This window comes from Ahaetulla prasina, chromosome 4 (assembly GCF_028640845.1).
Source record: "Ahaetulla prasina isolate Xishuangbanna chromosome 4, ASM2864084v1, whole genome shotgun sequence".
Lineage (NCBI taxonomy): Eukaryota > Metazoa > Chordata > Lepidosauria > Squamata > Colubridae > Ahaetulla > Ahaetulla prasina.
The window spans coordinates 106,612,497-106,684,585 of record NC_080542.1 but is presented as its reverse complement, the minus strand read 5'-3'; the positions used below and the strand labels follow the sequence as shown (position 1 = coordinate 106,684,585).

Below are 72,089 nucleotides of genomic sequence, written 5' to 3'. Positions count from 1 at the left end.
TTACTAAATCTGCACTACTATTAATCTTCTCATCGTTCCCATCACCAATCTCTTTCCACTTATGACTGTATGACTGTAACTTTGTTGCTGGCAATCCTTATGATTTATATTGATATATTGACCATCAATTGTGTTGTAAATGTTGTACCTTGATGAAGGTATCTTTTCTTTTATGTACACTGAGAGCATATGCACCAAGACAAATTCCTTGTGTGTCCAATCACACTTGGCCAATAAAAATTCTATTCTATTAAAAAAAAATCTATTCTATACATTGACTACTGATTTCTTGATAGTTAATTTTGAAAGACAGAAGCTATTTACTACTAAAATGTCTTTGGAATATTAATTGAATAATCATAATTCCTTAAAATCCCCAATTCCTAGTCCAAATCAAAGAAAGCTTTGATTCAGTTGGGCATTTTTGGTGGGAAGAGATTAGCTATATGAAGAGGGAGGGAAAAAATTGATGGGACTACAATACAGGTATGTCAGGTTTCTCTGCTGTTTTACAAGAAAGAATGCAGAAAGTCATTGAAGAGGGACTTTTGAATGCAATGCAATCAACTCACGATGATTACATGCTTTGTCTCATTTTGTATTGGTTATTTCAAACAGAAGAAAGATTCTGATTTTAGCTAAATGTGACGCTTCAAGAAAAGCCAAAGGAAAAAAGAAAGAAAGAAAGAAAGAAAGACAAAGTCTTATAAGTCTGTTATCTTACCCCAAGGTACTGGCGAATAACCACTTTTCAGCACCTTGCAGAAAAGCATCAGAGTGGGAGCTATTCTGCTGATTTCTGTCCTGCAATTAGAAACAATATAGATAATTGCCATCTTAAAATATCAGTATTACTTTGCCCAGTCGTTTACTTTAACTGATCTTGGTGAGAGAGTCCTGTATGTGAAAAAGTGACTATTCTTCCCTTTCTATTGCTATTTCTCACTATAAAAGGATAATGACTTCCAAACTGATTTTAATTTTTTTTAAAAAAATGATGTACTGTAGTATAATCTTCAAAACTGCCTCTAACAAGAGTGTATCCCAATCCTATAGCTCCTAGATCATGGGACGCAAATTGTTTTTGGATTAAAAATTCTATAAACATGTATGGAATTGAATCATCAAGGAAAACTAAACTTTGGTATACTTTTGTTGTGATAGTCCAAATGTGCCAGAACTGATTGACATTGGATCCTTATCATGAACAGAGCATTGCCTATGTCATGAAAATGACTGAGACTGATAAATGAATTCATTTTATTAAAAAGCATTATGTACCAACCAACACTATGATGGGCAGTAAAGGGCAATATTCACAAGGCCATCTAATATTTATTTATTTGCGCGGGACTGGCTTAAATTTTAAATTTTAAAATTTAATTTTAATTGGGGTTGAATTAATTTATATTTAATATAAATTTTAAGGGTTTTAGGTCTAAACGTTTTAAATCTCTGCCAATTATATAATAAGTTTTTAAATTTTTGTTTTAGTTGTACATTGTTATTGTTTTTATATTGGCTGTAAACCGCCCTGAGTCCTTCGGGAGAAGGGCAGTATAAAAATCTAATAAATAATAATAATAATAATAATAATAATAATAATAATAATAATGATGATGATGATGATGATGATGATGATGATGATGATGATGATGATGATGATGATGATGATGATGATGATGATTCCATGGCATATGGAAGACTGCAAAGAGTGCATGGTGAATTAATGAATTAATGACACGGAAAAGAAAGGAAAAAGAGATGTAGATCTGAGTGATGGTGGGATGTCTTGTGGAGTTATGAGAATAACTGCTTTTGGTTACTTACCCTCTTAACTACTAACTTTTACTAATCTGAATATGCCTTCTCCCTAGAATGGGAAGACAGTAATGTCAATTCCTTACTAACTCTACTTCAGATATAAACTCCTTTCTGTTTGTCTTTGTGACAAGGTAGTATTTACCCATTGAGAATATATTAAAGTAGTTCATTTTTGGATTGAGAAATACACCTCAGGAGTAATAATCTTGGAATGTTGAATCATTACACATGTGTAATTTTTATTGAAATGCATTCTGTTGGCATTGTTGCTACTTAGTTCAACAATGACTACACATAAAAATAGAATTATGTAAGTTGATGATAATTGAAAGCTGACTGGCTGACTTTTGGCCCAGTCAGTCTCTCTCAACCTAATCCCCCTCACAGAGTATTGTGGAAGGAAAATAGGAAGCAGGAGGAATATGTGTGCTGCTCAGAGATGTAAAAAATAAAGATGGCATAACAACAACAAAACTAACATTCCTATGAATTGTGATACTTAAGAAGATTTTGGGGGAAAATTATGCAACATTGAGAATGATGATGACTGAGGAGGAGATATTATTGTCAGTGGCTGGTTGAGAATGAAAACCAGGAAGTTACAGAATGAATGAGAATTGATGTTTGGTGAGTATCTACTTAGAAAAAGATTGTCTTTCAAGTATGTGGTTTAATAGTACAATATTTATGTCACCATATGACAAAAGAATGAACCTAAAAGACAAATTAATTTGGTATTTGATAATAAAAGATAGAATTAGTGGATAATGATTAGACGTAGTCTTTGAGTTATCTTTGGGACCAAGACTGCCTTTGCCAAGCAATGTGGTTTTAAAGCACAACATTACACGACTACTTAATTTATCAACAACATTCTCTAGCAGTCCCAGTTGTTCTTATAACCTGAAGACATGTGGGCTGTGTCAAATGGGAACTGGTACAAGTCACATGTTTGTAGATGCTATGGGTGATGAGGGAGACTGTGAGGAATCCCTGGAAGCCTCAGGGAAGATTAAGTGTGAATTGTGGGTGGCAGGGAGGAAGATGGTCTGGTAAAATGCAAGTGCAGGAAGATCATAGGATGGAGGACATGGCACCACATGAGTGCAAAAAAGCCAGGTGGCTTACCAAAACAACTTGCAATCTTTCCTGCTGTTCCGCATTAGCTTTGCTTGACTTTGCTTAGAGGAAGCCAGCAAGAAAGATCATAAATTTATTTATTTATTTTTATTTATTTTTCAAATTTATATACCGCCCTATCTCCCTAAGGACTCAGGGCGGTTCACAGGCAGTTAAAATACATATAAATACAGATTAAAAAACAATTAAAAAACTTATTCTATTGCCCCAAATTTAAAATAGTATAAATAATAAGAACCCCTTAAAACCCATAACTTTAAAATCTAATCCAGTCCCGCGCAGATAAATAAGTGTGTTTTAAGCTCGCGACGAAAGGTTCGGAGGTCCGGAAGTTGGCGAAGTCCTGGAGGGAGTTCGTTCCAGAGGGTGGGAGCCCCCACAGAGAAGGCCCTTCCTGGTGTCGCCAGACGGCACTGCCTAGCTGACGGCACCCTGAGGAGTCCCTCTCTGAGAGCGCACGGGTCGGTGAGAGGTATTTGGTAGCAGTAGGCGGTCCCGTAAATAGCCCGGCCCTATGCCATGGAGCGCTTTAAAGATTGTCACCAGCACCTTGAAGCGCACCCGGAAGGCCACAGGTAGCCAGTGCAGTCTGCGCAGGATAGGTGTAACACGGGAGCCACGAGGGGCTCCCTCTATCACCCGCGCAGCTGCATTCTGAACTAACTGGAGCCTCCGGATGCCCCTCAAGGGGAGCCCCATGTAGAGAGCATTGCAATAATCCAGGCGAGACGTCACGAGGGCGTGAGTGACCGTGCATAAGGCATCCCGGTCTAGAAAGGGGCGCAACTGGCGCACCAGGCGAACCTGGTGGAAAGCTCTCCTGGAGACGGCCGTCAAATGATCTTCAAAAGACAGCCGTTCATCCAGGAGAACGCCCAGATTGCGCACCCTCTCCATCGGAACCAGTGACTCGCCCCCAACAGTCAGCCGAGGACTCAGCTGACTGTACCGGGATGCCGGCATCCACAGCCACTCTGTCTTGGAAGGATTGAGCTTGAGCCTGTTTCTCCCCATCCAGACCCGTACGGCTTCCAAACACCGGGACAGCACTTCGATAGCTTCATTGGGGTGGCCCGGTGTGGAGAAGTACAGCTGGGTGTCATCAGCGTACAGCTGGTACCTCACACCGAAGCCACTGATGATCTCACCCAGCGGCTTCATATAGATGTTGAACAGAAGGGGCGAGAGAATCGACCCCTGCGGCACCCCACAAGTGAGGCGCCTCGGGGCCGACCTCTGCCCCCCTGTCAACACTGTCTGCGACCGGTCGGAGAGATAGGAGGAGAACCACCGATAAACGGTGCCTCCCACTCCCAATCCCTCCAACCAGCGCAGCAGGATACCATGGTCGATGGTATCGAAAGCCGCTGAGAGGTCTAATAGGACCAGGACAGAGGAACAACCCCTATCCCTGGCCCTCCAGAGATCATCCACCAACGCGACCAAAGCCGTCTCCGTGCTGTAGCCGGGCCGGAAACCGGACTGGAACGGGTCTAGATAGACAGTTTCATCCAGGTGCAGGGGAAACTGATATCCCACCATACCCTCTACACCCTCCGCCGCGAAGCGAAGGTTGGAGACCGGACGATAATTACCTAAGACAGCCGGGTCCAGGGAGGGCTTCTTGAGGAGGGGCCTCACCACCGCCTCTTTCAAGGCGGCCGGAAAGACTCCCTCCAACAAGGAGGCACTTGTAATCGCCTGGAGCCAGCCTCGTGTCACCTCCTGAGTGGCCAGCACCAGCCAGGAGGGGCACGGGTCCAGTAAACACGTGGTGGCATTCAGCCTACCCAGCAACCTGTCCATGTCCCCGGGAGCCACAGGGTCAAACTCATCCCAGAAAATGTCACCAAGACCACCCTCAGACGCCTCATCTGAATCGTCGCAATTTTGGTCTAGACCATCTCGAAGCTGAACGATTTTATCGTATAGATAACCGTTAAATTCCTCAGCACGTCCCTGCAACGAGTCATCCCGCTCCCCCTGGTGAAGGAGGGAACGGGTCACCCGAAACAGGGCGGCTGGGCGGTTATCTGCCGACGCAATGAGGGAGGAGGCGTAGCAACGCCTCGCTTCCCTCAGTGCCACCAGGTAGGTCCTAGTATAGGACCTAACTAGTGTCCGATCAGCCTCTAAACGGCTAGACTTCCAGGAGCTCTCTAGGCATCTTCTCCGGCGTTTCATCCCTCTCAGCTCCTCGGAGAACCAAGGAGCCGGTTGGGATCTGCGCCGGGTCAGAGGCCGCAAAGGCACGACACGGTCTAAAGCCCCAGCCGCAGCCCGTTGCCAGGCTGCGGCTAGTTCCTCTGCCGTGCCGTGAGCCAGACCCTCAGGAAGTGGCCCAAGCTCCGTCCGGAACCTCTCCGGGTCCATCAGGCGCCTGGGACGGAACCAACGTTGTGGCTCCGTCTCCCTGCGGTGTTGAGTGGCGGTCAGAAAGTCCAGGCGAAGGAGAGAGTGATCTGACCGCCACTCAACACAATGGCAATCAAGTGACTGAATCTTCCTGCAAGTGCCCAGATCATGATCTGCCAGGGATGGTACTTTATGGATGGGCTGTATCTCTATTTTCCAGCATCACTGTGACTTTCAATAGATGCTGAATGAATGGACATAAGCCAAAGACCACCTATGAAGGATCTGAATAAGGAATAGAGTATTAAGAAGGAGTTTTTATCCAGACATTATGAAAAGAGATTTCAGATGTAAAGCAACATTTTATAGGTTGTTCTGAGTGAGGATAATAATCACTACACTCTACTCAGCTATGATGAATAGATATACTGTAGTATTCCAAATCATTTCCGATGACTATACTATAATTATAATTTCTACAATTGTGAGAACAGTCTTTCTATATTTATAATAGTTATCTTGATGCATCCATTTTTTCTGATATGCCTAAGAAACACAATCCTATATTATCACTACAATATGATACTCAACTCATATAATAATAGTGAAATGTTAGTATAATCTTGATGGGATTAATGTGTTCAGAACACTATACCTATAAAATTGCTTAGACTAGCTTTAATATATTATGCTTTCTCCTCTTCTCCTTTTATGGTATAAAGTAGACTTTACTGACCTAACAAAAAGTTGCAGAGCGTGTCTTGCTCTGAAATATGAACTGCCATGACCTGAGAGTTACAGACGGATTCATTTATTTTACCAGACCTTTTCCTAAAGTATGCGTAAAGTATGTGTAATCTACTCAAGGTCAATTAAGATGCTTGGTTCTCGGAACCAAGTTAAATAATAACCTGCAACTGATTAATTTATTTAGCATGTATTAAAGGTAAAGGTTCCCGTCGCACGTACGTGTTAGTCATTCCCAACTCTAAAATGCAGTGCTTATCTCCGTTTCAAAGCCGAAGAGCCAGCGTTGTCCAAAGATGTCTCTGTGGTCATGTGGCTCGCATGACTAAGTGCTAAATGCACATGGAACACTGTTATCTTTCCACCAAAAGTGGTCCCTATTTTTCTACTTACATTTTTTATGTGCAGGTATTATCACACTAATAATAAAGCCTGTCTGGACTTGGTCAATTCCATACAATATAATTTCATTATGGAATATCTTTTTAACTATTTCTCTACAATCTTCTTCTCAAGTATGGAATCCATGAACTACAATATCCACTTAATTCAATTAACAACAGTCTACTTCTTTTCAATAAACTTCCTTCAAATCTTCATTTCTAATCAAGGATAAAGTGTAGTGTTAACAGAAACTTTTCTTAATGTTTAATATATGTGAGTTTTTTTCCAGGATTCTTGAATATACCAGGATATGTAAATAGCCAGTAGTAGCTGAAGTAGAAGAAGAAAATTCAGGTGGAAAGATATTAACATTTCCTCTATAGCTGGGGCAGCTTAATCCATAATCCATAAAATAAAGTATATTTTTACTCTGAAGTTAAAGGAAAGAGGTGATTTCTTCCTTTTCTTAATTCTACCTTTTTATATATCTGATGAAAGAAATCTGCTATTCAAAAACCAGTGCTTTAGAGAAATGACAAGGTGTACCTGGCAGAACTGTCTGTTCTAAATTATTCAGGTGTGAGAACATCAATTGTTCAATAATAAAACAATCATATCAAGAGACATTTGCTATTTGAGACAAAAGAGACACCACTCTTAACAATGGCAACTGGGGGGGAAAATCCTCATCCATTCTGGCAGACTTAGGCTAATTACAAAGCAGAGGACTGCCTCTGCGCATTCAGTTCTGCCTTCCAGGGGAGAGGAATTGCTTTAGGACTCAGTAAAAATAATAATACTTGGTTGAAGATTATTTCATGCTATTTGGTTCTACAGAGATTTTAATGCCAAGCAAAAGAGGGGGAAAAGAAAGTAATAAAAGCTATTCAAATGTGATACAATGCTGTGTCTGCAGACATGCATGGTATACTGAGAAACATGTTAAATTACAGAGTGGTTTGTTAGGGAAGGTTGATTGCGAAGTGTGATTGGGCAGGTATTTGACAAAATTCTGATGGAAAGGGAAGAAAAGTTGTCAATAAGCAACATTTGAGAAACATTCAGATATGGCCTTAATAATCCATGAATATTTAAACATTAGTTGTACTTATTTCAGCTTTTGAAAACTGACAAATGAGATTCAACAGTATTTGATAAGGGACATGATTCCCTTACACCGGTCAAATACAGAAACCACTCCTCTAGTCCTAAACACATTTAACAGAAAATAACCCAGAATGAAAATACTTGGATTTAGCCACATAAAATTATATATAGCCTTTCACTGAATGGCCATTATAGCTCAGGGAGATTGTTCTGTATGATCCAACAAAGACCAAACCTTCACTTTCTTAGTGGAGTTCATGAAGGGAAAAAACCCGGAGGCAGGTAAATCAATACTGAGATTATAAACTAATCTCAAATAGTCTGTTTCTTTATGATCGGCTGCTTCTTATACGTTCAGGTTTGTTTTAAAAGCCAGTGAAGGGAGAAAATGATTTCTCTCTCTGATTTTAGGAAAGTTTATTAAATGGAAGGGCTACTTTTGAAATCAAGCAGCTTTTTGTCCCTTATTGAAACCCGATCCGGGAGGAGAAGTTGAGCTGTCTGGGCGTGTCTCCCAAATAGCTTCCAGCGAAACCTTACATTAACCTTGCTGGGCAAAAGGTAGGTGCTTAAACTCACCCCATCACCCAGGCAAAGGCATTTGCCAGCTTTCCCTCGACGCCGAAGGAAGTTCCTCGCTCGGTTTAGTACTTTATTTTTAGTACTTTAGGAGTTTATAGTTGAACATCACAAGTGCGTTTCCCCAGAAGATCGTAGGTGAGGAGATGCAGAATTGAAATCTGAGGCCGGGGAGGTGGTGAGTGAGGACAGAATTCAGGCTTGAAAAGTGAGTGCGAATTACAGAACAGGATCTTGCCACCGTGAATGGTTGTGCAAAAAAGGGAATTCGGCTAGGATATGACACGCTCAGCTCTTTTTCCTCGCAAGTAAAGGGCAATTTTAGTATTCTACTCTCCTTCGTGCCAGTCCTCTTTGATTACTTTTGAGCCGCGGAAGAGCGAAACTCTTTCGTTGTCTATAAGCCTCAGAACCGTTTTGCGGCTAGCACATTCCCTACACACACACGCGTGTGTGTGTGTGTGTGTGTGTGTGTGTGTGTGTGTGTGTGTGTTGAATGCTGCTTTCCCCAATCTCGTGCTCTCCAGATGTGTTTTATTAATTCTCCCAAGTCCTCAGTCTATACCTGTTGTGTAGTGTTGGTATTGTAATTAGCATCAGGATATCATAGGGTTGGGTATTTGTGTCTGCTTAGACGGCAATTAAATTCAGGATTCATAAAGACGTCTGCCCAATTAAGGAGTATAATAGTCACCCCTATATTGTAGGAGGCTGTTGCCCCAACCAACTCAGCCAATGCCATATTGGTTAGAGTTACAGTATATTGGTTAGAGTTTCCACGTTTAATATTCAGCATTTGGAAGAGTCATATTTTAACATTACATTGTAAGGATTAAATAAATATGTATCTAAATAGCTTAACAATGAGTTTGTCCTCTAAGTGCCTACTCATTCTATGAAGATGCATCATTGTAGATTTTTTAAAAAAAGACACCCCTTTTCCTTTTTGATCTTGAAACAAGAAGTTCCATATGTCTGTCTGTCCGTCTGTCTATGTCTTTAAGTCAGCCTTGATTCTTGTCTGACTGCCTGGAGAAGTACCTGCAGTTTTCTTAGCAACATTTCAGAAGAAGTTTGCATTGCATGTTTCTTGGGACTGAAAGAGAGAATGACCCAAGGTCACACAATTGGTTTTGTGCCTGAGGCAGGACTAGAATTTATGCTCTCCTATATTCTAATCTGATGCTTTAACTCCTATAACAAACTGGATCTCCCACTTAAGTACTTTAAATTGTGAATTTCTCACATTATTTGGTTTGCAAAATTGCTGTGAACTACAATTACAATTCTTTGAAGCAAAGAGGAATGAGGTTATGATCTCTCTGGAATGCATTATGTGAGCAATCCTATTTTTAAGAAGTCCTACACATTTTGTACTTGTTTAAATATATTAGTTTAATAACTAATATTAATATTAATAAATATATAAGTGAGATGCTTAACTTAAACAATAGCTGTTGAAACAGACCTGGATTTTGGACCACAAAGAAAGAAAGTAAAGAGAATAGAAAGTCCTTTTGTATCTGACGCCTTCCATGTCATCTCTATACACATACACTGCAATCTGGTTCATACTTAGCTCTGTATATTGAAGTCGTTTGCTTTGTTTAGGTGAAGTTTATTGTAAGATTCAAACCATTATGTTTGTAATCTGGATGTCTGGAAAATGCATGGTTTATCTAAATCTTGAAAAACCACTGTTTCCACTATTTCAATCCATGCTTACTGGAAATGGTAACCAATCTGGGTTTAGCCAACATGCTTAGCAATAAAAATCCCATGGACCAATATTAAACAGCTACTAGGTTGGGAAGTAGGATACTATATAGATAGCTACATAGCTGGATGGATAGATAGATGGATGGATGGATAGATAGATAGATAGAAAGAAAGAAAGAAAGATAGATAGATATAGGATAGATTAGATAGATAGATAGAAAGAAAGAGAGAGAGAGGGAGGGAGGGAGGGAGAGAGAGAGAAAGAAAGAAAGAAAGAAAGAAAGAAAGAAAGAAAGAAAGAAAGAAAGAAAGAAAGAAAGGCAGGCAGCTAGATGGCTAGACTGACGATAGATAGATGATAGATAGATAGATAGATAGATAGATAGATAGATAGATAGAGAGATAGAGAGATAGAGAGATAGATAGATAGATGATGGATGGATGGATGGATATAGGTAGAGAGATGTAGCAGATTATCCAAGTATTTTCACTATGTTATGAATACCCCAGCTGATCACTTAAAAAACCATAATTTAAAAGAAAATATGTCTTAATCTAATGCATGACCCAAATCGCTCTATGTTGGTATATAAATATGTAGTTTATATTTTGTGAATTTGTGAACAGATGTGTCAATAAATTTTTTGGTCTTTCATAGACCTCAGTTCTCAATTTTTTGCTACTATTAAAAGAGCTGTCTCCCAAGAAGATACATTTTATCTGAGATGCTTTAGCAAATTCTTCTTGGCATATGACCTTCAGAAGTTTGAGCTATAACTAAAAAATCAATAAAAACTTGTTCTAAAAAAAAGAAGTTTGAGCTATAACTCTCATTTTTCCAAGAATGAGCTGGATGTGATCAGAGACTTTATACAACGATATTGATTGCAGTTTGTGGATTGAAGCCATGAGTATGGTGCCATTTAGCTAATGCCAGTATTTTAAGTGGTAAAGTTAGTGAAGAAAAAGACATAAAAAGAAAGTTGGAAGTAAGAGGAAGAATAATCCTTAAAAGTAGCTGGATCTCAACTCCTAACAGGTCCAATAAGATAAATGGGAGGAAAGATACTGTGTACATAAGTATCTGCTCATAAGATTTCCTGTGGCACCGTGATTGCTGTGATTTGCTATTGTGTGAAAGAAGATACTGGAATAAGTAGCTCTGGGAATGAAGTAGCACAGCCTTATAAATTTATATGACATTTCTCTGATTTTTCTTATATATTTATTAACCAATATGTGCATGCAATATTATTACTTTTGTTTCAATATGCTATCTTTCAGTATGTTAACTGACAAATTATATTCCGTAATTTCAAATAGTAGAAAATTTCCAAATAAAATAAGCTTGGATGAGAAAAAACAAGGCAAAGAATGAAGACAGGTCATGAAGTTAGTATCACCTATTAAGCAATGTCTGTGACTCATCATGTTTCAAGGTTCTGCTGACTTAATAGAAAAGCGGGCTTTGACTAACAAGGATTTAATTCAGGATGAGGAGTCTGATCTGTCATTACTAAGATTTGTTGAAGAAGACAAGGATTTGGCCTCAATTGTAATCTCTCTGGTATAATATTTATATTGATTGTTGAGAAGGATGGTTCTGATTGAATTCTGTTTTCCACTTCCAAAGAAAAGAATATATATCTTTCAAGCTAAGATATATATTCATACGTATTATGTCTTATAGCTTGAAAAAGATGTTTGAAAAGCTGGTATCTTAAAAGAAGCTTCATTCTCATTTGCCTCAAAAGAAACAGCAAAAACCAGGGCTACAGCTATGCAAAAGATTCTTCCAACCTTCTCAAGATACAAACTAACCCCTGAACTGGAACAGTACTGGCTGAGACCATGTGCAATAGGGTGCATGGCCATCCGCCATTTAGATTTCAGTTGCATTTTGGCATTAAACATTGAACAGGAAATTGACCGGAAGAGAAGACTAACCTGGAAAGTAGATGGGAAAGTTTAGTAGAATTTCCCAAGATGATGTTTTCTCGTGAGAACTTGGCCTATTTCTTGAATATTTTTTTTAAAAAAATTAAGTGAGCAGTCAATTAAATTATAGAGCTTTTGGGGAAGCAAATTCCTTAGCAAACCATTAGTTTTCAACAAAGAATGTCTTCCTTCCATAGAAACCTAATGTGGATAAGAACAATTAGTAAGAGAACATTCTGCTATCACTTGGAAAAAATCATATCACTGGTTAAGGATTTGGCTATCTTGGATATTGGAAAAAATATTCACAGAGATATTTTGTCTGAAGAATGTTTAGGAGGCTCTCTTCTCTTCACAACAAATTATCTAAATAAATTTATTAACAAGCTAATTAAACAAATGTTTAAATGTTTCCCAAGTCTGATATTCTGAAATCACTGTTGCTTATGGTATCCCTAACTTTATGTTTTTTTAAAAAAGATCACTGTAAATCACAAATTGTCAATATTTTAGGGACTGAGGACAAATAGGGAAAGTTTTGAGGTTTTTCTTTGTTATTTTAATGGAAATGTATATTTCTGGAAGTTTACATTACTTTAAACTCTTTCCACTCTCAAATTGGCAGGAAATTGGCCTATTAATTTCCAGAAATTACAGTCAAAAGGAGCACCAAAGAGAACAGGGTCTTGTAGGCTTGGGAATCTTAAGTTGCCTGTTCATGCTACACAGATGAGGAAATATCTTTTCAAAGTTTAAATAAAATAATCAGATGATGCTTTGCTGAGACAAAAATATGGAGTATTTAGGGCTACATGCAAATCGGAATGGAGTTTGAAGTTTCCTTGTCTCAAGATGAAGAAGACATAAACAGTGGTAAAATGAATTTCTGGAAAACCTTGAGATTATGCTGAAGAATATTTACATTTTAATCGCTATTTTATGACAGGGAAACCTGACAAGCAGTAGTTGAATTAAGTTGATTTCAAAACTTTTGAGTATCTGGATTGTGGGAGGATATTTTCACTAAATTTCAATATTAAGAAAAACAATAAAAGTGTTTGATATGAATTTCAAAATGATCATATTATTTCTGAAATATAATTTCTTTTGATGTAGATTTTGTTTTTGAAACTGATTGGTTCTTCAACTAAAATTGGGCCAGAGAACAAATCAATGAAGGATCATTCTAGAAGTTACACAATGAATGATGTTTCTATACCTGGTAAATCTCATATTTCTAATTATTTATTTATATTCACATATCCTTTTCTAGGCTATACAAAGTAAATATATCATTATATTATAAATGATCATTATTCAAGCAAACTACCATGTCTTTCGGAGTTAGAAATTTCACAAATTACAATGATCTTTCCTATATCTGAAAAAATGGGTTTTTCCCTTTTATAACAGATTACTACAATAGTAAGAATATGTCCATAACTTTGACCTGTAGGATAGGAGTCCTTTGAAATTCACCCTAAGAAACCTTTGATAAGATCTCATATTAGCTCATATCCATTAACATAGAAAATGGAAAAATAATACGTTCCTGGTGGTTAGTAAGGCTCAACAGAGACTTCATTTCCTTAGAGTCCTGCAGAAAAGTCAAGTGCAACAACAGCTGATGACAACTGTCTATTGGTCCATGATAAAAAGTGTCCTCACATACTGTATAACAGTATGGTATGCTGGTTTAACAAACGTGGACAGAAAGGCACTACAGAGAGTGATTAATTCGGCACAAGAAACCATTGGTTGCCCTCTAACACCACTGGATGACATGATCAGGTCTTGCTGTTTCAGAGAGTAAGGAAGATACATAGAGATGATTCACATCCTGGCCAGTGTCTCTTTTCACTTTTGCCATTGGGCAGAAGACACAGAAGTATAGCCAGCCGGACAAATAGGTTTAAAAACAGCTTTTATCCATGGGTTGTCAGACTTCTAAACACAATATAATACCATAAGTAGATTAATATGATGAATTTCACTGGTGCCAGTGTAGTGTGTAATATGTATATACCATGATATAAGTTCATACACCAGAGTAATATACATGTTGCACAGAATCTGACATACATATGGAAACGTATGATTAGTTTTCCCTAACTACTTGTATAAGGATTATTCTTTATATTATTCGTGTTGTCTTATATTCTTGTATGGACTGCACCAGTAAAGGGTAAACCAATCTCACTGTATACATAATGTACAATGACAATAAAGGCTTTGAATGTAAATATTAAAGTTCTGTTTTATATTATGAGGTTTTTAGCCTACACTTTGAGAAATAGAAACATTCAAACATTGTTGAAGTTATTTGAGATTAAAGCATTTTATTTAGTTCTAATAGGCATTCATATACAGTCGTTGTTAAATGAAAAAGTGAGGAATTCTGCCTTTTTGCCTTATATATGAACAATAAAAAGATATTATTTAAAGTTTCATGAGAAAATTTTATAATGATGGATATATTTAATAGAAAAAACCTATTAGTTTTGCTCTGCTAATTACTGCTGTATAACAATCCACTTTAATCCATGTTTAATTTCTTAATGGCATTTACAGGGTTGCTTCATAAGCATGCCAATTCTAGACCTTTACAGTCATTTTGCAGGTTTATTTTTGTATAGGTACATGTATTTGTAGGATGTTAAATGTAATTTGCTTCCCTGTTAGAAATTTCAAGCAATGGCTGTGACAATCCTGCTTTCCAGCTGGATGAAACGTCTACACAAAACGGTGATTTAAAAAATAAGAAAATGTAAGTTTAATTTAAGCACTTGCACATTTAATTTGCTAGGAATTGTTTCAGTTGACTTACTCACCTATTCAAACTTTTTTAGAAAGAACAATGAAACCTCTAAGAAGAAAGAAAAGCACATGGTTGGATTTTTTGAACTGGTTAGTTTGTAATCCTATTAATATGAGTTCTCTTTTATTTATTTATTTTTGAAATAGTGGAGAGATCAGTTTAGAATATGCATTTTTAACCCAGATAGCGCAATTAGTTACTTCATTGTATAATGCTTTGTAAATTTTTAACTGAAATATGTTTTTCTAGCTTGCTTAAAATTTCAGGCTGAGACTGACACTTCAAAACAAAGTAATTAAGCTATGATTTTCTTCTCTAAAATACCTGTGGGTATTTAAGAAGCAGTTCAAGTAAATAAAAATGATACTAAATACAGACATTTTCTTCTGTAACTTGTCTATTTCCGTCTTTTTAATCTAAAGAATCTTTTAAAATGAAATGGGGTGGGGAAGGAAATATGTAGAATATCAAAATTAGGCATCTTCAGAACCAAGTTGCAATGGCAGTTGGTAAATATTGGTAAATATTAACATGGCTCAGTGGCTAAGATGCTGAGCTTGTCGATCAAAAGGCTGCAGTTCAGCTGTTCGAATCCCTAGTGCCAGGTAATGGGGTGAGCTCCCGTTACTTGTCCCAGCTTCTGCCAATCTAGCAGTTCAAAAGCACATAAAAAATGCAAGTAGAAAAATAGGGACCACCTTTGGTGGGAAGTTAACAGTGTTCCATGCGCCTTTGGCATTTAGTCATGCTGGCCACATGACCATGGAGACGTCTTGAGACAGTGCTGGCTCTTCAGCTTTGAAACAGAGATGAGCACCGCCCCCCTAGAGTCGGGAACGACTAGCACATATGTGTGAAGGGAACCTTTACCTTTACCTTTATATACATTAAATCCTCCCGCAAAAATAATGTGTAAATGTTCTGCCTTATTATCATACAAATCTGTTACAAATTATTCAGTTACTGGTTGACAAATATGGAAACAAGACAGCCAGGACCAGAATTTAGCTGAGCTTAGAGGTAAAAGATAAACATTCAAATTGTTTTTGTAATATGGCTTCCAAATTTCCAAGGGCCTCTGTGGCTCAGACTGGTAAGACAGTCTGTTATTAACAGCAGCTGCTTGCAATTACTGCAGGTTCAAGCCCCACCAGGCCCAAGGTTGACTCAGCCTTCCATCCTTTATAAGGTAGGTAAAATGAGGACCCAGATTGTTGGGGGCAATAAGTTGACTTTGTATATAATATACAAATGGATGAAGACTATTGCTTGACATAGTGTAAGCCGCTCTGAGTCTTCGGAGAAGGGCGGGATATAAATGCAAATAAAAAAAAATGCAAGTTGGATTTAGTCAGATAATTGCCATCAATGAGACAATCTTGTCTATAAAGCTATATGGAACCTTCCATCACAATTTTATTTAAATTTTTCTGTATCCATTTAGTTTAGTTTTGCAGATGCTCTAGATACTATTTTAATAATTGTGGGATCCATCGCAGCTCTTGCAACAGGAGCTGGACAACCAATTATCATCGTTATCTTTGGCCAGATGACAAACAGCTTTGTGGGAACTAGTTTTAATGAATCTACAGGTAAGCGATAATATATTGAATTACAGTATAGCACCAAACCAGCCAACTGTAGCTTATTAAATGCTTAGTGTAGGATGTGAATCCATTGACAGAGAAGTAAGCTGGGAAAAGAAGATTCTGAAGACTAATGAAAAATTGTTGAAATGTAGCAAGAAAAACATTGCCCCACATATTCAGAATTTAATATAAGAAATTAGTCTTTGACTAATTATATACCTAAAATCATTTTTGACTCTTAGGGATCACATAGATAGATATTTCTTTATGATTATCTGTCCCTAACCTCTTATTCCATGTCCCCCGATGGTACACTCTTTGCCACTATAACTGAATTATAATGATAGTATATCCACTCTGATAGATAACCATATCTAGTTGACTTTAGCTGATCACAGAAAAGCCTGATAGAGTTCAACCAAGTTGGGATAAGAAATCATTATTAAATTTGAAAGCTGTGTGCCAGATGGGAAAAAGCATTCTAAATGAAAGCAATGTCTTTTGTCCTTTGTCTTTTTTCCAAAACAAAGAAAAAATTCTGATGTGGATATATCAATATAATGATAAAGAATCTGGGATTTTTGTTATTGTGCACGACAGTTAATTTTCAGTCTGATATTGCTTGATTTTGGGATCAGATCTAGAAAGTACAATTTATCTTTAAGAAGTAAATATATTTTTCTTGGATATAGGACTTTGGACTATATGCTTGTGAAGATTCTCAATCATGCAGGTCATAGTTGTTTTAAATGTACTTTTTTTTTCTTCAAAAGGCAACTGGACTGCTTTGTTTGTTTTTTCCTTGAGGAAAAACAATAAAACATTTTGCTGCTCATCTAAGAAGCTTCATCAGTTCTGATTGCTGGGGGATGGAAGGATAGATTTTGAGAGGAGGGGAGGGGAATGGAAGGAATGTATTTCTTTGCAGGCAAATGGTTGTTAGTATTTTAAAAGAGGGGTAAAATAATCCATCTATGCTGGAATTGAATACCTCTCCTGCTGCAGAAGGGGAGGAATAAGACACCACCTATCTCCAATTTAACAACCAGCCCTTGCAGCATTCCAAGAAGATTCCACAACCAATTGCACCCTGATTCAGGTATTGCTGAAGGCATAGATAAACCCTCAAGTGATCTCAACAGGTCTCAGAGACTGTTAATGACCAGATAACTGCAAAGAAATACAATCCTTCCATCCCCCACCCCATCCTATGAGAACCTATCCTTGCACCCCCACCCCCACCATCTAGTCTCACGTGTCACCTCCCCATTTAACAGAACTGATGAAGCTTCTTGGATAAGAAGTGAAACATTTTCTTCTTCCTCAAGGAAAAGAACAATCCAGTTGCCTTTTGAAGGAAAAAAAAGCACCTTTGAGACTTTAGACTACGTAAAAAATAATTGGACTGTATTGCTGTTTAATATCTATAAATTATCTTCTGATACTACTGTTGTTATAATCTTCCTTATAGGAAGTGGAGAAATGAATAATTCAGCATGTCCTCAGGCTGCTTCAGATATAGAAAACCAAATGGCCTCGTATGTACCTATACAGCTTTGTTCCTCTTCCAATTTGTAACTGACAAATTGTAACTTATATTTGATTTTATGGTTAACTTATCTGATATTGAATTACATTAAATTTACTGTTCTATTATAAATATAATGAGCGTGGTGGTGCAGTGGTTAGGATGCAGTACTGCAGACTACTTCTGCTGCTTGCCAGCTGCCTGCAGTTTGGCATTTTGATTCTCAGCGGCTCTAGCCTTCCATCTGACGTAAAATGAGGATCCAGATTGTTGGGGCAATATGCTGTCTCTGTAAACCACTTAGAAAAGACTGTAAAGCATTATGAAACAGTATATAAATCTAAGTGCTAGTGCTATCAAGCAATTTAATATTGTTTTGTTATATAATGTTTGATTTTATATTCATTATCAAAATCAGTTTCTTTTTCCCCTTCTTTGTCCACAAGAATATACTTTACATTTTTAAATTGGGAACTATTTTGGGGGCTGAAAAAGTAGAAATGCATCAACAAATATATTGACTCTTCATTTCTTCCCCAGACATGCGTACTACTTCGTTGGAATTGGCTTTGCTGTACTGCTCTGTAGTTCTGTTGAAATCTGGACCTTTGTGACTGCCTCTGCAAGACAAACATCAAGGATACGTGACAAATTCTTTTTTGCTGTTCTTCACCAAGAAATGGCCTGGTTTGATACCACACCAATTGGAACATTGAATACAAGACTGACAGAGTAAGGAGGATTTTTTAAAAAATATGAAATTTGGGGAAGACAGTCACTGCCATGGACCAAAAGAGGACCAATTTCCATGGTTGCTTTACTTGTATTTCTATATCATCAATTAGCCATATTTACTTATTTGTTTTTAAATGTTTTCCAGCCTTAGAAAAGAATTTTCAGAGGGCTGTTTATAATAGAACTTGTAATCCTGAAATTACAATTTAAAAATATTTATATGAATTAAAAATAGATAACATAATATCAAAATACATATTAGCCCTAGTATTACCAGATATATGAACAGGTAAAGGAATACATGGATAATTTGAAAGATGGATAAATGGGGAGAAAAAGAGGACACCCTATTTAGTATTTCTATTTACCGTTTTTCTCCCAAAATAAGACAATCCCTGATAATAAGCCCAATCAGGCTTTTGAGTACATGGCAATAAGGTCAAGCGCTTATTTCAGGGTTCAAAAAAATATAAGACACGGTCTTATTTTTGGGGAAACACGGTATATTCATTGAAGAAGAAAGAATTACAAGTGAATAAGCAGACAGAAGATGGGGAATATACATCGAGAGGAATGTGCTAGGTCTGGATATTTGTCTAGTACTCTTCAGGCTCTTAGTTCAACCCAGGGCACAAAAGCCTTTAGTGGGTAACTGCTTAAGGTTTTATCAAATTCAGACAGCAGCACAAGTCAGCTGGAGGTTGACTTAATCAACTAATTAAGATCACAGAATGGAGATGGTTAACTTGAGGTAAGCATTTGTTAGTAAATACTATGCTGTGTGAAGAAAAGCTATTCAGGAAGACTTACCTTTGCTGGACATCTGATAACTCTAATTAGAGCTAGATTCTAGATTAAAGCTCTATAGCAAATTAAAAATTAAAATATTAATAAAACAATAATCACTGATAGAACAAAAAGCATTTTCCCTGACAATGGAGGGACAATAAAGTATAAGTCTGCTCAATCTCACAAAGAAGGGATTTTCAGGGTTGGAAGGCCACCACCAAGAAAGAGCTGTTAGATAGAATAAGAATAACCACCAGAGAGGCATGGCGATCAGACAATGCGAACCCTGGGAGCTCCGGGAAGAGTGTTGAAATTCCGGTCGATTTGGGGATCCTCAATGGACCATAGCTGTCTGGAGGGACAGCGAAGAAAGAAGGCACTGGCCGGCGCGAACAGGGAAGTTGCAAATTTCCTGCAGCATCGGCACCCAGCCTTTGACCCAATGACAAGAAAAGGCAGCCATTAGGAGCTGCCAAAGTTGGGATGGCCACGCAAGAAGATTGAGCAGGAGTGGAGATCAGAACAGAATATTGTTACCGAGCGAGCAATTGGCCAACTCACAAGTAAGAAGAAGAAAACTTTTAAAGCTCAAAAGATTTTCCAGCTTGAAGTTAGTGGCTAATTGGCACGTTGAAACTCAAAGTGAGAGGAAATAAACAGCAAAGAGGATCTATTAGACAAAAACCCTAAAAGATATAATGTTCCACCTGAATTTAAAATTGGTTTTGGAAGAAAATATAAATATTAAAAGGAAAAGGAAACTGAGAGAAAGCATCTTTTGCTAACAAAAGCATTAAATAGAGGAAGACCAAGGAATTGTTTTTGTGGATTAACGAGTGACATTTTGTTGCTGGGAGTTGAGGATTGGAGAGAAATATCGCTGGAGAGGAAAAAAAGTAACATTGCATTGTTTAGGCTACCAAGAGAAAGAGAAACACCGAAGGAGTAGTTGTTTAAACAGCTGTGGCATAGCTTCAAAAGACTGGAAAGATCAAGATTGAAACTAGGACGACCTAGAAAAAAACCCATCTGAACTGGCTTGCATTTGGAAATAGAAAAAAAAAAGGGGGGGGGAGAGACAATATTTGGACTATACATAAGTTAAAACAAATAAATTAAAAAAGCCTTTCTCTTTGTATTAAAAATATGGAGAATTGGGAGGATGAATATGAGGAACTATGGGAGATGCTTCAAATGGTGTGAGAATCCTTTAAAGGAAATAAACAAGCAGAGCTGTGGCTTAAAATTAAAAAAAGACATTATGAAGAAATAATGAGGAAACAAGAGGAACAAAAATGTAATGTTGAAAAAGGAATGAGTGAGGATAACAAATACAGATTATCATATTGGGATTGATAGTGAAAGAATAGAAATGGAGAGGGGGAAGGATACTTTAAAAAAGAAAGGGAAAAAAAGAAGAAAAGATTGAGGGGAAAATTAAAAGAGTGAAAAAATAGATGATTACACTGGGATTAGCAGTGACAGAATAAAGAGAAGAGGAGGAAATTGAGAAAAATTGAGAGGGAAAATTAAGAGTAAAAGCTAGAGAAAAGAGGTGGAAAAGAAGATACAAGAAAGAGAGAAAGAGGAGATAAAAGAACTGGAGAAAAGGAGCAAAATATTAAAAGTTGGGATTTTGGAGAGACTGAAAGAAAATGGTTGAAAGGAGAAGAAAAATAAATAGTAGAAAAGAAATTAAAATAGTGGTAGAAATTTTTAGGAATGATGGAAATTACAAAAAATATATAGATTATTGTAAAATGGTAGTAAAAAAGGTTGAAAGGAAGTGAATGAAGGGAGTAAAAAAGAAGGAATACATTGTTTAATGTAAAATGGAGAAGTAAATGAAACGTGGAAGATATAATGGGACATATGATTTCTTTTTCTTTTTGTGTCTGAGAATGCATGGAATAAGAGAGAATTATAATTGATGGTAAGGAAATAAATTTTAAATATATAACAGAATGGAAAAATTAAGATATAAAAAAAAAGGTAAAAAAGAAGAAGTACATTTTTAAAAAAAATAATAGTAATAAATACTCCAGCAAATGAATGTGAAAGATAGTATGGTTTATAAGTCTAAAGAATAGAAATTAAGATGTAAAAGGAAATAAAATTGAAATGTTAGTAAATGATGTACACTATTGGAAGAGAAGAATAATTCTTGAATTGTGAACAAAAACTCTAAGAAAATAAGAGGTGGAAGGTTGTTTTAATTGATTTTAAAATACAAATGGAATAAGATGAAGATAATGTTAATAACTAAAATATTATGAGGGGAGGTTTGAGAAATATAATCAATAAATGAGAAAATTGGGGTTGCCTGGACACCAAAAATATTGAAATAAAAATAAATACAGCAATGGAGAGAGATAAGAAGAAGGAGAGAGATGGAAAGGGAGAAGGCGGGAAGGAGAAGGAAGAAAGGGAAGAGGAGAGGAGGAAAAGTAGGGGAAATAAGAGTAGGAGAGAAGGTTAGATAGGGAGGAAGTAGGGAGGAGGGGGAGAAAGGAAGGGGAAGTAGAGAAGGAGTAGGGAGAGAAGAAAGTAGGGAGGATGAAAGGGAGGAAGAGGAGTGAGAAAGAGAAGAAAGGATTGCTCTGAAAAAGAAAAGATGAAATGGAAGAAAGGCAACTCTAAATATATTTCAATATATTAGGATAAAAATTGAAACAGTTAAAAAAAAGAATGAAAGAGAATGAATACTAATAAAAATGGAAAAATTAGAACTTGAGGGCAAAAGAAGATGTGTCTTAGTAAAATGAACAAGGAAATATTAGGATATGAATAAAAATTCTGAAAAAAGAATATTCTGGCAAAAATTGTAATGAAGTAAAATATATTTGAATATATTGAATTGTATAAGATATGACATGGCCAATATTCTTTTCATGAACCATGTATGTATGTAGGGGGGAAATTAAAAAATCAATAAAAACTTGTTTTTTTAAAAAAAGATAGAATAACCACCTCTGCTTAAAAAGCCATGTTTTTCTCTTTCTTTCTATCAATCTGGTATTGCTGTTTATGTGGCACAATTTTCCAAAAGTCAGAATCCTACCTGATGGCTATTAGGAATTTATTATTATTATTATTATTAGGAAGCAATAATAACTGTATGAGTTCATAATTGCTCAGTGGAGTTTCATAATTATTAGTTTATACTTCACCAGATAAATCATGATCTCTGCTCAGCATTTTATCCCAAAGTTATTAACATGAATTAAGATAAAACAATAATTATTGAATGCTTCTGAATATTGTCCTCTATTGAAATCAGACTTACAAAATAGGTTGAGCAAAACTATAGTCTGTCAAACGTTCAATATTTAGCATTATTTTAAAATGTTCAGCTTCCCTTCAAAGTATTTTATTCCTTTAATGAATTGTTCCATTAATTGCAAATGAGAGCGTACCCTTGTGTATAGCGGAATGTTAGAGGGATTTGCTCTCTCTCTTTTATTTTTATTTTTTTATTTATTTTTGTCACAATATACACAAGCATCACACAAAATGATTATATAGTATATAAACATATATATGAGGAAATATAAGGAAGTATAAGCATATATATATAAGAAAAAAAACAATATACAGGAACGGTAGGCACGTTTGTGCTCTTATGCACACCCCTTATAGTCCTCTTACAAATGGGATGAGGTCAATAGTAGATAGTTTTTGGTTAAAGCTTTTGGGATTAGGTCAGGTAATGTGTTCCAAGCACTGATAACTCTGTTACAGAAGTCATATTTTTTGCAATCTAGATTGAAGCGGTTAACATTAAGTTTAAATCTATTGGTTGCTCTTGTATTATTGCAGTTAAAGCTGAAGTAGTCTTTAACAGGAAGGATATTACAATAGATGGTTCTATGAGTTAAACTTAGGTCTTGTCGAAGGCGGCGGAGTTCTAAGTTTTCTAAACCTAGGATTTCAAGTCTGGTGGGATAAGATATTTTGTTATTTTTAGAGGAGTGGAGAACTCTTCTTGTAAAATATTTCTGGACACGTTCAATTTGTATTGATGTCAGAAATGTGGTATGGGTTCCAGACAGGTGAGCTGTATTCAAGAATTGGCCTAGCAAATGTTTTATATGATCTGGTTAGTAGTGTAGTGTTTTTGGAAAAGAAAGATTAGGTTTACAACTCTTAGAGCCTTTTTTGCTATGTAGTTGCAGTGGGCTTTGGCACTTAGATCATTTGATATGAAAACTCTGAGGTCTTTAACAGGATGGGGGTCATCTGTAAGGTAATGTCCATTAAGCATGTACTTAGTGTTTAGGTTCTTTTTTCCAATATGTAAGACTGAGCATTTGCTGGTTGAGATTTGGAGTTGCCAAGTTTTAGACCAAGTGGTTAGAAGATCAAGATCTTTTTGAATGGTAGATGTATTGTCGGTAGTGTTAAATAGTTTGACATCGTCAGCAAAGAGAACACAATTACTTGAGATATGGTCACAAAGATCATTTATGTATAGTATGAAGAGTGTTGGTCCAAGAACGCTACCTTGAGGAACGCCACTCTTGACAGGAACAGGATTTGATAGACTCTCTCTCTCTCTCTCTCTTTCTCTCTCTCTCTCCCTTCTCCCTCCCCCCTCCCTCTCCCCCCTCTCCGTAGCTTTTGTAGAATGGGGAATGTTTCCACTTATTTCTGAATGCTATAATAAAAATAGTAACTGTATTAGGGTGCAAATTTAATTCTGGACAATTTTTCAACCTTGGAATCTGCTGCAATTATTCCCTGAGTATATTTAGCAAGGCAAATTTTGTTTGACTTGCATTCCAAAAAACAAATTTCTCAAACTAGGTTTCTGGAACTGCTAATTATATACAATGGATATTCAACTGTCATCTGAAATATCTCATAAAAATGTAAACTGTTACATTTGACTTTTACATTTGACTTTGATTTTTTAAAAATATGTGAATAAAGGTAATTGACTGTAACTTTTCATCCTCCATTTACATTGCAGGGATATTAACACAATTCACAAAGGCATCGGAGACAAGATTGCTATAATAATCCAAGATTTTTCAACATTTCTGACGGGAGTTATAATAGGATTTGCATATGGATGGAAACTGACCCTGGTGATATTGTCTGTTACTCCTCTTGTTGCTGTTTCTGGGGGCTTATGGTCATATGTAAGTTTCTGGGAGTATACATATTAACATAACAGAGCTGCACAATTCTTTAGGAAATTCACTACTGCAAATTTTCAAATGAACAATACCATCCTATACTGAAACATTTCTAGTGAAACAAAACCTACAACCCTTCAGAACAATTTATTTTACTGTCAGATAGTTTCTGCCAACAAAATTCCCCCTCTATCCAATATTCAATGAGCTTTTGTGGTGGTGCAATGGTTAGAAAGCAATATTGTAGACTAATTCTGCCAAATGCCAGCAATACGACTCCCATCAGACCAAGGTTGACTCAGCCTTCCATCCTTCTGAGGTGGGTAAAATGAGGACCAGATTGTTGGGGGCAATATGCTGCCTTTGTAAGCCACTTTGTAAGCTATTGCTATTGTTATTTAGTTCCATAGGATTTGAGCCTATTGGCTCTTATTTTAGACCATGGAGACAATATTGTTTTCTTTTTTGTTAAAAAAAAAAGATTTACAAATGAAAATATATATGAAAAGGAAAAAAAGTGGATATAAATACTATCATGCATGAAAGTTTATTTGAATTTCAAACTGTTTCTAAAATAGCCTTCTTTAAAATTGTCTACCATTTTGCTTTAAAAGAAATACAATAATTTTCCTATATATATTAAAAAAGCAGTCTTGCAATAGTTCCAGAGGAGACAATAACACTGTGACACTCTATGCAAGAGTTTAGATTAGTTAAACAAAACTATTTAACAATTTCCCAATATCAATAAAGATACAGAATCCATATGCACAGTTAAACTGTAGGAGAGAAGAAAAAAAGTTTAAGAGCTCAAAGATAAACAGCCGTGTCTTAATAGTTTCACCAAATGCTAATGAGGTTAGGCTGTTTTGGTATCAAGGGAAATTCTGTTCCCAGGAGGAAACCAAGGTTAGGAAGGCTGGACCTTGAGAACTCCGTAAACAATATTTCCTAAAGTAAGGTCATGAAGGGAGAACTCTCTTGCAGATCTTAGAAAAGGGTTTCCCAACCTTGGCAACTTTTAGATCAGTGGATTTCATCTCCCAGAATTCTTAGCATATAAAATATTTGCTAGACCAATTCTAGTATACAGCTCACCTGTTTAGAACCCTCACCACATATCTGACATCAATACAATTGAACGTGTCCAGAAATATTTTACAAGAAGAGTTCTCCATTCCTCTGAAAACAACAAAATATCTTATCCCATCAGACTTGAAATCCTAGGCTTAGAAAACTTGGAACTCCGTCACCTTCGACAAGACCTAAGTTTAACTCATAGAATCATCTATTGTAATGTCCTTCCTGTCAAAGACTACTTCAGCTTTAACTGCAATAATACAAGAGCAACCAATAGATTTAAACTTAATGTCAACCACTTTAATCTAGATTGCAGAAAATATGACTTCTGTAACAGAATCATCAGTGCTTGGAATACTTTACCTGACTCTGTGGTCTCTTCCCATAATCCTAAAAGCTTTAACCAAAAACTTTCTACTATTGACCTCACCCCATTCCTAAGAGGACCATAAGGGGCGTGCATAAGCGCACAAACGTGCCTACCGTTCCTGTCCTATTGTTTTTGTTTTTTCTTTATATATATATATATATTTTTATATATATATATATATATTTATATATATATATATATATATTTTCTGAGGTTTTCACGGTGTTTGTATATAGGTCTTTGGTTGTTCGGGTTTCTCCGTGTAAAATTGGAAGTGTCTTGGCGGCGTTTGACGAAGTCTCATTCGTCATCTTCAGGCTTCAGCTTCGTGCTTCGTGCACATTGCTCCCAGAAGCACGAGCTGAAGCCTGAAGATGACGAATGAGACTTCGCCGCCAAGACACTTCCAATTTTATATATATATATATACTTATACCTCCTAATATTTACTCACATATATGTTTATATACTATATAATCTTTTTGTATTATACTTACATATATTGTTGTGACAAAAATAAATAAATAAATAAATAAATAAATAAATAAATAAATAACTTGAAATCTTAAAGTCGCCAAGGTAACCCAGTCTTAAAGGATAGGACTTGAGTGGTCCTATAGATATCAAGATTCAAACAAAGAAGGGTTTTAAATATGATAACAGTATTCTAAATTGCACTCAGAAACATAGTGGTAGCTGGGGCAGCCTTCAAAGCAGACATATTCCATTGGCAAATTATCCTCCTCCCATAGTTGCTCATAGCATTGTGTTCTGAATCAGCTTTAATTTCTTTGTACAATGCTACAACTTAAAACAAAAAAAAAAGAGATAAAGCTAAAATCAGCTTTAGCAAGAGAGCCTTTATGAAATGGATGGCTTATAAATTTTATATATATTTACGTTCAGAAGTAAAACATATAAACATTTATTTATTTATTTATTTATTATTTAAATTTTTATACCGCCCTTCTCCGAGGACTTAGGGCGGTGTACAGCATAAATACAACATAGATATCGAAAGATTTTAAAATACAATATTTAATTAAAAATCTAATTCCATAAGTTGCATATTAAAATTGTTGAATAAAAAGTGATAAATAAGTTAAAACCCCTTTAAAAACCCCTAAAAACCCTCAATATTAAAATTAATCATTAGGCCAGCCCCGCTTGATGAAAGAAAAAGGTTTTGAGCTCTCGCTTAAAGGTTCGAAGATCAGGGAGAAGACGAAGTCCCACAGGTAGATCATTCCATAGGGCCGGAGCCCTCACAGAGAATGCTTTTCCTCTGAGGGCTGCCAGCCGACATTGGTTGGCCGACAGCACCCTAAGGAGGCCCTTTCTATGAGAGCGCACTGGTCGATGGGAGGTAACTGACGGCAGCAGGCGGTCCCGTAGATATCCCGGTCCCATGCCATGAAGCACTTTAAAGGTGATAACTAGAACCTTGAATCGCACCCGGAAGACCACCAGTAATCAGTGCAGCCTGCGCAGGAGAGGTGTTACATGGGAGCTGCGAGACGCTCCCTCAATCCCCCGCGCGGCCGCATTCTGTACCAGTTGGAGGCTCCTGGTGCTCTTCAAGGGGAGCCCCATGTAGAGAGCATTGCAGTAATCCAGACGGGAAGTAACGAGGGCATGAGTGACTGTGCATAATGAGTCCCGATCCAGGAAAGGGCACAATTGGCGAATCTGGCGAACCTGATAAAAAGCTCCCCTGGCGACGGCCGTCAAATTGTCTTCTAGAGACAGCCGTACATCCAGGAGAACGCCTAAACACTCTTCTGTTTTTCTGTTAGATAAAATCAGTTGCTCCAGTCTGATGCTCTTCAGATGTCTTTCCAACAGTAATGACCAGTGCTCATCCTGCTTAAGGAAGAACGACATATCTGGAGGGAATAGACAGGAAAAGCTATGTAAAATGATTATACTATTGTAATCATGAATAGAATAGAATAGAATAGAATAGAATAGAATAGAATAGAATAGAATAGAATAGAATAGAATTCTAGACATTGAGTTCAATTATTTTTCTTGAACCAGATACTATCAATATTGACTGCAAAGGAGCTATTGGCTTATGCCAAGGCAGGGTCTGTGGCAGAAGAAATTTTGACAGCCATCAGGACAGTTATAGCTTTTAATGGACAGAAGAAAGCTATAGCAAGGTAAGGTGACATTTACATATTCATGGGACAGTGCCTTAGCCAAGATACCAATCAGTTTATCTGAGATTCATTTTTATGTTAATGTTACCCTGTGTTAAATAGTAGTGCTTCTGCAATCTTCCCAGATCTTTATGAGTTAGAACAGGATCAAAGGATCAAAAAAGCTGCTTTAATCCTTCTATAAATAATTATTCCCTGGACATGCAATTTTGTGTGTCATGAGAAATTATATAGCTTAGATTTTTCCCCCCTCTCTATTTCCAAAAGCCAAAGGGAAGCAAAAGAGATCAAAACAAAAGCAATGTTCCAATGTAGTATACAAATGTACTTAACCTACTTAGATTAATGTAGTCAATAGTTCTCAGAGTCAGGATGGCAATTGGATTATGAAAAATATGTGTCCCCTCGTTTATACAGTTAATGAATAAAACAATCTCCTAGTGTTTAAATTACCGTGCAAGATAAAGATTTTCAAGAAAATTCTGGAGATTAAATGCATTCACGTAACATTAATGTTCATAATGTGTTCTGGCTTGTTCCTGTAATTTGTACCAAATTTCAACCAATGTATAACACCAATTTCTTCAATGGAACTTCACTGGATAAAATGTCCCTGCTTTTCTCAGGGAAATGTATTATAAAAAGAGAGATCCAAGGAAACGGCAGTGAGATTTCAACAACCCCAGAAAGTGAATATTTTTAAGGTATAAATGGTTGCTTATAGGAAATATGTATCATAAATCTGTCCTAATTCTAACATGCTGGATCTGTTATCAGATATGATAAAAACCTAGAAGAAGCTCAGTCTATTGGAACAAAAAAGACTATCACCACCAATATTTCAACTGGTGTATCTCAGTTTTTGATCTATGGATGCTATGCCCTTGCTTTCTGGTATGGAACCAAGCTCACAGTAGATGAAAAGGATACTTATGATATTGGAACAGTATTAATTGTAAGTGTACATTTTCTATTTAACTTTAATGTTTAAAATAACTATATATCTAACAAATCTATTAGCTAAATGTAATAAATCTAACATCTAATAAATCAGAAGGTTCCTTCAGGACTTGTTGGCTCAAGGAAAAGAAAATTATTGTCAGATGATTTTAATAAAATTATTCTAATAAAATCAGATAAACACCTGTCTTGGGACCCTGGGTATAGCTAAAATGCATAAGGCAAGGATGCAAAAAAATTTCTCAAAGAATGTTATGCAACATGTCTTGCAAGTCAGACTATTTCCAAGCCAAATTCCCCAATAACCAGCGAGGGTGAGGAAATAGCGACCTGCACCAAGAAAGCCGAACCGACACAAACAAGCAACTGACTTACCTCCAAATCCTAGGCTGCAGTTGTCAAGCAGTTCCCCCGCTGAAGTCATCGAGGAGACTCCAGAAGTTCCGGAGATTCCCATGCAGAGTCAGCCAATTGAAACTGTGGGTCTACACAGATCTGGGAGCATTTGGAGATGCCCAGCATATCTGGCTGATTACACATGCGCCATCCAGGAGGGGAAGAGTCTTACGTACGGTCGTGGAATACAACCACAAAGCGCAACTGATTGGTCCACTTGCCGGCAACCGGCTGGCAAGAAGTCGGCACTCCCTGATTAGCTAAGTAGCTGACAGCTTTCATATAAAAGAGCTGTCAATATGGAGAAAGCCGCTCGCTCACCCCTGTTGTTAGCTCATGGAGCGAGACACCATCAGAATTTATTGTTAGCAAGAAATGAGCTGTTAACTCTTACACTGCCTCGCCTCCATCATTGCCCACCTTGTTCTGGGAATAGAACAAAGAACACCTTCCTCAAAACATAGTGGATGAAGTCAGACCCAAAGTATATCTGAATTCATTCTGTTGGCATTAAAAGTAGTCGAATATTGATTAAATCTATGTATAGACATACAGATCAGTGGTGGGTTGCTCCCGGTTCTATAGAACTGGTAGTAAAACCGGTGGGAGGCTCTGCCCACCTGCCGCAATGTTATCATAGTAAAGGTAAGTAGAACCCACCCCTGATACAGATATATAAAATAGTGGCCAAAATTGTGGAAACTTTTTGAGAAAAATTTATTTTCTAAAACTAGCTAATTTTACCACATTTTTTGGAATAGTGGCATAAAATTATATATCAATGGAAAGATAATTTAATCAAGAATGTAATGCAATAACTTTTATGAAGGATTTGCTATTAGAATAGCAGTTATAGTATAAAGAAGATAAGTGAAACACGTAGAAAAAACGAGATACCCAAAAATTATCACATCAGTTAATATTTAGTTGTGTAATCTTTAGCATGAATTACAGCCTTGCAATGTCTTCCCATGGAATGAACCAAGTCTTTTAGTTCTGCAGCTGTTATAATGTGAAACAAAGATTGAATGATTGCTTTTCTTAACTGGCTTTTATTGCTTGGTTGTTTCTGACTAACAAGTTTCTTTAGTCAGCGCCATAGATTTTCAATTGGGTTAAGATCTGGGCTATGATTATCTTGAAACTCCCCCCCCCAAAAAAAAATGGTGTTATTAGCCATCAAACCTTAAAAATCCACTTTCCCAAAAGGTTTCCTCAATTTTGGCCACTACTGTAGACAATCCTATACTCAAGTACCAATTAAAGCCAATTAATGTTAGGTTGCCAAATGATCTCTGACAGTGGCGAGATTTAAACCATTCACAACTTTCCATAGCTGCTAGAATTTACACCATTTACTTCGGTTTCTAAATAAGAGGCCATTATTTCACTTCTAATCTATTGATCATAGTAAACCAGTTAATGAAAATTTACATACAGATGTTATTAAGGATTTGGGACACCGAGGATCCACCACTTGACACTAAAAGTGCTGTCAGAAGTATCTGAAGAGATCAAAAAAGACTCTGCAACCAAGCCCCACATTTTTGCACTTGTATCATATGCACGTGAAAATGAATGGGTTATTACAGACATACAGTACACACAAAGAGAAATACAGTATAATATATATATATATTGATTACTATCTAATTCTGCACTTACTGACCCACAAATTGTTATCTGGAGTATTCGGTTGCTTTTATTTTCCAAGCTAAATATTAGTAATAATCTCCAGAGATGCCAATTGTTAAAGGAATTCATTGTAGAGCATATAAACATGATTATTTGCAGCATATACTCAGCAAGATTATCTGTGCTGGAAATCATATTACTAATCTTAAATTATTCTTGTTGGAAAAATTACCTTTGAATTAAGGTAACATTCATCAAAACAGATAAATAAAACATTGGTGCTGCCTGATTATATGAAATAATCATATGATGAAATGTTCTTATTTTAAAACTATTTTTAAATCAAGCTATGAGTACTATAATAATATTCTGGATATGGAAACTATGCAGCTCCAGAGTTGCTACACTATAATTCTGGGCACCCTATACCCTCATATTGGCTGTTATTACTCCACTGGTTTATTAATTAAATCCACTTGTATTAATTGAGCACTTGTATTAACTATTTTACCTCTTTTACTTGACAGGTTTTCTTTTCTGTGCTTATTGGTGCATTTGCCCTTGGACAGGCTTCTCCCAAACTGGAGAATGTGGCCAATGCTCGTGGAGCAGCCTACCAAGTCTTTAAAATTATCAGAAAGGTATCTATGGGCTATGATATATAGTTATACTTATGGATATTTGAGCACTTCATTTCTGTATTTCTTTGCATTTTCTTAAATAAGAGAAATAACGCTATGGCATATTCACTTGAAGGAACAGAGGAATTTTCTTTGGAAAGAAAAGACTTTGGCAATACTGGTATGAGAATGATTTCAGAGGTTAAACCTAGATCTCCACTGCCTTTTTTAGCACATTCACATGAATAAAATGAGAATATAGCTTGTGAACTATTTCAGCATTGCAAATAGAGGATGAACTGAACTGAAAAGATTTTTTTCTTATTCAGCAATATTCTATTTGATTTCCTTTATTTACTATTCTAACTTCAAAATGTCAAATTTTCCATTTGGTAGTTATGAATGAAAGTATATGAACAGAAGGTGAGAACAGAATTGTTTCCTATCCTTGTTTCAACCCTTGGTTAAGTCTTAGAACACTTAATTTGTTGGTTTTTGATATAGTGGAATTACTGGCAGACCCTTCTAGGGGGAGTAAAGAGTTGGTTAGAGGGAGTAAATGTCTGAGGTCAACCCTTAGATCTAGAGTTGCCATTTCCCAATGGAAGACAGACAATCAGGTAAGATTCTTGTAAACAGGTGTTCAGCAATAAAATATCTACTTGGATCTATTCACAAGTTTTTGCTTGCACATGACAATTATATGAATATAACAGGAACCACAAATGACATTCCTAATTCAATTAGGAATTCAGCAGTCCTATGCTTCTCTGAAACCTGGTTAAATGAATCAATTGAAAATAGCAGCCTGAACATTCCAGGATTTCAAATTGAACGATCAGACAGAATTCCAGAAACATCTGGTAAAAAGAAAGGAGGAGGCTTATGCCTATATATTAATTCAACCTGGTGTCAAGATTTTAACATAATTTACAAATTCTGTGACAACAATTTAGAGACTCTAATTATCAACTGCAAACCTTACTATTCGCCTCGTGAATTTTCCTCATTTCTTCTAATTGCTGTTTATGTCCCACCACAAGCCTGTGTAAACGAGCCATTACGAACTCTAGCTGACCAAATCATGGAGGCTGAAGCCAAACACCCTGATTCACTGGCCATTGTTTTGGGAGATCTAAACAAGGCAAACTTAAGGAAAGAACTACCAAAATACTTTCAGCATGTCAATTGTCCCACCAGAGGCAAGAATACTCTAGACCACTGCTACACAACACTAAAAGATGCCTATCGGTCTTTACCACGTGCAGCTGTAGGACACTCTGATCATTGCATGATTCACCTTGTACCTGCTTACAGGCAAAGACTTAAAGCCATAAAACCAATAATTAAATCAGTGAAAACCTGGACGGAGGAATCTGAATTAAAGCTACAGGCATGTTTTGACTGCACTGATTGGAATATTTTTAAAGATACCTCTGCAGACCTGGATGAACTCACAGATACTGTAACATCATATGTCAACTTCTGTGAAGACCTATGTGTACCTACAAGGAACTTGCGAATACACAGTAATAACAAACCTTGGTTTACACCTAAACTTAAGCAGCTACGACATTCCAAAGAGGAAGCCTACAGAAAAGGTGATAAAATGCTGTACAATCAGGCCAGAAATGCACTAACAAGGGAGATAAGAGCAGCAAAAAGAAGCTACTCTGAAAAGCTAAAGAATCAATTTTCAACAAATGAACCAGCAAACATGTGGAAAACTCTTAAAAATATCACCGGCTATGGCAAACCTCCTTCCCAGGCTGAAGGTAATCAACAACTGGCAGATGACCTGAATGAGTTTTACTGCAGGTTTGAAAGGAAACTACAGCCACCTATCTCCACAACCCCCATCTCAGACACACCAACAACAGCCAAGCCTCCTACAACTGACCCCATTTCATTGGGTTCACAACCCCTAGTGATCACAGAAAAGGAAGTGCAGGACCTATTTCACAGACAAAAGCCAGGAAAAGCTCCAGGCCCAGACAAGATAACTCCTTCTTGCTTAAAAGTCTGTGCTGACCAATCGGCCCCCATTTTCAGCCATATTTTCATTAAAGCACTAACACGTGCTATGTTCCTTCTTGCTTCAAAGGCTCTACCATCATCCCAGTGCCAGAGAAGCCCACCATCAAGGAACTGAATGACTACAGACCAGTTGCTCTAACATCTGTAGTCATGAAAACCTTTGAAAGGCTAGTGCTTTCCTACCTGAAAACCATCACGAATCCGCTCTTAGACCCCTTGCAATTTGCATACCGAGCAAATAGATCAACAGATGATGCTGTTAATATGGCTCTGCACTACATCCTACAACATCTTGAGTCTCCAAAGACCTATGCAAGGGTCCTTTTTGTAGACTTTAGTTCAGCATTCAATACCATCATTCCAGACATTCTTCTAACTAAGCTAAACCAGCTACAGGTACCGGAACAGACTTGTAAGTGGATCACAAGCTTCCTAACAAACAGGAAGCAGCAGGTGAAGCTAAGCAAGATCACATCAAATACCTGTACAATTAGCACAGGGGCCCCCCAAGGCTGTGTGCTCTCCCCACTTCTCTTCTCTCTGTATACCAATGACTGCATCTCCAATGATCCATTTGTTAAGCTACTGAAGTTCGCAGATGACACAACAGTGATTGGTCTCATTCGAGACAATGACGACTAGCCTTGTGGTGCAACCAAAACAATCTGGAACTGAACACACTCAAAACCGTAGAAATGGTGGTAGACTTTAGGAAAAACCCCTCCATACTTCCACCTCTCACAATACTTGACAACACAGTATCAACAGTAGAAACCTTCAAATTTCTGGGTTCTATCATATCGCAAGATCTCAAATGGACAGCTAACATCAAAAACATCATTAAAAAAGGACAACAAAGAATGTTCTTTCTGCGCCAACTCAGTAAGCTCAAACTGCCCAAGGAGCTGCTGATCCAATTCTACAGAGGAATTATTGAGTCTGTCATTTGCACCTCTATAACTGTCTGGTTCGGTTCTGCAACCCAACAAGAAAAACACAGACTTCAGAGGATAATTAGAACTGCAGAAAAAATAATTGCTACCAACTTGCCTTCCATTGAGGACCTGTATACTGCACGAATCAAGAAGAGGGCCGTGAAAATATTTGCAGATCCCTCGCATCCTGGACATAAACTGTTTCAACTCCTACCCTCAAAACGACGCTATAGAGCACTGCACACCAGAACAACTAGACACAAGAACAGTTTTTTCCCGAAGGCCATCACTCTGCTAAACAAATAATCCCCTCAACACTGTCAGACTATTTACTGAATCTGCACTACTATTAATCGTTTCATCGTTCCCATCACCAATCTCTTTCCACTTATGACTGTATGACTATAACTTGTTGCTGGCAATCCTTATGATTTATATTGATATATTGATCATCAATTGTGTTATAAATGTTGTACCTTGATGAACGTATCTTTTCTTTTATGTACACTGAGAGCATATGCACCAAGACAAATTCCTTGTGTGTCCAATCACACTTGGCCAATAAAATTCTATTCTATTCTATTCTATTCTAATATCTCTAATTAGCCTTAATTTATAGGAAATGTATTTCTTATTTGAAAAGGTGGCTATAGTTCTCAGAAATGCAATTCTGTAAGAAGAAAAGTAATGCATCATTTTTAATACTTTACATCTCATACTTTTTAACATTGGACAAAAAATTGCGTATTATATTGTATTTATAGAAATTATAGATTTCTTTCCAATTATTTTTCTAGCCTCGTCTCATAGATAGCAGTTCCACTGAAGGATTCAAGCTGGATAAACTCAGAGGAGAAATTGAATTTAAAAATATCTATTTCAGTTATCCTTCTAGACCAAATATTCAGGTAAAACAGATTATTTTTTCTTTCTCTTTTTATCCATGTAAAAGAAATGTTAAAGCTATTTTCTCTGCGATCAGAGGTCTTAAGAATGTGTAATTACAAGCTTCATCACAAAATAAAAACACTCTAGCAATAATAATAATGTGTAATTATAGAAGATAAAGGATCTTTCTTAGATATCTTAAACGAGTCCCTCATTTTTAGAATGTTTTTACTAACTAAAAATATATTAGATAATCTTCAAGAAGATTTTTCCTGTACTGAAGGCATGATTTATAGTGTATTAAGCCAGAGAGGTGACTAAAATATCTTAAATATATATTTATATTTTGAATAATTCCAGATTCTTAGAGGTCTGAATTTAAAAATACAACCCGGACAGACCATTGCTCTTGTTGGTTCCAGTGGTTGTGGGAAAAGCACTACTATTCAACTCTTGCAAAGATTTTATGATCCACCACAAGGACAGGTTTGTTTTAATGCAAGGACAACTGTGATATCTTCTATTGGGGCTTCTGGATTTGACTTTTCAATAAAAAAATGCCCTAAATCAGGGCTAACATACAGTATCTAAAAACTGTACATTAGTAATCAATATTTACTTAATTAGTCTACACTGGTGGCTCTTACAAACTTCTATTTTCCTTCCTTCAGATCATCATAGATGGGCATGATATTCGGACCCTTAACCTCAAGTGGATGAGGGAAAACATTGGCATTGTAAGCCAAGAGCCAGTTTTGTTCGCTACCACAATTGCAGGAAATATTCGTTATGGCAGAGAGGATATTACTGATGCTGAAATTGAACAAGCAGCCAAAGAAGCAAATGCTTATGACTTCATAACAAAACTTCCTGATGTAAGTAGCATAATTTTCACATTCTTGTAAGGATGACCCTCTTAGTAAGGATGGACTAATCTGTTTTCCCTCCCTCATTTATGTCTTCTACCATACATTTTTTTCTTTAAGCACAATATACTTTATCATAGAGCACTTTATTGAAGCCAGTATCATCCAACTAACCTTAACACTTGGCACCTTATTATGTAGCTGATTTATTTGTATCTAATATCTATAGCCTATCAGACATTGTTAAACTAATAATTCTCAGTATTGTGCACTGTAGGAATGTCTGCAGTAATTAAAACAACAACAACAATCCTGGAGCAAAAATCTCTGCAAAAATGCAGAATGTTGGGATTAAAGCCCCACCCTTTGTATCCACATGAGAAAACATACAAAAGGGAGAAGGCTTCAATTGCTGTTTAGCCTGCTTTCAGAAGGAGACACACACACACACACACACACACACACACACACACACACACACACACACACACACAGTTGCTCCTCTGATCTTTTTGTATTGCTAGCTAGACAAAAAGACGGAATGCATTTCTATTAGTGAACAATAAAGCACACTTTCTACTTACCCTCACACTTCATGTTTTCTTTCAAGCATGCTCTATAATATTATTAAACTAACTTAAATGAATTTTCATAACAATATTATTAAACTTCTCATATGAAATATTTTATATGCTTGGGAAAAAGTATAAAGCTCATATAGTCTGAAGCGTTATATCTGCTGTTCTAATAATGATCTATTAAACTTGTATAACATCCAATTCTCAATTACTCATAACAATCATTTTATTTATTTATTTATTTATTTGTCACAACAGCATATATATGATATATAAGCATATATATACATAAGTATAAGCATGAAATAACTATATGAATTGGATACAATCAAAGGGAACATTAGCACAGGAACGGTAGGCACGCTGGTGCTCTTATGCACGCCCCTTACAGACTCGAGATCCATCCCACCACTAAAAGATTCTAACAGCAAAGAATATAATGATGAAACAGTTAAAGCAAACCTCTTCAACACATTCTTTGGCACAGTCTTTGTTAACAGTAATGGCTTATACCTGACATTCTCCAATCGTACCAACAATGAGTGCAACGACCTAACGTATTTAGATTTCACAGAAGATAATGTTGGAAATGCTCTTTGCAAACTGAAACCATCGCTATCTATTGGACCTGATGGACTATGTGCATACTTCTTAAAAAAGCTTTCCACTAATATAGCAGAACCACTAAGCATAATCTTTGAAAAAGCTTTCGCGACCAGTTTCCTTCCCAAACTTTGGTCACTTGTCACGGTCATCCCTGTCTTCAAAAAATGAGACCCCAGCCTAGTTGAAAATTACCTATCTCTCTTTGCTGTGTCACCTGCAAAGTAATGGAATCTATCATCAACCAATCCATTACCCTCCACCTAGAAACAAACAACCTACTCTCTAATAAACAATTTGGTTTCAGAAAAAAATTACCATGTAAATTACAATTTCTTCACTGCAAAAACATATGGACTACAAATCTTGATCAGGGCAAAGCAATAGACGCAATCTACATAGACTTCTGCAAAGCTTTTGACTCAGTAGTACATGACAAACTTCTCATAAAACTAAAATCCTACGGCATCTAAGGACCCTTCCAGAATTGGATAACAGCTTTCCTATCAAACAGACAACAAGTGGTCAAAATTGGCAAAGCTCTATCAAATTCTGTTCTTATCAAAAGTGATGTTCCCCAAGGCAGCGTTCTTGGATCAACGCTCTTCATATTATACATTAATGATCTCTGTGACCATATTAAAAATAATTGTGTTCTCTTTGCTGATGATGTCAAATTATGTAACACCACCAACAATACAACTATCCTTCAAAAAGTCCTTGACTTTGTATCTGAATGGTCTAAAACTTGGCAACTCCAAATCTCAACCAGCAAATGCTCAATCTTACATATTGGAAAAAAGAACCTAAATACTAAGTACAAGCTTGATGGACATTACCTTACAGATGACCCCCCACCCTGTTAAAGACCTTGGAGTTTTCATATCAAATGATCTAAGTGCCAAAGCCCATGTAATTACATCGCAAAAAAGGCCTTAAGAGTTGTAAACCTAATCTTGCGTAGCTTCTTCTCCAAAAACACTACACTACTAACCAGAGCATATAAAACATTTGCTAGACCAATTCTTGAATACAGCTTGACTATTTGGAACCCATACCACATTTCTGACATCAATACAATTGAACGTGTCCAGAAATATTTTACAAGAAGAGTTGTCCACTCCTCTGAATACAACAAAATACCTTATACCACCAGACCTGAAATCCTGGGTTTAGAAAATTTAGAACTATGCCACCTTCGACATGACCTGAGTTTAATTCATAGAATCATCTATTACAATGTCCTTCCTGTCAAAAACTACTTCAGCTTCAATTGCAACAATACACGAGCACACAATAGATTTAAGCTTAATGTTAACCGCTCCAATCTTGATTGCAGAAAATATGACTTCAGTAACAGAGTTGTTAATGCTTGGAATATACTACCAGACTCTGTGGTCTCTTCCCAAAATTCCCAAAGCTTCAAGCAAAAACTGTCTACTATTGACCTCACCCCATTCCTAAGAGGTCTGTAAGGGGCGTGCATAAGAGTACAAGCGTGCCTACCATTCCTGTCCTATTGTTTCCTTTCGTTATATCCAAATAATATAGTCATTACATACTCATACTTATATATATGCTTATATATTGTATAGTTATTTTATGCTTATGCTTATATATACAGAGTGACAAAATAAATAAAATAAAATAAAAATAAATAAAAATTAAGGATTTTGCCTTTGAAAATAATATGGACACCTAGAGGGTGCGAAGTGTAATTTTAAGCCACATGAAGAAATGCAAGATGTCTTTGTAATGTCAGTCAGACTAGTAATTATACAGAGGTCCCAGAAACAGGAATCTCACCACACCTTCTTCTTTCCTCAAGCTCTCCTTCTCTTTAAACCTTGATACTTTTGAATTAGGTCAATTTTTTAAAGGTTATTATATAATTTTCTTTGTTTTTCTTGGTAAAATAACTCTAAGATCATATACCTTTCACTGGTAGAATCTTAAATTAATAGGAAATCCAAGGCACACTCATTCAGGTTACATGGGTGTTTCCAAAACTTTTCTTGAATGAGATTATTAACTGCTATGTCTTCTGAATATTCAGTCATCATAGTATGATATGTTGTTATTGTAATGGAGATTGAACTAGCTGTCTCAATTGTGCAGCTCTTACAGTCAATAGGTAATTATATTTAATGACCGGCTTTGTTTAATTATGGTTAATTATAAGGTGGGTTTGTGCATCCGTATATACTCATTTACTTACTTTGAGTAGAAACACTCGCTTTTGAGAAATGGCAATTTTTCATCACACTAGAAACCAAAAATCAATGCAGTAGCTCAGAAGTAGAGTAATGAAGCGTATTTATACCACATTCATACAAATGAATGAATGTTACTCAGAGCATGCCAACATAGGACTTCCTTTTCTTTTCTTTAAGAATCTTTCATGTCATTGTTTAATTCAGCTATCCCTGAGATTTTGAGAGAGAAACTATTGGCACAGTTCATCTGATTAAAATGTCAAGAGAGCAACAAAGCCCTCCCTATATCCAGTGAGAAAGTGTCTGCAGATAGAAAGTGCTCTGTTTGCTTTAAAACTGTCTGTGTGTCCGTGTGCACCTGCACATGGCTAATGTGTGTTTGGCTAATATATTCAATATGCTTGCTTGAATACTAATAATCTTTTCTCACTTAGAAAACATATGAACACAGTGTTCATTTCTATATTTTGAATATCCCAGAAATTTGATACCATGGTTGGAGAAAGAGGCGCCCAGCTCAGTGGGGGTCAGAAACAGCGTATTGCTATTGCTCGTGCCCTGGCCAGAAACCCCAAGATCTTGCTGCTGGATGAGGCCACTTCTGCTTTAGATAATCAGAGTGAATCCATAGTCCAAGCAGCACTTGATAAGGTAAACAAGCCTACTTAAATATGATTGTGTAGCGCTTCAGCTATACATAAAGAATGACTTTAAGGAATTAAAACCCTTTTGGTGAATAAATGCAAGTAAACATACCCACAGGTGATTCAAATTATTTTCAAAAAAGAAAATTTTACTCAAATATGTATTATTTAGTAAAATACGTATTTCATGATGAAACTGTTTGACAGTTGAATTGAAACAATAAATGAAATGAAGCAGTGAAGTACAAAGAAAACAAGGAAAACAAAACAGAGACACACTATTCTCTCCAGGACAGATAAATATACAATCAATTGTGTTGATGTACACTACAGGCAAACAATTAAAGGCAAAAGTATGTTAAAGAGCATACATAAGGGCAATGTAGCTTCCTCAATAATATGAAGATCTTCTGCATTCTAAGAGAAAGTCTAGAGGGTCTAGCAAAGTTTGCAGGATGGGAAAAAACTGAAGATTTGTTTAACAGAAGTCCAAAATGGGAAATGGTTAGTGTTTTTTAAACATATGATAAAGCAAATCTGAAATGCTATGACTATTGTAACAGTAAAATAAAAATCACCTAACAGTAAAAATGCTAAAAGGTATCAATCTTTCAGTGTTTCAGAATGGAGAAAGATAGGCATAGCACTTATTACAACTTTTTATCAGACTCAACATTGTTTGGATTTAAAGATATGAGTTTAAAGATTATGTACAACTAAAACCTATAATGCATGGTTTTTTTTAAAGATATGAGTTTAAAGATTATGTACAAAAAAACCTATAATGCATGGTTTTTTATAAAAGGCCATCTTATACTAATACCTTAAAGCTACTAATGAAATTTTTAACCTCATAAAATCAAAAGCAATAACATTTACCTAAAGCTTATCATTTTATTTAAGAGCTTCCAACCATTTTACAAGGCTCAAAACTGAATGTCTAAAAGTATTGTTAATGGATAATGCACAGATGGATGTTCTTTTATTAATGCTTGCATATGTGTGTCTGTGTTTTCCTATAACAAAAATTTCAGTATTAGTCATTTTTGACAAGGTGATTCATTAACCATTAATCTTGTGGGTATTCTATTAATACCAATGAACTTTCCAGAGAAAAGAGTCAGTAATTTCCCTTTAGCAGTCCAGTTCTTGTTTTCTTTTATGAATCAGGATATTGTTTCCATTTATAAAAGGACTCATTGCAAAGAGAAAGTTAGCAGGCTTAACTGAATCTACACTACCCAAAATTATCCCATGATTAATCTACCAAATCTACCAAACCAGGATCTTTGTTTAATCAGTTCCGGATGATGATGATGATGATGATGATGTCTCCCATTATTTCCAATTGACCAAAAGAAAGTGAAATGATGTAGACAATATTTCCATTATTTTAATCAGCCCAAACTATAGAATGACACAAAATATAAAAACAAATGATAATGAGTATTTTCATCATTCTTGGAATGCAAACAGATCAAAATCCAATCTAGATATAAGACCAAAAATCTAAAAGGATAAATTCAGGGAAGCCTGAAAATTGGGAAAGTGGCTCTTTTATTTATTTGATAGCTACTTAGACATTTTGAATGTTCCTAAGTGATTTTATATATATAACTTATATTAATAATTAATATTATTAGTAAATTATTAAATAATATAATTATTAATAAATTAATAATTAATTAATATTAATAAGTTAGAACAATTAATCAGTGGAACAACTTGCCTCCAGAAGGGGCCGGGATAGCTCAGGCAGTAGAGAAGCCTGTTATTAGAACACAGAGCCTGCAATTACTGCAGGTTCGAGCCCGGCCCAAGGTTGACTCAGCCTTCCACCCTTTATAAGGTAGGTAAAATGAGGACCCAGATTGTTGGGGGGGCAATAAGTTGACTTTGTAAAAAATATACAAATAGAATGAAACTATTGCCTTATACATTGTAAGCCGCCCTGAGTCTTCGGAGAAGGGCGGGGTATAAAGGTAAAAAAAAAAAAAAGAAGTTGTAAATGGTCCAACACTGAAAGTTTTTAAGAAGAGTTTGGATAACCATTTGTCTGAAATGGTGTCACGTTTCCTGCCTAAGCAGGGGGTTGGACTAGAAGCTCCCTTCCAATTCTGTTATTCTAAATTCAAAATTATACAATAAACATTTAATATGAGATTATAATGAGACTATTATACTCTCCCCAACAAAAAGTTGCAATCATTTCCACAAAACAAAGTGTATGTCTGTTGTATTTTCCTTGTCCCAGTGCTGGGGTCAAGAACAATATGATATACATTAGACAAAGGTCCTGGAGAGACAAGAGATTTCTTTTTTCCAAAACACTGTAAGCTAGAGTGCATACCTAAATGTCTATGAAGATTCTCAGTCATCCAAATCATGGTTGTCCCAAAGGTGCTTTTTTCTAAAGGCAACTGGACTTCCTTGGTTTTACCTTAAAGATGTTTCACTTCTCATCCAAGAAACTTCTTCAGTTCTTGGATAGAAGCAAAACATTTTCAAGGAAAAACAAAGAAAGTCCAGTTGCCTTTTGAAAAAAAAAATCTTTGGAATTGTAAATTGGAGTTCTTGAAAGCAGTTTTCTTCGGTTGCCAAATGGCAAACAAAAAACTATATGGGTCTTTTACAGTTGTCCCACATTATACTTAAATTGGTGTGAAGCAATAGCCACGATTTAAAGCACTCTATCAGTAATGAAACTTGTAGCATGATGTTAACTTGTAGCAGATTAATTTAGTTATAAGTGAATTTTAAATCTGCATGATATGCTCAACCATACCTAAATAACTATGGATTGCAAATATACAATATTGACAGAAAATATGAGATATAAAAAAGCACTTGAATGTCTGATTAAACCAATTAAGTGGGTTAACAGCAACATATTTGAGAAATAGACATCATTTATGTCATGAGTTAAAATTTTAATAGATCTGATCTCTATACATGAAGAAATATAGGATGGTATTGTGAAGAAATTCATGTTTTAGATAAGGCCCTTGTTCTTTTTTTTCATTTCTTTTTCTTTTGTCCTTCTTTGAAGGCCAGGGCTGGACGCACCACCATTGTAATTGCTCACAGACTCTCTACAATCAGGACCGCTGATGTTATTGCTGGCTTTGAGAAGGGCGTTCTCATCGAACAGGGGACACATAGTGAACTCATGGCACATAAAGGAGTTTACTATGCCCTTGTAATGCAGCAGGTAATGAGATTCAATAGCTTGGTTCAAATATGATACTATATGCTTTATGAGAATAATTCCCAGGTGTGCACTTTCTGCCCTTTCCCACATCCTAACTATGAAAGGTCTAGAATTATCCATTTTGGGTAAACTGCAATGTAGCATTAACTAAAAGTGGGGGGACATTCCGCCTTTATAAATAATGTTTTGAAACTATCTTGTTTCAAGAGAAGCTACTATTTGTCCAGGTTTAATGTTGATAACTGTGCTTTGGCTAAACATGGACACAAATGTTGTAGCTGTTCAAAATAGGGTACAGGAACATATAAGCTCACTGTTCCATAATAGTGTAATAGTCAAGCAAAGTTAATGAAATATTATTGGCTGTCTCCGCAGGTCAAAGAAATATTACCCTTAAGCTATATGTGCACCTTAAAGAATTTTTGTTTATGTTTTTTTTTTAATTTAAAATCTGAATGTTTACCAGCTTGTTTGGACCTGGCGCATTGCAGATATTAATATTCACCTCCAGAGTAATCTCTTTTTCCCAAGAATGCCACTGGATTCTGTATGGATCCAGATATGTTAGAACATAGGTAAATGCAGTCAAGATTCTGTTACTATAGTCCAGTGCTTCTCAAATAGTGGGGCGGGCCCCCCAGGGGGGGCACGAGGCTCCGTAAAGGGGGGCGCGTTTGACCTCGGCAAACACTGTCATAACAAGCTAAGCCCCGTGTTTACAGTCGCGCGGGAGGGCGCGAAAAATGTTTTCTTCTCCCTAGGGGGGCATGACAGAAAATAATTGAGAAGCACTGCTATAGTCCAATATTTCTCAACCTTGGCAGCTTTAAAGTGGGTGGATTTAACTCGCAGAAATCCTCAGCCAACCATGACTTTTTTTTTTGCACTAGTCATTAAGCAAATCACAAAATTGTTAAGTGTATCCAACTTCTTCCATTGACTTGGAAATCAGTTGGAAGCCAACTGGCAAACATGTAACCCTGAGATGCTGCAACTATTAATCCCTGCTGGTTGCCAAGTGCCCAAATCACAATCTCATGACCATGGAAATTCTGCAATAGTTGTAAGTGTGATGATCACGTTTTCATTGCCATTGCCATAAGTCACTTTTTCATTGCCATTGAACTTCGAACAGTCACTAAAGGAATGATTTTAAGTCAAGGACTACCTATAGATTTAATTGTCATAAATTGTAATTAGAAAAATTGATAATTTATTTTTTTTCTAAGTTTTCTAAGTTTTCTTTTTATAAATGTTTAGAATTACCAGGAAAAAGAACCAGAGAGTGAAACATCAAATGAAGAGACAGAATTTGAGACTGAGGATGAAAATAGTGAAATTTCAGAGAAAGAAGATTTATATGAAACAGCAGATCTAAATGATTTGGGAAGTTCTAATTGTGGCTACTTTGGAAGTATACGAAGAATGTCCAACAGACCTGCCCTCAGTAGGGCTTCTACTAAAAGATTTTCTGAAAGAAAAGGGAGAAAAAAACAGAAGAAGAAAGCAAAGAAAGTCCGTGTGGTTAGTATTAAAATTATTTCTAAAATAACTTCTTTGTTAAAAACATGACTCCTCTGTAAGTGTTTGGTGGAAATTGGTATCCCTGCCTTGTGGTTCTAATAACACACCAGAGTTATAAGAAAAGCTTTGCTCTTTCCATAAATGCCTTGTATTTATCAATGCATTTGATTTTATTTTTAAATAAATTCATGAGTAAAGAAACCCCAATTGTTAGGAAAAATTGACATTCAATTTCATTCATCCCTGCCCTGTGTTTGGTAATTATAATGTATATATTAAACAATATGAACAACTTGAGAAAACCAGTTAGGAAATGTGTTTCACTTCTAGACTTTGGAATTATATTGTATTTTAAACATGCCACATCAAAATTTCACCTGAAACTCATCACAGTAAAATAATAAGAACCGAAAGATAATGTACAAGTAATAAGATCCTAAGGCCTACAGTTTAGTAAAGAATGATTCATGCAGAAATGTCGCCATTTAAGAGGGCTTTCTCTTACTTTTTAGTGACCTTTGTAGACAGATTTTGAGATAAATTGAGTTTTTGTTTTTTTTCTTTTGTTTTAACACTTGCATTCATTGTCTGAGATCATAGAAATGACTGGGCTTGAACACAGAAGTCAGTTTCCTTTCAGTGCTGTACAGTTTGAGTAATTCTCAGTGACATTTTACCCATCAATTGCATTGCTGCTTGAGATTTTGTTGGTGATAAGGGAAATTTTCTCCTTTTACAGAAAGAGACACTCCCAGATGTTCCTTATAGCAGGATCCTGGCTCTGAATAAGCCTGAATTCTGCTACATAGCAGTTGGGATCGTTGCTGCTGCCATTGCTGGAGGTGTTACTCCTGCCTTTGCAGTTCTGTTTGGTAAAATCATTGGGGTATGTTTAGAACCATTCAATGCTTCTATTTCCTTTTTTTGCACAATCTATCAAACCCAGCAGATGTACTGATATCTTATTATGATCTTACTTTATTGGAAGCCGAGGTTATTTACAATGGCTTTACCAATGGCATTTCAATTTTCTCATCATCACAGTTCCTCTAGTTTTCCAAATATATATTCTAAAACATTCCTCCCAAATGAAATGAATAAACTTAGTCCAAATGATCAAAGTATCCTCCAAGATGGTATAAAACAGGAGAGAGTAGTCCAAAACATATATACCCATGTTTCCCCGAAAATAAGACTGGGTCTTATATTTTTGGGGCCACAAAAAAGGTACCAGGTCTTATTTTTGGAGAGGTCTTATTCCGCCCCATGTACCGGGAGATGGCAGTGCAGGGACAAGTTCCTTACCTAATGGTCTCACCAACAGCTTGGTTCATGGAACAGCTGATCTGTGTGCTCCTGCTGCTGCCTCCAAGAAGTGTGGGCACTTTTGCAGCTAATTGAGGCTGCAAAAGCAGCAGGAGGCCCCACGCACCTCATGCCCCCTTCAAGAACAGGCTGAAGCCTTTGGATGGAGCATTTTTGGAATGTGCATCTGTGCTGGGGTCAAGGAAAGGACAATCAGTAGAAAAATGGTGAGGGGAGTTCCTGCTGATCATACTTTTCTCGAACCCTGCACAGGCACACATCCCAGGATTGCAAGGCCAGGAGCTTTGGATGGAACATTTTTGGGATGTGCCTCTGTGCTGGGTTCAGGGAAAGGATGATTGGTAGGAAATTGGGGGGGGGGTGTTCCTCAGGGTTGCAATCCTGCATAGAGAAGGCGGTGGTTTGCTCCAAAGCTGCAGCAGTGTTGCAGAGGGGAAGTGGCAGCAGCAGGTGCAGCAGGCCCAGCAGCCAGAGCTAGGGAGGAACCGATTCCAACATGCTGCATGGCCTTTTGCCTCATCGTAGCAGCAGCCTGAGCAAGACCCAAGCTCCAGGCCTGGTGGAGCGCAAACTGTGGTCACCACCTACTCCAGAAGTACAAGGTGAGTTATGGAAGAGAGAGGCCCTCGGCTGTGAGGTTACCTGGTGCCACAGGCAGGACTGGGGTTGGCAAGAGTGCACCGGAAACATCTCCAGGTGCCCAGAGAGATAGAACAAGGGGCAGCTCTCAGCCCTTGCTGGCTCAGCTGATCCGCAGGCATCAATTAAGGAGCTGAGCCACCATGAGGTGACTAGGGAAGAGAAGGCTACCTCCTGTGCTGGCCATGCCCACCTTCTTCACTACGGCTTATTTTTGGGGTAGGGATTATATTAGGCCCACCCAAAAAAAATAAAATCAGGCTAGGGCTTATTTTTGGGGTAGGTCGTATTTTTTGGGAAAACATAGTATTACTGTACTGTTTTTCTGATGTGCATTTTGAATTTTGTTCCGATATGGTCATCATAGGAACAGATGCATAAATTGAATGCTAATAGAACAATAAAATGCCTTACATAACTCATTTTAAAAGCTACTGGCAAGGAAGCTGGGGAAAGAGAAAAAGAGAGAAAAAAGGAATATACAGAAAAAGGGAGGAAGAATTAAATCCCCACTTCCTTTTAATCTGGCCAGGTAATCCTCGATTTATAACCATTTGTTTAGCAACCATTCAAAGTTATGATAATGCTGAAAAAAGTGACTTGCAATCATTCCTCACACATCATGCATTTTTATGCTATCCCATGGGAAAAGAAATACTCATAATTTGAACTAAATAGAAAATTTAACTGCAATGGCTTCCTGTGCTGGTGATTAAAACTATGCTTTGCCAGTCAGGCTTTCCAAGAACAAGATGATGTAAAGAAGAGCCAGAATACAGTGCTGTATTCTCTCATGCTTCTGGTGTTGGGAGTAATCAGTTTAATAACTTATACGATCCAGGTAAGTTCTAGTATAAGACCTAGTTAATAATTATATTAATTAATAATAATAATTCTCACAAAGGAGCATCAGTGGTGGGTTTCAAAATTTTTTACTACCGGTTCTGTGGGTGTGGCATGGCTTGGTGGGCGTGGCTTGGTGGGCATGACAGGGAAAGGATACTGTAAAATCTCCATTCCCACCCCACTCCAAGGGAAGGTTATTGCAAAATCCCCATTTCCTCCCAATCAGGTGGGACTTGGGAGGCAGAGAATAGATGGGGGTGGGGCCAGTCAGAATTTTTACTACGGGTTCTCCGAACTACTCAAAATTCTGCTACCGGTTCTCCAGAATTGGTCATAACCTGCTGAAACCCACCTCTGAGGAGCATCCTATAAGAAAGAGAGGATTGTATACAGTACAAAGTTACTCAACCAGTGCAATATGAAAAAGGCTTTTGACTTTAAAAAGATGGACTTTTGACACTGTACTTTGTTTATTAGATGGAATCCCATAAATCATTGCAATCCCATAAATCATGTATATATCATTCTTGCTGCTTTGGCTATCTTAACATATAAACCCAGGCTTTCTCAACATTTAACGTGTTTATCCTTTTATTCAAATTTCATCAGGCAGTTCCTCAGGATAGCAATAGCACTTAGATATACTGTATTTTTCGAAGTATAAGATGTACTTTTTTTTTCCCCAAAAAAAGAGGGTAAAAATCTGGGTGCATCTTATACTCCGAATGTAGCCCCACCCAGCTTCTCAAATGGAGGTTTCAGAGCCTGAAAAAAGCATCAGAAACGGAGCTTCAGAAAAAAAAGCCTCAAACAGAGCTTAGAAAAAAAAGCCCAAATAGAGCTTCAGAAAAGAAGTTCCCAAACAGAGCTTCAGAGGCTTTTTTTTCTGAAGCTCTGTTTCAAAGGCTTTCATAGGCAGAAAAAAGTTTTTTCTGAAATGGAGTTTTAGAGACAGAAAAAAAGCAAAAAAAAAAAAAAAAAAAAGCAAGGCACAGAGCTCACAACCAAGGAAACCTCCCCAAAAACTAAGGTGCATCTTATACTCCGGTGCGTCTTATACTCCAAAAAATATGGTATATACTGCTTCACAGTGCTTTACAGCCTTTTCTAAGCAGTTTACCGAATCAGGATATTGGCCCCAACAATCTGGGTCCTCATTTTATCAACCTCAGAAGGATGGAAGGCTGAGTCAACCTTGAGCCAGTCAGGATCGAACTCCTGGCAGAGGGCAGAGTTACCCTGCAATACTTCATTCTAACCACTGTGCCATCACAGGTAATCATTATTATAATTAGTGATTTCCCCACCCCCTTAATCTTTGATATGATTCTATCTTTATTTCTTGAATTTGTAGTTAAGTTCTGCATTAATAAATACCTGAAACTGCCACCCCACCCCCACCCCATTTAATGGATATTCCTCCTTCAGATCATAATGGCCCTTTTCTAAAAAATAAAAAGCTAAAAGTTTTGTCTTTACCTTTTGCAGGGATTCACCTTTGGGAAGTCTGGAGAAGCTCTCACGATGCGGTTGCGCTCTCTTTCTTTCAAAGCCTTGCTGCAGCAGGTAACAAAACAGTGCAGGAAAGAGAAAGAAAGAGCACTTTGGGGACAGGTTTGAATCACCAGTAAAGGATTTTAGCTCAGGGTTGAAATGAGGAGTCCTTGGTGCTCTCTGAGCTTGACTGATTTCTTGCAGATGTCTCATTACCCAAAGCAGGTAATATCAGCAGTGCTACAGTGGTAGGTTTCTACTAGTTTGCCCCGATTTGGGGGAATTGGTAGAGGCGGCAGGGGAGGCTCCACCCATCCATCTGGACCTCATCACGGATGCTCTGCGCATGCGCAGAAGGTTCTGCACATGTGCAGAAGTGCCGCACTTGAGCAAAGCGAGCACATGCACATGCACACTCCTGATTCCAAACTGATAGCAAAGGTAAGTGGAACCCATTACTGCAGTGCTAGGACCTGTTTACATTAGCAAAAGACTACTAATGAATGAACACAGTAAATATTATAAAAATAAAAGGGTCAGGTCAAGTCAAGCTGCTGAATTTAGGTGACATAAGAATGTTCTTTTCTTATCTTAGCAAGAATGAAGCCTATTTAAGGATGTTTTTAAGAATTCCTAAGTGACCTAAGCCCTAGGACGCTTTCTCATCTAAGAAGAATATTAAACTAGTCCAATTGTTCTTTGATTTTCCAATTCAGCCAAGGTTGTTTGGGAACTCTCAGTCCAAAATAGTGGCTTGTTGAATAAAAATCTAATGCTTAAGAAGGTATCAGCTTCTCCATGTGGCTTAGAATTGTCTCTAAAGATATAGGAACATAATGCACTACTGCATTCTTGTAGATTCCAATGGAGTTATGTTGCCAAAAAGATTCATTAATTAACCCACAGAACATTTGCATATCCCTGGAAGCACTAAATCTAACATATTGTTTAATAGTGGAAAATAACATTTGAAGGCCCAAAAACTAATTTCATCTCTATGGATAGCTAGGAGAAGGAAAGCAGCATTTTTAATTCAGATGTCTCTATCCGTATGCTTTCCCTATTTTTTTTTAAGTAGGCACAAAAAATACTGACTTCCAGAGATCATTATATTTTATTTAGGAAATAATGTTGAATGAACAGGTGAACCTATCATTTCAGTATTAAATTATTTCAGCACGTTACACTTTTTCACTGTTCCACCACTCTATTGTTTTATTTGAGTGCACCATGGGAACAGGTAGTAATAGATAAAATATAAAGCTGGTAACTGTGACCACTTACCAGGCAGTGGTGGGATTCAAATAATTTAACAACTGGTTCTCTGCCCTAATGACAGATTGGATAGGCATGGCTGGGTAGTAATGTGAATAGATGGGTGGGGTCAGGGTAGGCATGACACAGGACTCATGTCATATGATGCTAAGACAGGACTTCCCTGAGACCCTCCCACATTCTCATTATACAGGCAATTCTCCACTTACAAATGTAATAGAGCCTGCCAATTACATTTGTAACCTGAGTATTCATTTGATTGAATCACGTTAAATAAATGTGATTACTCCCTGCTTTCCCCAATGCATTTGTTAATTGAATGCGCTGGTCTTAAATACACATGAGATATCTCAGGCTGGGGCTAGTGCTGGAGCAGACCATCCAAGGCCTCCCCCAATCCACTGAGATACCTCATGCTCCCCTGGGATCCCCACAATTGCTTCCCCCTCATTCTCCCTGCTTGGTCTCCATAGGCTGGACCTGCTTTGCTAGTATCTCAGATTCCAATTACTCCTCCCCACCCCATTTCCCATGGATTTCTTACTTTTTGAAGATCTCCAGAGGTCCAGAAGAAGCTGACCCATTGGCAGAAAAGCCAAAATGTTTTATTCAAATGATGGCAAAGCTGTAAGAATGTAAAATCTAAGGAAAATATTTTCACCATCTTCTGTGTAAAAAGACTTTTGCTTGGGGCCAGCTTCAGGGATTGAGGTAGCAACAGCAGCCAATCAACAAGGAGCTTTCTTCCTTTTGTCTCATTGGGCTGCAATGCCCTTGTTGATTGGCTGCCTTATCCCTATCCCTGAAGCTGCTCATTTGAACTAGCCAAGTCAGCACCAAGCAAATTGCCTGACCAGACTGGGTTCAAACTAAGCCTGCAGGCCCTCATGGCAAAGAAACCGAAGCCTTTTATTCAGATGGGAAAGCTATTTTTCTCATATCTCACGTTCTTACAGCTTCACCGGCTTCTGAATAAATGACTTTGGCTTCTCTGCCACATGGGTCAGACTCTTCTGTAACTCTTCAAAAGATAAGTACAGTACAGCCATGGGAAATGAGGTGAGGAGGGCTGGATTGGGCCCACAGAGCCTCCATTTTGATCTGTAATAGGCTGGGGGGAAGCCTATGGAGGCTGAATGGGGCCTGGGAGGGATAGATCAGGCCCAGGTAGGCTCCATTTCAGCCTGTAACAGGAAAGCCTATGGAGGCCTGAATGGAGCTTGGGAGGGATGGATTGGGCCCAGGGAAGTCCCCATTTCAGCCTGTAACAGGCTGTGGGAATCATTGGGAACCCTGAATGGAGCCTGGGAGGCTGGAATAGGCCCACAGAGGCTCTGTTTTGCCCTGTTAACAGGCAAGGGAAACCTACAAGGCCCAAACGGAGCCCTAGCAAACTCAGGCAAGTGGCCAGGAGGCTCGTCTTGCCTCCTGGCAAGAGAGACTGGGAGGGAGGGACAAGGCTTCAGCCTGTTCGGCAAACTGAACAAATGGTTAACAAACTGTTCTACTAAACAAGTATGAATTGGTTGAATCCCATTACTGGATTGAAACCCTGCTCTTTTTAAGTAAAAATAGGGTAGGTATCAATCATGCCATTGCAGCTATCATTTTTGACCCTCTGTGTAGACACCTCTTGTTTTGTTACATCAACCTTAGACTAAATTGATAAAATAAAATCAACATTGAGAACAGGTTGCTGAAAACTTTAGAGTTGCTACCTTGATGCCACCCAAGAATGATCACCTGATTTTGATACCAGTGTAACATGCTTTATGAATATTTGGCACTACAGTAGAAAAGGACTCAACTAAGAGTGATTTATATGTGATTCATTAATGAACTGGGAATGAAATGAAGGCAATTTCAGGGAGTCCATGCAGGAAAAAAAAGTTATGTTGCCAAGACATGTTTATATCATAATTTGATACAAGAGGAAAGGTTCCAAGTTCTAACAAGAATAATTGTTAATTTCAATTATTATTTCAATTTGTTCATTTTGATTTTAGGAAATTGGATGGTTTGATGATCACAATAATGGCATTGGAGTTCTGTTAACCAGACTTTCAACAGATGCTTCTCAAGTTAAAGGAGTATGTTCTTTGCTTATTGTTTTTGTATATTTTATTGGAATTATAAAGACTGCTACAGGAAACAGCAGAATAAATCCATTATTTGAATCATTTTCACATTCTGAATACACTAGGGTCTATGTTTGTTTTGTATCTTCAGACAAGAATTCTACTTGCACTTTCTAAAATAATTTGCTTGGGAATGATACATTCTACAAGACTTCAAGATCCTATGAATCAGTTTGGCATTGAAGCTATAACTTTGCCAATTAATTTACTGGCTTTGCAGTATTGCCAGATGATATCATATATGCATAAATAAATTATTCTGTATCAATTCAATGGTACATTTATAAAAATCCCAATGGGCAGTTTCAACTAATAAAGAGAAACTATGTAAAAAGTGTTTTCAAGAAAATTAGCAACATGGATTGGAAAGGTAGGGAATAAATATTAATCATACTATCTGATGTGAACTTTCCATGCATATACTTTTATACCTTAGCAAAACAGATTTTTCACAGAGAAAGAGAGCCTGTGAGCCTTCAGATGTGCTAAACCATCTGAATATTTACATACACACATAAAATCAGACTGATTCTATATGGAACAAAACTATTACAGAATCTAATAGTTCTGGTTGAGATACCATGAAGCCTTCTCCCAGAAGAAAACCTTATTGTGAATGTTATAAAAAGAATGCTGTATTGTGGAAAAGGTATAATTTATTTTTCTTGTTTGTTTTCAAGGCTACTGGAAGTCGATTGGCCTTAATGACCATGACTTTCTTCACACTCGTGACAGCTCTTATCATTGCTTTTGTACATGGTTGGCATTTAACGCTGCTCATCCTAGCTTGTTTTCCCTTCATCATTGTTGCAAGGGCTATTCAAGCGAGATCGATGGAAGGTCATGCAGCTCAGGATCAAAAAGCCCTTGAAGAAGCTGGAAGGGTATCTTCTACATATATAAACTCATGGATAAGATTAAGGCTTTAGTGGTGACAAGTAGGCAGGAAATGTCTTATGATTTGAACTTTCAATAGAGTTACATCCATTCACTATTTCAGCAACATCTGAGTCTACTTTGGTATGGTCCTTAGCAGTGGTGGGATTCAAATAATTTAACAACCGATTCTCCCAGGGTCAGGTTGGCTGTTGTGGGAGGCATGGCTCATCTTTGTCCTCCAGCTCCGTCGTGCATGCAGGACAAGCCCCCTATGATAGCCAACCTGACCCTGGGTGAACTGGTTGTTAAATTACCCCACCCCGCCCATCAAAGTGGATCCTGGGCGCTGCGTTGCAATGGAGAAATGGACAACGGACTGGCGGAACAAGGGAAGGAGGAGGGAAAGCAGCCTTCTCCTTCCCTCGTGCTGGCCACTGTGTTGCCCATTTCTCCATTGCACACCACCCAGGATCCACTTTAATAGCGAGGGGTAGGTAATTTAATAACCAATTCACCCAAACTGGTGCAAGCCAGCTGAATCCTACCCCTTGACTTCTATTGAAAGATTCCCTTGTTCTCCATTGCAAGATTCATTGCACAAAACTGAAAAATGCCTCCCCACAGAGGGAGTCCCCAATTCACCAATGCTTAGCATTCTTTGCTCAGCAGAATGGCAAAACAAAGAAACACTTTATCTCATATTTTCTGTTTTGGAGAGAAAGAAAAACAACCTGATTTCTAATCCCCCCTCCCTTCACCATGAAGAACATAGGGCAAGAGTGAAGGGATTTCAGAAAGTTAGTAGAAGATTATTTCAAAGAGGAACGGCAGAGATTTAACTTGCTAGTCTGCATTGCCTTTGGAGATAAGTCAAACAATAAACACAATTGCCTAAACTCTAGTTAATTTAACAATAGTTTAATAAATAATAATTGTATGGATTTACACATGATAAATTATGAGCCATGCATTATAAACACATATTTTAGAGTATGCTACCCCACAGGTTTTGTACTTTAGGTAGATAATGCTATACATCACAATAAACCTTTTATAGATGAGTGAATGCCTTATATTTTCCCTTTCCCCCCAAATCTAGATTTCAACAGAAGTTGTAGAAAATATAAGAACGGTTGTGTCATTAACGAGAGAAACCAGGTTTTTTGAGAACTACAAAGCAAGCTTATATAAACCACACAAGTAAGAATTTTATTTTTTAATACTTTTTGTATGTGAGTTTGTGTGTATATTTTGTATGCATATTCCTCATTGTAGTCACTACTTTAAATTGCTTTTTTAATAAAGTTTTTTTTTAAAAAGTCAATAAAAATGAAGGAATCTAAACATACACATACACACACACATATGCATATAAATACTCTTATACATATACATGAATATATACCAGTAATCTCTCAAGACACAAATGAAATAGTAATGCAAACATTTTTAACAACCACATTTAATGTTTCTATGAAGAATATTTGGACAAATAAGATGATCTACTGGAGAAAGTATTATTAACATAGCTCAGTGTTTCTCAACCTTAGCAACTTTAAGAGATTGTATTTCAAACTCCCAGAATTGGGGAGTTGAAGTCCACACCTCTTGATAAGGTTAATCAACACTGATATAGTTAATAAATGGTGGTCAGTTTTGAATTTTATGATTGATTGCGAATTATATCAATTATTTTCTTTTATTAGGGACACACTAAAGAAAGCTCCTATTAATGGATTCTCCTATGCCATAGGGCAGAGTTTCAACTTTTTTATAAATGCTGCTGTCTTCAGATTTGGAGCATGGCTTATTGCCCATTGTTTTATAAACTTTGAACAACTGTTTATGTGAGTATATTCACTTTTATGCAGGGTAATGAAAATATGAACTGAGGTTACCAATTTTCATATGTAGTTATGTGGATATTCGTGTACTTTTAAAGCAAAAACAATTGCTGAAGTAAAGGAAAAGTTCATATTATTAATGTCTTAGCTATGTCAATATAGTGTTTAAGGAAAGACTTACACAGTGAGCACACAAATATGCCATTATCTAGGCTGCCTTATGTTGTTTTCCTCACAACCTAAAAATAATTAACACAAATAATTTTAAAATGTAAAATTTGAATTTGAAGAATTTTAAATATCAATAGTTTTTGGTATTTTCTCAGATAATTTTTCAAGATTTTGTGCAAAAACCTGGAAATTCAAAATAAGAAACATCAAGTTCTCTGAGATGAGATTGCTAAATCTCATGAATGTCTATGGAGATTCTCAGTCTTCCAGGTCATGGTTATCCCAAAGGTGCTTTTTCAAGAGGCAATTTCTGGTTTTACTTTGAAGATTTTTGCTTCTCATCCAAGAAGCTTCTTCAGCTCTGACTGGATGGTAGGGAATGGAAGGATGTGTAAATCCTTCCATTCCCCACCATCCAGTCAGAGCTGAAGAAGCTTCTTGGATGAGAAATGAAACGTCTTCAAAAAAAGAATCAGAAATTCCAGTTGCCTCTTGAAAAAGAACTTTTGGAATAAATCTCATGAGATTTATCTCATGAGATTCTGTAATGTAAGGGGGGGGTGGGGTGGAAATGCAAGGCTCCAGTGGCATTATGGCAATGTTTTACTGGATCTCATATCTTCTCAAGGCAAAACTTCAAGTTCATTTCAGCAAAAGAGCTGCTATACTAGAAAGATATTCTCTTAATGTCTAATAGTTAAGGCACCAGGCTGGAAGCCAGGAGACGATGAGTTCTAGTCCCCTCCCCCACTGGCGGGATTCAGCCAGTTCGCACTACTTCGGCAGAACCAGTTGTTAACTTTCTGAGCAATTTGCTGATCTGGTTGTTAGAAGAAATTATTACGGCATGTTAAATTATTTGAAACCCACAACTGCCTTCCTCTCAAAGTTGGAGGATTTCCATTTCTGTGGTTGTATTATTTGTTTATTAGTTTATTGACATTTGTCCATTATATGAGATAACCGAATGGTGTTCTGTCGGTGTTATATACAAGGAATTAAGACTATATACTTCTATATAATTCTAAAATGGCCTGGGCAGCTTACAATTAAAACATTAACGAAAAAACACAACAAATGAAAAAGATATACAAGAAATAAGAAATTTTAAAACAATTAAAAACATGCAAAGCAGTCACTGGGAAAACACATGAACAGTACAGCCACTTTATGGGCTCCTCACCATTCTCCAGGTCAGATAGCAATGCTAGTCTTCATGCCCTTCTAGAAGGCAATCAAGGTTAGAATGAGCTTAACTTTTTGGGGGAATAATGTTTTATATGGCACACGGAGAAGCAGAAAAGGTCCTTCTCCTGGGTCTTGTCAGATGATACTATTTAGTGGACAGAATCTACAGCAAGCCACTTCTGTCAGATCTGATGGGATGGGTTGATGTCACTTAGGAGATGCAGTCCCTCAACAATCCTGTCAGTCACATACAACAAAAAAATGACAGCTTCTGATAGTGGGAAACTCTAGATTCTAAAAATCTTTTGCTGAAAAGCAACAATGGGAAATGATTGTTCTTTTTATTATAGTAAGAATTGGGGCATAATTTCAGTCTCTGCCATTAACTCAATAGCTTTTACTCATATCTATGAAGACTTGTGAAAATTTTTGGGATACAGTATTTACCGTATTTTTTGGTGTATAAGACACACCTTTTTACCCCCCAAAAGAGGGCGAAAATTTGGGTGTGTCTTATACATCGAATGTAGTCCCACCCACCCACCATTCCCCACCCTTTGGACATTTTCAACCTCTGTGTGTCGCATTTTTGGGCGGTTCCAGGCAGAGGGGACCTGGGTTGGGCCACAGCCTGAGGAACGAGCCTCTTTGGGATGATCTGGGGGTGGGGGAATCTGCCCGGCGGCTTCGGCAAAAAGGCGGGCCCCATGGTTCACAGCTGCTTCCCCCTCTGGCTGCCCAGTGGCCAGCTCAGGGCAGATAATGGCCTCAATGACTTCACTCCCCAGCAATGTGAGGAGCCACTGCCTAAGCCCTCTCTGTACCTGGGAGCCCCTAAAGCCAAATGTCCCTCCTTTCCAGCACCGCTGCCCATCGGCCCAATACAATTCGCAGAGCCGCATTTCAGGCAGCGGCCGGTTTCCCTCCAATGTGCTTTGGTGAACCAGTGAGGAAAGCATTTTCAGATGCAGGGCCAGCCGCACTTTTTGGATTCGGGGAGGAAAGCACTTTGCATAGCGTAGCAGAGAATGAGAGGGGGGTGTTGATCGGTTGTTTGAAGGGAGGAGGAAGCTGCACCTGGACAAAATCTCCACAGTCAAGCAGGTCTTGGAGGAGGTGGCTGACTACTTCTACAAGAGAAACGGGGGAGGATCCAGGCTGACCGATTGGGGGGGTGTGCCTTCCTGGATGACGCCGGCTTTGGCTCTTTCCTCGGTGAAAGCCCTCTGCAAGGACTGCATGGTGGAGAGATGCAAGGTGCTGTGGCTGAAGAGCCAGCTTAGCGAGTACTACAAAGCCGTCTGCAACCTCCTCAAAACAGCTTGATGGTGGAGATCTTATCCGGGGCAGCCTGGGGGGGGCAGAGGGCCAAAGCATCATCATCTCCAGCTCCTCTGCCTCTCCTCCTCCAACACTGACCACAGCGCATGCAGTTAAGAGCATACATCTTTCCCCCTCCCCTTCAAATGACCTGAAAATGCTTCCCTCCTTTTCCTTTGCAACCCTAACCCTGCCCCCATTCCCTGCTATGCTATGCAAAGGAAAGCTCTTCGGGGAACCAGGGAGGAAAGCATTTTCAGGTTGTTTGAAGGGAAGGGAGAAGATGCACGCTCTTAACTGCGCACGCCGTGGTCAGTGTTGAAGGAGGAGAGGCGGACGAGTTGGGGATGTTTTGGTCCTCTGCCAAAGATTTTATCCGGGTGCAGCTTCCCCCTCCCCTTTAAATGACTGACCAACCCCCCCCAACCCCCATTCCCTGCTACGCTATGCAAAGTGCTTTCCTCCCCAAATCCAAAAAGTGTGGGTGGTGCTGCCACCTAAAAATGCTTTCCTTGCTGGTTTACGAAAGCACATTGGAGGGAAATTGGCTGCTGCCTGAAACGCGGCTCTGCGAATTGTATCGGGCCAACTGGCAGCAATGCTGGAAAGGAGGGCGTTTTGTTTTAGGGGCTTCCAGGTACAGAGAGGGCTTGGGCGGTGGTGGGGCTCCTCACATTGCTAGGGAGTGAAGTCATTGGGGCTATTGTCTGCCCTGAGCTGCCCACTGGCCGGCCAGAGGGGGAAGCAGCTGCGAACTGTGGGGCCTGCCTTGTTCTCCGAAGCCACCGGGCAGATTTCCCCACCCCGAGACCATCCCAAAGAGGGTCGTTCCTCAGGCTGTGCCCCGACTCTTCCCATACAGCATGCAAGGGATCTCTTCGGGGAAAGCGAGTAGTCTCTGCAGATCGCAGGAGCACCCCAATAAGTTTTCCGGAAAAGAACTTTCTAGTAATCGACACCCTCTTTCCCAGCCGAGTCTCTGAGGCACCTCTTGCTTGCAGGAGGAGGAGGAGAGCAGCAAAAATCAGCACCACCTGTTGTGGCTCTGGCCCCCGAGCCGGGTCCTGAGCCTGCCCTCATGGAGGAGAGTGACTTGGAGAGTGAGGGAGAGGAGCCAGCAAGGCCTCCCTCGCCAGGACCCTCCTCGCTGGCATCACCCCAAGTTCCAGCTGCAGGCTGGGAGGAGGAGCTGACAAGGCCTCCCTCTCCTGCACCCTCCTCCTCCTCCCTGGCAACACCTCAAGCTCCAGCTGCTGAGGATCAATCTTGGCTCGACCCGAGGCAGTGACAAAGAGATAAACGTGCACAACAGAGGAAAAGGTGTGGCAGGATCAGAGAGTGCTGAGTCACGGAGCCACACTCCACAGGGTATAAAAGTGGGTAGAGCTGCCATTGGGCTTTGTGACGGACAAAAAACTACCCAGCATGTGTTGCAGCACAGTCGATCGAGACTTAAAGGCCTTTCTTTCCTGTAATCTTGGCAAAGGGACTGGGACATGAGTGCTTTTATCTCTGTCCGAGATTAAGACTTCAGAACTTGGCAGGCTTCTGCACGGTTGCTGCCAAGTCTTGTGCTTAGAAGAATCAGATCTGTGTCAATAAAAGGACTGTGAAACTTGTGTTTCTCCATGACATGGAAGGGGGGACAGAACACCACCTTATGCTGGTAAGCAGAGGTAGAATTCTTTTTTTCTTGTATTCCTGCCCCAAAATTAAGATACGTCTTATAATCAGGTGCGTCTTATATACCGAAAAATACAGTAAGCGTAAGGTCAACAATCACTGAGAATGGAAAAATAGACACTTTTTCTTAAGTTGTCCATTATAAACTTTGATCTTGACAATATTTTGAATTCCAAATTCTCTCCTTTGCAACATAACAACTTAGTTTTTGTATGTTTTTGTTTTGATTAATGGATACTTAACTAAAATGATGGGATAATCTTTCAGTTACTGAAGAATATTGTCATAAGGCACATTTATACCAGAGGTGGTATTCAGACCGTTCACACCAGTTTGCACAAACCATTGGTGGAAATTTGGCCAAGGTTGCCGAACTAGTAGCGATGGCTGGCTGCCCACACCCCGAATCAATCCCTCAGTCATTATTCACTCACCCCACCCACCATGTTCATTACCGCCATGTTCTTCGCGCATGCGCATCCCATTGCCTTAAAGGCCAATGGGATGCACATGAGTGAAGAACATGGCAGTGACGGCAGCAGCTTTTTTCTGCAATCTCCAGTACTTTTCAGCAGCCAGTAGCACCTCTTTGAGAGCTGCTTTACTGCTGCAGTGGCTGGCTGAGGGCTGCCACAGCCTCAAAACAGCTCTCAAAGAGGCAGCGGCTGGGAGGCTTCTTTGCCAGCTGCTTTCCAGCAACTGTGGCTGGCTGAGGGTTGCCGAAATCTCCAGTCAGCTTGCCTTCCAGACTCTGGAACAGCCACCGTGGAAGGTAAGCAGGCCAAACAAAGAGGCAGTGGTATGAAAGGAAGCGGGACTAGGGCCAGAATCGCTAAAGGAGGGGAAACGGAGGCAACTGGCAAGGGGAGGGCGGGGGTAGATAGGTGGAAATTCCAAAAACTTTCCTACCTTTTCCTGTGAGCGTGGCTAGGTGGAGGTCATTTGACGGAGTGGGCATGGGCATGAGTGATGTCAAGTTGGCCATGCCACCTCAGTCATATGTCCCCCCACCTACCCGCACCCACCGAACTGGTAGCGAAAATTTTTGAAACCTACCACTGATTTATACGTATCTTTCTAAGGTTTAAGATATACTAAATTCCCTGGGATTTTCCCAACAAAATACATAGAGAATTCCTGCCACAAATACAAGCTCTTGACTTAAATAATAGTATGAAATCTTTAATAGTATGAAATCTCTTTTCTTCAATTTTTCAAATTAGATTGCACTGCAGGCTCTAGTTTTTATCCAAAATTTCAATGCATGTTATAGCCATATAGGCATTTGGCAAAATGTTTTACTTGATCTTATTTAAGATAGTATTCTCTATTTCCAAGATATAAAAGTCAGTAAATTGTTCTGTTTAAAGAGGCTGACATTATAAAATTCAAGTTGCAAAATCAGTGCCATTTACAGCTGGCTTCAACGAAGTTTGTTACTTAAAAGTTTACTTTTATATTCTTTTCTGATACACCTGTTTCGTATTTTTGTTTTATAATTCCAGAGTCTTTTCATCAGTGTTTTTTGCTGCAATGAATGCTGGCCAAGCTAATTCTCTTGCACCTGATTTTAGCAAGTCAAAAGTTTCTGCCCAAAGAATATTTCACCTTTTGGATCGAAAGCCTGTAATTGACAGCTATAGTGAAGAAGGAGATAAATTAGTAAGATCTTACAGCTTAGTCTGTCTTTAATATATTGAATTGACATTTTCATAGTACGAAGAAAATTAGCAATAGTAACTTAGAAACTTTGGTTTCTGCAAATTTGATCTAAAAATTTATTAGGCGTGTGTATAATTATTTAATAAAGGAATAAACCAATGTTACATTTAATACTACACAATAAATATCATTTTAAAATCCTGGGACTTATTTCTGAGAAAAGCTACTTCTATAAGTGTTTTCCTCCAGTCTCTTTGTTTCAATGGGAAATTTAAAGTCATTCTTAAATTAAAGTTCACTTTCATTGAATTGTCCCCTTATATTTTAATGCATTTAAAATATTTACTGCATTGTATATTGTAAACAATAAAAGCAGTAACAGAGGAGAGAGCCATTCATCATGTATGGAAATGACCAAGAAAATATATATTGCCTTAAGTAGAATAGCCATTTAAAAAATGGGGGAAAGCCTATATTTCACTTTTTTCTTTATTTCAACTAATTTAAAATAATGTTAGACTGCTTATGAAAAAAAATCAAGTAACAGAAATTGTTTTGGTATACTATTTTAGTTCATAAGATCTGGAGAGTAAAAGTTTGAAAAACTATTCGTCCATATCACCATTTTATTTCTATAAATATGTACAGGAGGGAAGTACAGTTTTATTGTTGTTGCTGCAGCTACTAATTCTGTTACTACAATTAGTACCACAGGCAGAGTACAGGGAAAAACACAGAACATTGTGCAAAATCATAGCATTGTTGTGGTTGTTCTCATCATTTCTTCATCTCTCCCTGCTATAGGAGAAATTTGAAGGCAACATTGAATTTAAAGATATCCATTTTGCATATCCAACCAGACCAGAAGTTCAGGTTTTGCAAGGCCTCAATGTAAAGATTAACAAGGGCCAGACTCTGGCTCTCGTCGGTAGCAGTGGCTGTGGCAAGAGCACTTCTATTCAACTTTTAGAAAGATTCTATGACCCAATTTCAGGACAAGTGGTAAGTGTACCTTGGTTCTATTGAAAACATTTCTGTGGCACATGAAGGGGTATACTAGTTCTTCTCTGTCAGTATCATTGATTATGAACCTTTATAATAATCCAGGCCAGTGGTGGGTTGTCCCCAATTCAGACCAGTTCTATAGAACTGGTAGTAAAACCGGTGGGAGGCTCCGCCCACTAACCTGAATGTCATCAAAAGCGATCTGCGCATGCACGGGCAATATGCAAACCAGTAATAAAGGTAAGTAGAACCCACATCTGATCCAGGCCACAGATAGTTTGATAAAAGAATGTGAAGATCCTGGGCATCTTGACTACTATTATAATGTGATTTATGATGAAGCTGAAGTGTGGGGAAAGTATGTCAGAGATAAATATAGGAGTAACAGTTATATCTGAAATAATGGAATTGGGAAAAGTATTACAAAGATTAGTAGTAAATGAAGGGCAGGAACTTATACAGTAAACCCTGTAATAATGTAGAAAAGCAGACCAGATGCAAGTGTAGACAGGGTAATTAGAAAAATGCTAAAATGTGAGGTTTGCCTACAGAGGGGAATTGTGGCTTTCTTAGTTCTTTCTGTGCCTAACAACTGAATGATATGGTTATTATGTCGTTATAAAATGGCAAAATAAAACAATGTGAATTTAAAAACTATAGGAGGATTAGTTTGTTGAATATGGCTGGGAAAATGTTTGACAAGTACAAGAGATAATGATGAGCAAAATTTGGGGAGTACAGGTTGAGTTTACTGCAGGTAGATGATGTCCCTACACTGGGATTTCACTATTCAGCTGGTCATTTGTAAGCATTTGCCTGAGAATCTAAGTAATGTGCAGCAAATTTACATAGATTGTATCCAGGGGTGGGTTCTACTTACCTTTACTACCAGTTCGCATCGTGCCCGTGTGCACCTGCTCATTCCGCTCATGCGTGCGTGCACTCCTCTGCGCATGCGCAGAAGAGTTTTGATGATGTTTGGGTCAGTGGGTGGAGCCTCCTGCCAGTTTTACTACCATTTCTATAGAACTGGTCTGAACCAGGAACAGCCCATCACTGATTGCATCATTATCATCACCATCATTTTAGCCATTGTTTATCCTCTGCAGGATGAAGGCCTCTTCTGAATGTTTCCAATTAATATGGTCCTGAACTTTCTTTTGTCAATTGGACCCACAATACTTGCTGATGTTGTTGATCCATCTTGTTTAGGTATCTTTTGTGAACGCTTTTTAATCAAGTCGGATCCATTCTATGATTGCCTTGGTCCACTTGCCATCAGTTCTTTTGCTATGTGATCAGCCCATTTCCATTTCAATTCTTTTACTCTCTTGATGATATTGGATATTTTAGTTTGTTCTCTAATCCACATGCAGATCTTTCTGTCTTGAGATTATATCATACACCAAGGAATATAGATCTGAAAAGTAATATATTGAAGGCTAAGATAATAGAATAGAATAGAATAGAATAGAATTTATTGGCCAAGTGTGATTGGACACACAAGGAATTTGTCTTGGTGCATATGCTCTCAGTGTACATAAAAGAAAAGATACGTTCATCAAGGTACAACATTTACAACACAATTGATGGTCAATATATCAATATCAATCAATATAAATCATAAGGATTGCCAGCAACAAGTTATAGTCATACAGTCATAAGTGGAAAGAGATTGGTGATGGGAACTATGAAACGATTAATAGTAGTGCAGATTCAGTAAATAGTCTGACAGTGTTGAGGGAATTATTTGTTTAGCAGAGTGATGGCCTTCGGGAAAAAACTGTTCTTGTGTCTAGTTGTTCTGGTGTGCAGTGCTCTATAGCGTCGTTTTGAGGGTAGGAGTTGAAACAGTTTATGTCCAGGATGCGAGGGATCTGCAAATATTTTCACGGCCCTCTTCTTGATTCGTGCAGTATACAGGTCCTCAATGGAAGGCAGGTTGGTAGCAATTATTTTTTCTGCAGTTCTAATTATCCTCTGAAGTCTGTGTTTTTCTTGTTGGGTTGCAGAACCGAACCAGACGGTTATAGAGGTGCAAATGACAGACTCAATAATTCCTCTGTAGAATTGGATCAGCAGCTCCTTGGGCAGTTTGAGCTTACTGAGTTGGCGCAGAAAGAACATTCTTTGTTGTCCTTTTTTAATGATGTTTTTGATGTTAGCTGTCCATTTGAGATCTTGCAATATGATAGAACCCAGAAATTTGATAATTTATTAGTATTTTAATTTATATAATTTAATAGTATTTTATATGGAATAAGTGGCTTCAAATTATACATAAATGATAAAAACTATAGCAATTAAATGAATTTTTAGAATGTTTACTAAAAAAACAGAATGTTTTTTTGGACAAATTTTAAAGTTGTGCAAATACTGGTAGAAAGGGATGTTGTGAAGATTAAATGTTCATTGAAATAAGTGAAATGACTGTGGGAAAATGCATGCTTTGCCAACATTGGCATCATGAAAGTGAAAATTGAGTAATTGAAAAGAGACAAAAGATTTGAATGCACCAGCAAAATGATATTTAAGAAATTGAACAGTTAAATAAAAACAAATCGTTTAAGCATCTATGAATTCTGAATTAATGTGGATAAAATACAAAAGTATCATAAAAAATTATTTGGTTATTTTCAATTATTTGGTTATAGAAAGAAAATGAAAGAGAATAGAATCCCCAAACCTATATGAAAGAAAGCATGCCTGGGTAGAGAAGAAAGAGAAAATAAGTAAATTATGGTTGGACAGACTTGATGGAATCTCAAAAAGGAACTGAACAAAAATTACAGAACAAAAAATAATATATTAGGGAGGTGTGTAAGCAAGTGAGTCAGTTTAATATAGTAGTTGATGACCTGGGCTAGAAAAAAAAGAAACTAAGAGTTTTAGTCCTGCTTTAGATACAAGGTCAGCTGGGTGATCTTGGGCAAATCACTCTCAAATCACTCTTGGAAGAAGTCAATGGCAACTAACTTCTAAAATCTTGCAAGAAGACTGTAGGGAGTAGTCCAGGAAGTTGCCAGGATTCAACACTGACTAGAAGCACCTTCTCTCAAAAAAAGTAATATACAGTAGAAACAAAGATAATTTCCAAGGATAGAAATGTATTAAGAATAAGAAGATACCATGAATTATATTGGTGAAAACTAAATTTAGTTATATTTTTTTCTTGCAACACTTTATTTTGTTTACTATTATCTTTTTTCATTTGCTTTGCATCATGTTGCTTATTCCAGAATAGACCAGTGCACAGTATGCCTACTTGTAAGGAGTATATTTTTAACTTTGCAATGAAAAGTGTCATGTTTTCCTTTCTATTTCTAGTTTGCAGATGGTGTAGATACTAAATCTCTACATATACAGTGGCTAAGATCCAGACTGGGCCTTGTACAACAAGAACCTATTCTGTTTGACTGCAGTATTGCAGAGAATATCCAGTATGGAGATAACAGCAGAGTTGTTAGCCAGGAAGAAATTGAAGAAGCAGCCAAAGCTGCTAATATTCACAATTTTATAGAAAATCTTCCAGAGGTATCTTGCATCTTTTTTCTGCATGAAATTATTTCAGCTGGTACAGATATCTGCTGTGGAGTATAATTAATGTAATGACCAGCAAAACAAACAAACAAACAAGTAAATAAATAAAAAAAGATGCTTTTTGAAATTCAACTGATAATTTTACAGGTAGTGCAGGTACCATAATCTCATTTGAAATCTATAACTTGGAGCTTAGAAAAGGTGAGAAAATGTATCCCAAAAGTAGGATTACCAAACAACCATCAAGAGGAGGACATATCCTCCGTTGTGTCCTCTTGTTCTCTCTTTGGCAAACATAACTTCAAAATCAATGTTAGATGGGTTTTTGAGTGTCTGGGTTGTTGTTTTTTACTGTGTTCACAATAGTCATTGACATTTAAGTGTATCATAACCATGTAAATTATCTACTTCATTTTTACCCTAGTTTGTTGAGTAATTTAAAGTGTCTAGATTTTCATTATTTATTTTGTGATGCCAGCAGTCAGCTTTAGTCCAGCCCCTTCAAATCTGTTATTATTGTAGTTTGAAGATCTTCTCATAGGCTGAAATTTGAAAATTGTCATCACTGATTCTATATTATCATTAGCATATATAAAGATTTGATGAAAAAATGTGATTGAAAAAAACAATCTTCTGATGTCATTCTAAAGTCATTTTATAAACATGTAGGCATTTTTTTAAAATGCCAATCAGGAATTTGCTACACAATTAGTGTGGCACCAAATTGAAGAAGTTTCTATTCCTGTGAAAAATGGCAGAATTGTATTTTAAAGATTAGAAAACTAATTTGTTATCATGCATCTTATTAATGATATTTACATTCATTTTTCTTTCTTCCTAATTTACAAACTTACTTGATATTAGAGTTACGAAAACTATCTTTGGACTCTGAGTTGAGTCTCTTATAATACTGACATTTTATTTTAAAAAACCAGAAATACAATACTCGAGTGGGTGATAAAGGAGCACAGCTTTCAGGAGGGCAGAAGCAAAGAATAGCTATTGCTCGTGCCCTTGTCCGAAAACCTGCAGTTCTACTTCTAGATGAGGCCACATCAGCTCTGGATACAGAGAGTGAAAAGGTGAGTGAAGCCATAGCTGACTTCTTACTTCATGGATAAGCAATTCACCATTGTTTGAGAAATGATCTAAACTGGGGGGGGAAGTGCTAATGCTTTTATAAGAATATTTCTCTTTTGTCTTTGAGTATAGATTGTCCAGAAAGCATTAGATGAAGCTCGAAAAGGCCGAACCTGCATTGTTATTGCTCATCGATTGTCAACAATCCAGAATTCTGATATCATAGCAGTCATCCAAAATGGCAGAGTAGTAGAACAAGGAACTCACAGCCAGCTGCTAGCACTGGAGGGATTTTATTATGCACTTGTCAATGCCCAAGTACCCCATTAGTTGTATTTATTAAACCAGAAACAGAAGTTTTGAGAAGTTAGACCAGGATGTGATATGAAAAATCACCATTCACTAAGTCCAAAGCTGGTTTGGGTTTGGGTTGTCAAACAGCAATCCATTTTGCTACATTGAAATGTAAGTACTAATAATATGGTGGAAGTGGATCTTTTGTTTAAAATTTACACTTTCCATTCTTATTTCAATTTTTTTGCACAACCCCTTTGGCTCACCAAAAATTATTCATTGAATCCCAGTCAACATGAAGAATGACTGCTGCATGTTCCATTAAGGAATTCTCAGGTGCCTGCAAATGCAAAATTCAGATAGTTAAGCTTCTTATGTGGAGAAAAATATTTATATATTGCTGCATAACAATTTGTTTTTTTTTATGATGCTGATGATAATTTATGTAAGAGTAATAAAAATGTTACAAAGCTCCATAATGTTCAACTGGATAATAAAATTCAATGAGGTGATAAAGCATATCTAAAAGTAATCGGTCCAATCCAACTGAAAATAACTTCTATAAGATAAAAGTTAAGATATAAATTAATATAAATTTTCAAAAACAATTAAATTTAGAAAATCAAATTCCAAAAGTCCTGGAAGTAGAAAGCAAGTGATTGACTCTAGCAGAAGTTCCAATGGAACATATCAAACTTTAAACTTCAAGAAATAATATACAGAAAAAATCCTTAAAAGATCTAAAAAGTGCATAATCTCTTTTTCTTCTTTATTCAAAAGGAATAAACCAGGAAATAAAAAATCATTTTCTACTGGTTTTACAAAAAACAAATCATTATAATTTTATTTGTAATTGTTACACAATAGACTCTCAAATTAATATCCGAATGATATATCTGCTGATATTTTTTTCCATTTATAGTTCCTTCAGAATCTCCCTAATATACATACACCTTATGTATTTGTTTTGTATTCCTCAGTATAGAACTAAGTATGACTTTCTCTTCCATATTAACTTTTCAGCTGCCATAAGAAGTGAAGAGAATATCCACTGCAGTTTCATTAAATTTCAATTTCTGATTGTTCTCTTTAACTAACTTATTTTACTTAGCATTTGGCAATGTAACAATAGCTTGCAGATTACAATGCTAATACAAAATAGTAGATTTATGCTGCCTAAGACTGCTAACCTGTTTTGTTCATGCTTGTGCACTATCTATAGTGCATCACAGAGAGTGAGCTAGATTCACACCAGAAAGAAAGATGCACAGCAACCAGCGGCAACATCAGGCACTTCTTCCTCCACTGAAATCACCTCACAAACAGGCACTGCATCCAGAAAGGCCCATCACCAGCAGAATTCTGCCCATCCACACGAAGCACCGGTTTGTTTTCCCACCAAAGTGGTACCTATTTATCTACTTGCAAGTAACATGCTTTCAAACTTCTAGATTGGCCAAAGCTGAGGAGTATGTCAAGAGTTCACATCACTATGCAGTGCTGGGACTCGAACCATCAGAGCAGAAACCATATCCAGTATCATTAAGCCATTGAGCCACAGCACTTCCTGTTAATAATTTGACTAATTAGGGCATTCCACAAACATTTTGCAAATTAGTATTCTATTAATAAAACACATTGTAGGTTTGTAGTATCACAAAGAAATAGATAGAAAAGAATATTTGTAGCTCTGGGTTGAACTGTGGGGCCTTAATTCTCTTTGAGCTTGGTTATTTTCTTGCAAATGTTTTATTACCAAACTACGTAACATCGTCAGTGTTAATGGGAAGTAGAATTTGCTCTCATTTTCTATAGAAATACAATACTGCTTCATAGTGCTTTACAGCTCTCACTAAGTGGTTTACAGAGTCATTATATTGTCTCCAACAATCTGGGTCCTCATTTTACCAACCTCAGAAGAATGGAAGGCTAAGTCAACCTTGGGCCAGTAAAATTCAAACTCCTGGCAGTGAACAGTGCAATACTGCAGCTCCACGGCTCTAATATACTAATGACTTGCCTTGTCAATATTGATGGGAATGGTCTTGGTGTTTCCTTGATTAAGCTGTTGATTACTGTCTGTCAGAGTTGATGTCATTTAGCTATAATTTGGGTAGTCCTCAACCCACAATAGTTCATTTAGAGACAGTTCAAAATTACAACATGATTGAAAAAAGAGACATATGACTATTTTTCACATTTACAACTGTTGCAGCATTCCCATGGTAATATGATCAAAATTCAGATGCTTGACAACTGATTCATACTTACGATGGTTGCAATGTTCCAAGGTCATGTGATCACCTTTTGTGATTTTCTGTCAAGCAAAGTCAATGGAAAAGCAAGATTAACTTAACAAACATGTTACTAACTTAACTATAGTGATTCACTTAACAACTGTGGCAAAAAAGATTGTAAAATGAAGCAAAATTCACTTAACATATGTCTCACTTAGCAATATAAACTTTGGGGTCAATTGAGATTGTAAGTTGAGGGCTACCTGCAGGCTATCGGTGGTTTCTGTACAATTTTACCCATAATATTTAGGCTGCTTCATGAAAAATGTTATATTGGGTTGAGTGCTTGAGCACTCAACCCAATATAGCACAACCAAAACAAGCAGTTGAAAGGATAACACTGTCATAAATTGAAACATCTCAGAAACCATCAACAGACTATTACAACTATGTGGCATCACTATAGCACACAAATCAACTAAGTTCTCCAAAACATCCTAAGTAAAACAATAGACCCAGCAATCCCAGAAGAAAAAATCGGAGAGGTATACAACATCCAATTTAAGGGCAACAATAGTCAAACAGGCAGAAGACTAACAAAAGGCATTCATGAACACCAACAAGCAAGCAGAAGACATGATTTCATCCTTAATTTCACATGAACAGACTTTACCATAGTTAATTACCAACCTACATACAAAATTGGAAGACACTTGAAGATTCAAACGATTTCCTAATTTTAAAGGGACATAACAATAAAAAAGAGTTCATGTTTCAACTAACATGCAAATTAACTTACTACTTGGTATATCTGCATTTCATCCCTTCTCAGCCTATCCATTGTGAATTTTTTCTCCTTCATGCAATACCCATCACAATTACCGCAGATGAAACTCAAGTTTTCTCCATTGCTACCAGACTTTTCACTCTCCCACAAAGAAATTTCCCTATTTAGAAAAATGATGCAATGCTTACTGAAACAGGAAGGGTAGAAAGTAAATGGGCAAGATGATCAAGCGATAGAAGGTGGTAGTTTATCTTATAAAAGTCTAACAGCCAAGTGAAACTGAGGAAGAAGCATTTGAAATCATTCAAAAAGACTGTCTTGACAAACAGTATAAATGAGAATTGGAAATTCCTGTTGTACTTTCCAGTATTCTGCATCTTCCCCCAAGACCAGCATTAAATATACCTTAGTCAAGACTCTGTAATTCTTGCTTCTTGATCTTGTGGGAATCTTTGTGGGGCTTGATAATTACTATGTTTGCAAAGATGCTTCAACACAGGAAAATTAATTATTGAATTGAGTATATGATTAGCATGACAGCTAATATGACAGCTGTTAATCAAACATACAAAAATGTTTTGTTCATGATATATATTGACATCCTTGAACTTTAGATGTTTGTGAAAGATTAGTATAGTATATCTCCAATGAGAGTAATGAAAATGGCAAGATAGGCTTAAACAGAAATATATAGAATGGTATAATGGGAGGAGGAGGAGGAAGAAGAAGAAGAAGAAACAAATGTACATTCACAATCATGAAAATAAATGACAGAAGACAAAATGCAAATTGTGATGTCATAATACGAGCTCTATTCTTTCATACTTGCATGAAAGTGTCATATAAATGTATATAAGGGACAGAGTTTCCATCATAACATTGCAATGTGTGTTTTGTCACTTGCAGATTCTTGTATGTGAAAAAAGAATTCAAGAATGAAAATTATTACTCAAAGCCTAGTGGTTTACTAGGTAATTTCATTGACCTAAAGCTTTTAAATGCCATAGATATTACTAAAATAAGTATGATTTAAGGGCAATCAGGAATCCCAAACTTCTCTGCATTTTCTCTGCATCTACGGGCACAATGAATATTTTGAAACCATGTGGCAGTCAGATGGAATGGGACAATGTGACATGGTTAATGTGGCACAGCCAGCTCACCACCACCAGCTTGCCATTGCCAATTCACCTCTGCCAATTCACTGCTGCCAAGTTGCCACGGGACAGCTCCGCAGGGCTAACTCATCACAGGGACAATTCGCTGTGGGCAGTCAAAAGGAGAGCTAAGTGGGCAGGTGAGTGAACTGGTGAGCAGAGCGCAGAGTGGTATCAGTGGTCAGGAGCTTCCCATTTTCACACCCCTTGGTACCATCGCTGCCAAGATCAAGGCCAAAAAGACCAGGGTGAGCAATGGTACTGGGCAGGGTGGGTGGGGGAGGAGGAGGTAGTGGCAGGGAGTGTGAAAATGAGGCACCACTTGGCCACCACTGTTGCACCCACCCTGCCCACCACTACAGCCAATGTCCTCAGCCTCTTCAGCCTAGAACTTGGCACCAGT

The 72,089-nt window shown here is 37.5% G+C and overlaps 1 protein-coding gene across 1 annotated transcript; it reads left to right on the top strand.

Moving 5' to 3' along the window:
* Positions 1-12,617: 12,617 nt before the first annotated feature.
* Positions 12,618-67,551, top strand: ABCB5 (ATP binding cassette subfamily B member 5). The gene is made up of 28 exons (XM_058182740.1): positions 12,618-12,666; positions 14,476-14,560; positions 14,643-14,700; positions 16,056-16,203; positions 17,672-17,738; positions 18,269-18,460; positions 24,225-24,396; positions 27,884-28,008; positions 28,786-28,963; positions 31,527-31,640; positions 35,389-35,499; positions 35,840-35,965; positions 36,151-36,354; positions 40,223-40,393; positions 43,436-43,597; positions 44,858-45,121; positions 45,861-46,007; positions 47,823-47,927; positions 49,421-49,498; positions 52,708-52,791; positions 53,520-53,723; positions 54,818-54,918; positions 55,425-55,565; positions 61,430-61,586; positions 62,391-62,588; positions 65,919-66,125; positions 67,067-67,213; positions 67,344-67,551. Exons 1-28 carry the CDS (start codon positions 12,618-12,620, stop codon positions 67,539-67,541), a joined length of 3,993 nt encoding a protein of 1,330 aa, XP_058038723.1. The 3' UTR covers positions 67,542-67,551.
* Positions 67,552-72,089: the final 4,538 nt, after the last annotated feature.

Excerpts from the sequence above, each read along its gene's own strand:
- ABCB5 (XM_058182740.1), top strand. The coding sequence starts at position 12,618 with ATGGAGTTTGAAGTTTCCTTGTCTCAAGATGAAGAAGACATAAACAGT. Across the intron at positions 35,966-36,150 it reads ATGATCCACCACAAGGACAG|ATCATCATAGATGGGCATGA; the intron begins GTTTGTTTTAAT and ends TCCTTCCTTCAG. Across the intron at positions 52,792-53,519 it reads ATGCTTCTCAAGTTAAAGGA|GCTACTGGAAGTCGATTGGC; the intron begins GTATGTTCTTTG and ends TTTGTTTTCAAG.